General features: G+C 42.2%; 1 protein-coding gene and 1 pseudogene across 1 annotated transcript; one reads left to right on the top strand and one right to left on the bottom strand.

Annotated features, from left to right (window-relative positions):
- Nucleotides 1-1,828: 1,828 nt before the first annotated feature.
- Nucleotides 1,829-29,426, bottom strand: LOC122907406 (annotated as a pseudogene).
- On the top strand, nt 29,425-30,625 carry LOC122906937 (PHD finger protein 24-like). The gene is given in 2 exon segments (XM_044249444.1): nt 29,425-30,327; nt 30,329-30,625. Coding segments are annotated over 2 exon segments (1,200 nt in total).
- The last annotated feature ends 30,323 nt before the right edge of the window (nt 30,626-60,948 follow it).

The following is a 60,948-nucleotide window of genomic DNA, read 5'->3' as shown; positions in this document are numbered from 1 at the left end:
CATGCTATAAAATAAATGAACTATGGATTAAAGTCATTTGGAGAATCCACAAGCACTTTCTCCAAGAAATGCTTCTCCAACCTACGTATAATTTTTCTGATTTAATTCTTTCTCATCTTTAAAGCTTTTCTGGTTCCTCTCAGTATTTTTCTGACTTGATTCTCAAGGTCTTTACTTTGGAGTGTGCCATAGCAATTCTGTTTCTCAAGGTCAGGTGATAGGTGGCAACTAGGAGAGCTCAGGTCCAGGTCCTGGCTTCACCATAATTCCAAAACTCCTTTGGTTAATGAAATGCAAGTCTGATGGATTATTATTTCTGGATCTTGACTCTGTAAACTGGATTAGCACTTGCAGTCTCTGGACTGCAAAAACAGACTAGAAGGCTAAGACTTGAGCCCGGGCTAAGGGCACTTTTGGTCACTTACTGCCCACTAAAGTGGGTTTACAAGAGTGATAATCTTCTGAAAGCTAAACATGGTGAAAAAGCTAAGTGTATGTAAACTATGTATCTGTACCCAAAACTAATATTTGTAGATGTGGAACTAATTTGTTCATTATTTTTTACAGAGAATAGAGAAAAAAGGTGGAAAATGTGTGTGTGTGTGTGTGTGTGTGTAAGTGAAGAAATGCCATTTCTCCCCTAAACTGTGCAAGGCAATAAATCATACTATTTGAGACAATTATGCACGTATTTACTTCCTCTGAATTATATTTTCACAACACAGTTGCCAAGTATTGGTCTATTTCTACTGCAGAGAGTAGTGCCTGGAATTTGTCTGCGTACCTCTGCTATTACTCTGTGGGTTGTGTGGTTGTCAGGATTACTTTCAGTGTGTATGCATGGGAAAGGTGCTTGCGGTGGGTGGGAGGTAGGCAGAGGGAGAGGCAACAGGAAATATGAAGAGTAAGAGATTTACCTAAGAAGAATATTTTCAAAAAAAAAAAAAGAAGAAGAATATTTCTTTCTCAGAAAGAGTAAGTCTGGTAAAGAAATATAGTGTATAAAGCAGCAAATATTTAAGAAAAAAACACAAATTTTTATTTTTTAAAAGACCAATTTATAATATTAAATTTCATGCTGTTAATAATTCTTGAGTAAAACAATTTTATGTATTGCATGACTAATTTCTCATATCAAGATTTAGTAACAATAACAGAATTTTAGAGCCGCAAGGAAACTTAGTACTCTCCTAGACCTTGCCTTCATTTTTAAGAAGAGAAAACAGAGCTAAAAGGTTGACTTGCCAAAGGTCATAGTCAGTGATAAAAAAGCTAGGATCCAGGTCTCATCATTTCCTTTCAGATGTCCTTAACACAAATAATTTTGGAAATATTAACTTTTCGAATTTGCAGAGCTTTTCATTTGAGCTCCACAACACATTTTCATATAAATAATATTTGTAGGAAATTTTATAAGCATTGCACCACATCCCAACATGAACATATTTCAAATCTGTACATCTCTAGTTTTAATTCATTTTTTTTAAAGTATGTAAAATATTTATTAAGGGCTTTGCCTACAGAGGCACAACATAAACGGAATTAAGTCCTCCTGAAATGTAATTAGTGTACACATCAACCAGTTGATAATTCGTGGTGGAAAATGCAGGAACATGACCTGGGACCGGGCTCCCAAGTCCGAACCTGGGCAAGTCACAGGCGAAGACTCGCGAAGGCTCGGCTCAGGAGGCTCGGCTCAGGAGCCATGCCCGTGGCTGCTCTTTCTGCCTGGTCTCTGCAAAGTCTGTTGTTAGGCAAATGCAAAAGTGCAAGCAGGACTTGCTGGACCAACAGCCACCCTGAGGCTGGGGAGCGAGTGGGGGGGCGCTTAATCCACCCCCTCAAATCCTTGAGCGGTTTTCCACAACGATGAGAAGCTTCTCCTGTAAAACTTCAAAGGTTTCATATGGAGGTAAGTCAAGGCGATTAAAGCATGTGTGAGCTCTGGGCGGTTTTTCAGGACTCCCCCATTGCTCTATTGTAAACAGCTGAGGACCATTGGAACCATAAAGTTCGGCGAAGCCTTCCACAGGCACTCGGGACGTCCCCGTGACGAACTGCAGTAACCGCATCCGCTTCTCGGCGTCCATGAGCAGCACGGCCTTCCAGAACCACTGAATGACAGGGTGATTTGGGCAGTAGCCGTTCTTGTAAATAGAGTGTTGTCTCCAGTCGTTGACGTCCACGTCGCCGAGGCCGCACATCAGCAGCTCCAGCTCATTTTCATCAAAAACTTTAATCAAATCAATAGGAAGCAGTTCTGTGAACCCCTCCAGGAAGGCGTTCATCTGCTTCTGGACCCTGTTCACAAACCTCCACTGGATGACCAAGTCAATATATTCCCTCTTGTTTTCATTTGTCACCATTATTTCTGACCCATTGGGCTTCAGATCCACTTGGTAGGTCTTTCCCTGGAGAGGACGGCGGTGGGGGCCGTGACAGACTGAGGGAGTCTCCAGTGATGGTCACTTCTTCGGAAATGGCCTCCCAAGGCTCTGGGCCTCTCCACCCTCGCCGGCTCAGGCTCCAGGTCCTCGCTGATGTGCCTGCGGGAACGGAAGCCCGGGGCGCGGCCTCCTGGTTGATCTGCCTGATGTGTCGCTGTCCGCCTCGGAGGACACGTCCGTCAGGCTTGGTCGGTGCCGCTGAGGGGTCCGGTGGTTGTGGTTGACGTAGTAGGTCCCACCGAGATTGTCCAGCTGCTCTTCCCAGCCGGGGGGCAGTGGCAGGGGAGGGAGCTCCTCCTGGTGCTGAGAGGCCGAGTCCTTGGAGTCCACCACCTCCCAGCCATGCTCCATGTCATCCCTCTGCTCACTGTCTTCCTCATCCTGACCTCCGTTTCTCGGCAGATAGGCCATTCTCAATCGTAAAAATCCCTTAACTCGAGATTTATGACTTCTTGGTCTAAGGAGAAAATCCTTAAACATATAGGGTCGCTCCATGGTCGGATCTTCTGTCGCGAGATGACTGAGAGGTATGTCCACCTGTCCCAGGAAGTCGTCCCGTGGCAATCTGTTTTCATCAAATACTTCAGACAGGAGTCTGTGATTAGACGGGTTTACTCTAAAATAAAATTCTTCATTCCATTTTGGGTTCAGCGTCGGGAGGCTGCGAGCGAGGCGGAGCAGCCCACCTCCGCGGGAGAGGAGGGAGGCGGCGGCCCGCCCTGAGCAGCAAAAGCCGTCAGTATCCCCAGTCCCGACTCCAGTCCAGGCTCCGGGGCTATGGTTCTCGGCTCCTCCTGCGTCCCTGCGCCCAGGTCCCCGCCCGCGCCCCCCTTCCACTTGGCCTGCGCTGCAGGGCGCCGGCCCCACCAGGCCTAATTCATTTTTTTACTAAGAACAGTTAAGAAAAGATGTTTGTATATAGGTATATATATATATTTTTTTTTTTAAAGATTTTATTTATTTATTTGACAGAAATCACAAGTAGACGGAGAGGCAGGAAGAGAGAAAGAGAGGGAAGCAGGCTCCCTGCCGAGCAGAGAGCCCGATGCAGGACTCGATCCCAGGAACCTGAGACCATGACCTGAGCCGAAGGCGGCGGCTTAACCCACTGAGCCACCCAGGCGCCCTGTATATAGGTATATATTAAGAATGCTGCCTTAGACTATTTTTACCAATTTCATTAACATGAAATATATCTGAGTTACTACAATTTTAAAAATTTACAGCAACCATCAATCTCAAAGAGAGACCTATTTTCTTTTTTTTTTTAAGATTTTATTTATTTATTTGACAGAGAGAGATCACAAGTAGGCAGAGAGGCAGGCAGAGAGAAAGGAGAAAGCAGGCTCCCTGCTGAGCAGAGAGCCTGATGCGGGACTTGATCCCAGGACCCTGAGATCATAACCTGAGCTGAAGGCAGCGGCTTAACCCACTGAGCCATGCACCCCATCAGAGAGACCTATTTTCTAAAAGTCATACCTACTAAAATCAAGCAAATTATGAAAGAGGGGAAGTGAACATGAATCTTTTTGAAAATTACCCAGTACTCTAATAGAAAGTCTTTTACACTTCTACCGTTTTTATTGTTTTCCTCTTTCCCCAAAACTACATATAAATAATATGAGAAAAGTTCATCAATCCATACAAAGTTTTTAAGCATCAATGTAATACTACTTCATTACAAGTCCTCTGGGTACAGAATTTTTTGGTGTGGACATGGAACAGACTGACGGAAGTTTCAGTCTTCGAAATGCTACCTCAGAATAAAGGCCAACATGGGGAGGATGATAAAGTAGTCTGGATCCCCTTGATAAAAAGACCAATTTTCAATAAAAAATATGGTGAATACATTTGTATGTTTAAGAATGCACAACTGTTTATGTTAAAAACAAAATAGCTTTTTGGGGAAACCTTAATAATGAATTAATCCAATTCATAGCACAGTTTTTATAAGAAAATATTTTCTAGGTTCCTTGTTTGGAGGCTGGGAAACTGTCTTCCTTTTGTCATGGATGATGGCCACTCGCATAAAGGCAACATAGAGGCTCAAGGAATAAGCCCTCCTCTCCAGAAGAACACAGCATGAGCACAGTACAAAGACAGCATTAGTTATGTCTTCATAAGTCAGATGCTCAGAATCCATAATACCTAGACTCATATTACTAGTGAATGGGACAATCTATAATAATGTGATCACAGTGATTACAGGTCTGAAAGGGATAAAATAAAATTTTTCCACCTCATAAAAATCTCACCGGATCATGAACATCTAACTAATTTCTAGTTTATGGCATATATGTTCCAAATATCATCACCACTGAAATCTTAGGGTACAGGTATTATCATCCTCATTTAGCAGATGAGAGAACTGAGAGACTAAGAGAAGACAAAACTCTGGATGATTGGCACATCTCCAAAGGCAAGAGAAACAAAAGCAAAAATGAACTACTGGGACTTCATCAAGATAAAAAGCTTTTGCATGGCAAAGGATATAGTCAACAAAACTAAAAGGAAATCTATGGAATGGAAGAAGGTATTTGCAAATGACATATCAAATAAAGGGCTCGTATCCAAAATCTATAAAGAACCTACCAAAGTCAAACCCAACAAACAAAAATTCCAGTCAAGAAATGGGCAGAAGACATGAATGTTTCTCCAAAGAAGACATACAAATGGCCAACAGACACATGAAAAAATGCTCATCTCTCATCAACGGGGAAATACAATTCAAGACCACCTCAAGATACCACCTCACACCAGTCAGAATAGCTAAAATAAACAACTTAGGAAACAACAAATGTTGGTGAGGATGCAGAGAAAAGGGAACCTTCTTACAGTGTTGGTGGGAATGCAAACTGGTAGAGCTACTCCAGAAAACAGTATAGAGGTTCCTCAAAAATTTAAAAAGAGAGTTACCCTATGACCCAGAAATTGCACTACTAGGTATTTAACCAAAGGGTACAAACATGGTGGTTTGAAGGAGCACCTGTACCCCAGTATTTGTAGCAGCAATACCTACAATAGCCAAAATATGGAAAGAGCCCAGATGTCCATCAACAGATGAATGGATAAAGATTTGTTATGTGTGTGTGCATGTGTTATATGGAATATCACTCAGCCATCAAAAAGAATGAAATCTTGCCTTTTGCAATGGATGGAACTACAGTGTATTAGCCTAAGTGAAATAAGTCAGAGAAAGACAAATACTATATGATTTCACTCATATGTGCAATCTAAGAAACAAAACAGATTAACATAAGGGAAGGGAAGGAAAAATAAAACAAGATGGAAATGGAGAAGGAGGCAAACCATAAGAAATGCTGAACTCTAGAAAACAAACTGAAGGTTGCTGGATGGCAGGTTGGTGGGGGGAAGGGGTAATAGGGTGATTGGCATTAAGGACATAACCTGATAAAATGAGCACTGGGGGTTATATGCAACTGATGAATCACTAAATTCTACTCCCAAAAATAGTAATACAGTATATGCTAACTAAACTGAATTTAAGAATTTTAAAAAGTCTGTGATTCCTTTGCTAAGATGTGCCGAGCTCTATCACAATTGTGTGACTTAAATGAGCTATAAATTAGTGTTCATTCTTTCCTATAGATAATTCTCATTGTTCTTTAGTGTAAATTAACCGAGCCTTATTAAGTGTGGCTAACTGTCAGGCTAAGGATACACAGACAAAACCAAACCCAGAGACCCTCAAAGAGCTCAAACCAGTGGAGAAGTTTAATATATAATCAACCTGTTACAGATTAAGGCGATTGCAATGAAAAGATCACACAGAAGTGGGGTAGTAGCATAGAAGAGTAAAGGATTAACTTCATTTGAATTTTCTGGGGAAGATTCTTATAGAAGATGACTTCTGAGGGGCACCTGGATGGCACAGTCAGTTGAACACCTACCTCCTGTTTTCAGGTCAGCTCATGGTCTTGGGGTTGACAGATGAAGTCCTGTGTCAGACTCTGCACTAAGTGAAGAGTCTGCTTGAGTTTTTCTTTCCCTCTCCTTCTGCCCCTTCTGCTCAGGCTCACTCACTCTAACTCAAATAAATATTTTAAAAAAAGGATGACCTCTGAGATTATTTTTGAGAGATAAAAATGAATGCATGAGATTGGGAAGGGCCAAAGAGCATTCCAAGCATTTGGTAGGTCCTGGAGACTTCTCCCTCCTGGCATGGAATTATAAGCTGTCCCGCACTGCTGGTGTATAAAGTAAGAGTGGGGCCTGTGGGACCTGAGGCTGCAGAGGCAAAGGCAGATTAAAGAACCCCACGTGTGCCTGTTACAGTTTGAATTCAGCATAAAGCCAGTAAGGAATCATTGGTGGGTTTCAGTTCTCGGAGATAAACTATGTACTATATTCAAGTTTGAAACTGATGATTTTGGTAACAGATGGATTAACCAAACACCCTAAAAGGGCCTCTAGATATCATACATGATCTGGCTCCTTTGTATTTCACCAGCTTGATTTTGAGTCATCCTCTTCTGTCCTCTATCTGGTAACACTAAACCACATTCGGTTCTCTTTTCTGGGCATTTGTACAAGTGGTCCCTTTGCTTGGAAATTCTTTCTTTTCATTTTGAGGGTCTAACTCTTCAACTTATCTTTTAGAGCTTAACAGGAAGATAATTTCTGTTGGAAAGCTTGCTCTAACCCTCATAAATGGCAGCTACCCATCTACCATGTGGTACTTAGTCTGCTTGTACTTCCCTTCTCAAAGCACTTACTTCACTGTCACGTGACCAACTGCCTGTTGATTTTGTCTCCAGATACTGTGAATTTTCTAAGGGCAAGCTTGATGGCCTGTGTATCTACAATACCTAGTGCAGGGACTGCAATACAGACATTGTTTGAAAAATAGCTCTTGAATGGGTGCTGAATATGAGGTGTGCAGCTAGCAATAGATCAATTGGGTGACCAATGATAAAGGTCTGAACTGAAGAGGGTTAGGATCAATAAAACTTGGTGACTTACCAGAGTTAAAGAGGGAAGAAAAAAAGGAAAAAGATTAAGTAGTGAAGGATAGTTACCAATTTTTAAGAAAATAGGTAGGACAACACAACCATGGTTGCCTATAAACTCGCTCTCTCTGACCTCTCTCCTATTGCTCCTACCTCAGTTTTCCCAAAATGCGAGACATTCTCTTGCTTCACAATGTGCAACTGCTGTTTCTTCATCCTGGAAAAATATTACCCAAATGTCCCCATGGCTTGCTCCCTCACCTCCTCAGGTCAAATGGTAACTGTATCGTGATGACTTCCCTAAGCATCCCACTTAGAATTATAACCTTGTCCACATCTTGGCTCTCCTTAGTTCTCTTCCCTCCTCTATTTTTCCCCACAGAATTTATATCAGACACACAACATATTTATTTGCTTTGTCTTTTCCACTACAGGTATGTTCCCTGAGGGGTAAATATTTGTTAATTTGTTCACTTCACTACTGTACCCTCAGGGCCTAGAACATAGTAGGCATTCAATATATGTTTCATTAATGATTGAACAAGTGAATTAACAGTAGCATCAACATAGGTACAGAGTGGGGAAAAAGTATGCAGAAAATGATTATGTGCACTTTTAAATATGCTCAATTAGAAGAGGTCACTGAGAAGAAAGATAAAATTGGAAGAGTAGCAGGGGGACCCTGGGTTTGCTTTATCCCTAAAACAGAGTAGCTCAACATCAAATCATTTTGAACAACTAGGAAATAGATTCGAGGAGTAAGAAAATAATCTGCGTAACTGGAGGGAGAGAAAGTGGCACATGTGAGGTTTGGAGCTATGAACTAGGGGAGAGAAAAGCTGTGGTGCTGGGAAAGGGAGGGGCCCTTTTTTTAGAGTGAAGCCAGGGAGAGAGGGAGAGGGCAGGAGAAAGAACAGCATGTAGGGTTCCCGCAATATGCTGGGGTGAGGGGATCCCCTGAATGGCACTGAGAGAAATCACTCCCCCTCCTGGAGTACATGTGGAAGAGGGATTTTGCTTTTCTGAGGACAAAAGGCCCCCTAGGAGCCACTGAGTGGCTGTTTAGCAGCAGGGGACAGAAGCATGTGTAGAGGGCAGATATGCTGGTCACAGCTTTCCACTGTGGGGCACAACAGACTCCACTCTGTGTGACTGCTTTTATGGGACAGAATGGTGCTGGGCAAGCTGCAAGCCTCTCCTCCTAGGGAGAGAAGCAGGTCCACACCTTGCTGGGTCCTATAAGATTTGGAGTTTTCAGTACCGGCCATGGGACCAAGATAAAACACATAACTGTGGCATAGGGTGTGCAGATGGCCAGGCACAGGGCCATTGAGGTGCAGTGATATGATGAAAGCCTGGAACACAGGAGAAGAAGTTGTTCACTTTTTCATCAGGGCCTCCTAAGCAGTAGCAGCTGTGAGTTGTCCCCCAGGTTGAGAGGGTGGGGTGATATGATCTTCCACACATTTCCCCACCACCACCATGGTTGGACTTAAGAGAGAAACAGCACCTCCAGGGGAGGCTCGAGTCCCTTACACCACACCCTGCCCTTGTGCACCCAGCAGGGGCATGTTTCCTAAGGCAGGTCTGACTGTAAACCAGCACAAGGGGCCTCTCCCTCAGAACAACATAGGCTGCCCCACATGGACCAGGTCTACTAATCACAGAGGGCTCTAAAGCATCAGCTTCAGTTCTGGTGGAAATAGGACCAGGGTTTCTTTTCTTAAGAATTCTTTTATTTCTTTATTCTTTATTTTCTTCTTCCTTTGGCATTAGGCTTATAGTTTTCTGTTCATGTGTTGGTTTGTTTCTTTTTTCCTTTGTAGGATCAGCCTTTTATTTGTTTTCCCCCCTTTTCCTTCCTTCCTTCTTATTATTTGGAATCAGGGTTATAGTTATTTGTCTGTCTGTTTTTTCTTCCTTTTCCTTTTCTCTTTTCTTAGATCAGCCCTTTTCTGATTTTTAAGTTTTTTTTTATTAGGCTTATCTTAACAAACAAATCAAAGCACACCTAGTGAAAGGTTCAACCACCTCCCACTGCAAGCAAAGAGGAAGTCTGAGTAAACGGACCTGTGGAAAAGGGCAGCCAAAACACAACATCAGAGTGCACACAGCATACAACAGAAACACTTCCTGAAGTGCAAGACCCTGGACAGTGAGTGACCCCTTCTTAATATAGTATTACTCTCAGGAGCAGGAAACATAACATTCTTTCATGACATGCAAAAGACAGAAACCTAGACATAATGACAAGACAGAGGGATTCTCCCTGAAAGAAAGAGCAGAAGAAATCACAGCCAGGGATTTCTCAAAACAGATATAAGCAATATATCTGAACAAGAATTTAGAATGTCAGTCATAAGAATACTAGCTGGGCTTGAAAGCAGCATAGAAGACACCAGAGAAATCCTCACTGCAGAGATAAAACTAGTCATGCTGAAATAAAAATGCTATAGCTGAGATGCAGAACCAACTGGATGTAATCACAATGAGGATGGAAGAAGCAGAGAACCAAATAGGTGATACAGAGTTAAAATTATGGAAAATAATGAAGCTGAAAAAAAGAGGGAAAGGAAACATCATGAATACAAACTTAGGGAATTTAGTGATTCAACAATATGCAATATTATCTGTATCACAGGAGTCTCAGAAGAATAAAAGTGTGAAAATGGGGCAGAAAGTTTATTTGAACAAATTATAACTGACAGTTTCCCTCATCTGGGGAAGGAAACAGGCATTTATGTCCAAGAGTCACAGAGAACTCCCCTCAAAACCCAAAAAGAACAGGTCAACACCAAGATATATTAGAGTGAAACTCACAAAACAAAAAAGATAAAGTGAGAATTCTGAAAGTAGCTATGGGCAAAAGGTCCTTAACCTACAAGGGTGGACACATAAGGTTAGCTGCAGACCTGTCCACAAAAACGTAGCAGGCCAGAAATAAGCAGCATGATATATTCAACACGCTGAATGGGAAAAATCACACAGCCAAGCAGCAAAGCTGCCATTAAGAATGGAGGGAAAGATAAAGAGTTTCCAAGATAAGCACAAACTAAAGGAGTTCATGAACACTAAACCAGCTCTGCAAGTAATACTAAAAGGGATTCTTAGAGCAGGAAATAGATACCCAAAGTGACAGGAACTTTTTTAAACCATTTTTAAAAGGAACACAGACAATCTACAGGAACAGCAATTTTACAAGTAATACAATGGCACTAAATTCATATCTAGCAATAATTACTCTGAATGTAAATAGGCTCAAAGCTCTAATCAAAATACACACAGCTTCAGAATGGATTAAAAAAGAAAAAAAAAACAAAACCCACCAAGATGCTGCTTACAAGAGACTAATTTTAGCCCAAATGACACCTCCAGACTGAAAGTGAGGGGGTGGAGGAGCAGGCTAATGGACACCATGGTAATGAATCATGCTAGTGGACATCAAAAGAAAGCTGGAATAGCCATACTTACATCAGAAAAACTAGATTTTAAACCAAAGACTGTAGTAAGAGATGAAGAAGAGTACTGTATTATAATAAAGAGGTCTATCCAACAAGCTCTAACAGTTACAAATATTTATACCTCCAACTTGGGAGCAGCCAAATATATAAATCAATTAGTAGCAAATTTAAAGAAACTCATTGATAATAATATGATAGTAGGAGGGGCCTTTGACACCTCACTCACACCAATGGACAGATCATCTTAAGGAGATCAACAAGGAAATAATGACTGAATGACACACAGGACCAGATGGACTTAAGGGACATATTCAGAGCATTTCATCCTAAAGCAGCAGAATACATATTCTTTTTGAGTGCACATGGAACATTCTCCAGAAGAGATCACATACTGGATCGCAAATCAGGCCTCAACAAGCACAAGAAGACTGAGATCATACCATACATATTTTCAGACCACAGTGCTATGAAACTTGAAGTCAACCACAAGAAAAAATTTAGAAGGACCACAAATACATGGAGGTAAAAGAACATCCTACTAAAGAATGAATGGGTTAAGCAGGAAATTAAAGAAATAAAAAAAAATAATTGGAAGCAAAAGAAAATGAAAACACAACAGTCCAAAACTTTTGGGATGCAGCAAATGCAGTTATAAGGAATTTTATAGCAATATAAGCCTTCTCAAGAAGAAAAGTCTCAGATACACAACCTTAACTTACACCTAAAGAAGCAGGAAAAAGAACAGCAAATAAAGCCCAGAATCAGCAGAAGAAGGGAAATAACTATGATTAGAGCAGAAATAAATGAGATATAAGTAAAAAAAAAAAAAGTAGGACACATCAATGAAAGTAGGAGCTGGTTCTTTGAAAGAATTAACACAATTGTTAAATCCCTAGGCCAGACTTACCAAAAAGAAAAGAGAAAGGACACTAATAAATAAAATCACAAATGAAACAAGAGAGACCACAACCATTAATGAAGAAATTCAAATAATTATAGGAGAATCTTATAAGCAATTATATGCCAAAAATCTGGAAGAAAAGGGTAAGGTCCTGGAAATATATAAACTACCAAAACTGAAATAGGAAGGAATAGAAAATCTGAACAGACCCATAACCAGCAAAGAAATTAAATCAATCATCAAAAATAACCCAAAACACAAGGTCCAGGGCTGGATGACTTCCCAGTGGAATTCTACCAAACATTTAAAGAAGAATTAACACCTATTCCTCTGAAGCTGTTTAAAAAAGTAGAAAAGGAAGGAAAACTTCCAAAGTCATTCTATGAGGCCAGCATCACCTTGATTGCAAAACCAGACAAACACCTCATTAAAAAGAATTACAGACCTATATCGCCAATGATCATGTGCAAAAATTCTCAACAAGATTCTAGTCAATCAATTTCAAAGTAAATTAAAAGGATTATTCACCAAGATCAAGTGCAATTTATTCCTGGGCTACAGGGGTGGTTCAATTTTCGCAGGTCAATCAACACGATACCCCACATTAAGAGGATAAGAATCATATGATCGTCTCAACAGATGCAGAAAAGCATTTGAAAAAAATACAGCATCCTCCTCGAAAAAAACTCTCAAGAATGTAGGGATAGAAGTGCTCGCTTCGGCAGCACATATACTAAAAGAATGTAGGGATAGAAGAACATACCTCAACATCATAAAGGCTGTATACAAAAGACTAAGAGCTAATATGATCTTCAATGGGGAAAACTGAGAGCTTTACCCCTAAGGTCAGGAACATGATAGGGATGTCCACTCTTACTGTTATTGTTCAACACAGTCCTGAAAATCCTAGCCTCAGCAATCAGACAACAAAAAGAAATAAAAAACATCCAAATTAGCACAGAAGAAGTCAAATTTTCACTCTTCTCAGACAACATGATACTTTATGTAGAAAACCTGAAAGATTCCACCAACAAGTTGCTAGAACTGATCCATGAATTCAGCAAAGTCACAGGATATAAAATGGACATTCAGAAATCTGCTGCATTTCTATACACCAATTATAATAAAACAGCAGAAAGAGAGATCAAGGAATCAATCCCATTTAAAATTACACCAAAGACCACAAGATACCTAGAAATAAACCTAACCAGAGAAATAAAAGTTCTATACTCTGAAAGCTATAGAACACATATAAAAGAAACAGAAGAAGGCACAAAGGAATGGAAAAACATTCCATGTCATGGATTGGAAGAAAAAATAATATTGTTAAATGGTCTATTCCACCCAAAGCAATCTACATATTCAATGCAATCCCTATCAAAAATAACACCAGCATTTTTCATAGAGCTAGAACGAACAACCATAAAATTTGTATGGAACCAGACAAAACTCTAAATAACTAAAGTGATGTAGAAAAAGAAAAGAAATGCTGGAGGCATCACAATTCCAGACTTCAATCTCTATTACAAATCTGCAGTCATTAAGACAGTATGGTATTGGCACAGAACAGACATATAGATCAAAGGAACAGAAAAGAGAAACCAGAAATGGACCTACAAGTGTAAGGTCAACTAATCTTCAACAAAGCAGGAAAAAATATCCAATGGAAAAAAGACACTGTCTTCAAAAAATGGTGTTGGAAAAAACTGGACAGTGACATGCAGAAGAATGGCACCAGACTATTTTCTTACACCACACACAAAAATAAATTAAAAATGGATGAAAGACCCAACTGTGACACAGGAAACCATCAATATTCTAGAGAAGAACACAGGCGGCAACCTCTTTGACCTCGGCCATAGAAATTTCTTACTAGACATATCACCGGAGGCAAGGGAAACAAAAACAAAGATGAACTATAAGGACCTCATCATGACAAAAAGCTTTTGCACACTGAAGGATCAATCAACAAAACCAAAAGGCAACCGATGGAATGGGAGGTTTTTGCAAATGACATATCAGATAATGGGCTAGTATCCAAAATCTATAAAGAACTTAGCAAACTCAACACCCCAAAAAACCAAATAATCCAGTTAAGAAATGGGCAGAAGACTTGAATAGAACCTTGTCCAAAAAAGACATTCAGATGGCTAAATACACATGAAAAGAGGCTCAACATCTCGCATCATCAGGGAAATACAAATCAAAACCAAAATGAGATACTACTTCACACCTGTCAGAATGGTGAAAATTAACAACTCAGAAACAACAGGTGTTTGTGAGGGTGCAGAGAAAGGGGAACCTTCTTGTACTGTTAGTAAAAAGGCAAATTGGTGCATCCACTATGGAAAATAGTATTGATTTTCCACAGAAAGTTAAAATGAGAGCTACCCTATGACCCAGCAATAGTATTATTAGTTATTTATCCAAAGGATACAAAAATTCTGATTTGAAGGGGCACATGCACCCCAAGTTTATAGCAGTACTATCAATAATAGCCAAATTATGGAAAGAACCCAGATGTCCATTAACAGATGAATGGATAAAGAAGATGTGGTATATGTACAATCGAATACTACTTGGTATCAGAATGAATGAAATCTTGCCACTTGTCATGATATGGATGGAACTAGAGGGCATTATGTGAAATAAGTCAGTCACAGAATGACAAATACTATGTGATTTCACTCATATGTGCAATTTAAGAAAAACAGATAAACAAAGAGGAAGGGAAGGAAAAATAAAACAAGATAAAAAACAGAGAGGGAGGCAAACCACAAGAGACTCTTAAATGTAGAGAATAAGCTGACAGTTGCTGAAGGGGAGGTGGGTGGGAAAATGGGCTAGATGGGTGATGGACATTATGGAGGACACTTGTTTGAATGTGAAGTCGGTGTTGTATGTAGCTGATGAATAACTGGATTCTGTTCTTGAAAGCAGAGCCACACTCTATGTTACCTAACTTGAAATTTAGAAAAAGGAAGAAAGGGGGAAAGAAAGGGAGGAAGGGAGGGACGGAGGGAAGAAGGGCAGGAGGAAGGAAGGATGGAGGAAAGAAAGAAGCAAAGGAACAAAGGATATAAAGTAGTGCACAGAAAAATAAGTAAATGGTTAAGAAACTTGCAAATGTGTTTAACTAATTCTAAAGACATGCCCATCACAGTTACATGTACCATTTTTCAACCAACAGATTAGTAGAGACTAAAGATTTGGAAAAGACCCATCTAATTAATGTTTTTGGATTAAAGTCACAATACAAATGCATACCCACATACCATATAAATACTTAAGGCTATAAATGAAGCAAACTCGTAAATAAGATGCATTTCTTTCTCTCACTTTAAAAAAGAAAGAGGTCTCTGAGCAATACAACTGGTGCTCAGGGAAAAGGTTTCAGCGAGTGTAAGAAGCATTATCATACTCATAAACAATGTGCACGGGAAAAAGAAAAATTTGAAAAGCTATAGAAATTGGGAAACACCAATATTTAAGGTTTGGGCAAAGGAAGAAGAATAAGCAAAAGGGGCGCCTGGGTGGCTCAGTGGGTTAAAGCCTCTGCCTTCGGCTCAGGTCATGATCTCAGGGTCCTGGGATCGAGCCCCGTACTGGACTCTCTGCTCAGCGGAGAGCCTGCTTTCCTTCCTCTCTCTCTGCCTGCCTCTCTGCCTAGTTGTGATCTCTGTCTGTCAAATAAATAAAAAAATTAAAAAAAAAAACTGGAAAAAAAAAAGGGTAAGAACACCACCAGAAAAGGAGAAAGGAGAGAATTTTAAGAGGTTCAGTAGTATCCAGTGTAAGACAAACTATAACAAAGGAAGAGAAAGACCCAGAGTATTTCATAATTAGGTCACTACTGACTTTAGTCAATGCAGTTTTAGAGGATCACAAAATAACAATGACGAATAACCACCACTTATTGAACAATCGTGTATTCAAGGGGGTGATTCAAATGTACTATCGCTAATCTTCCCAACCACATTACCAAGTAGCTCTTCTATTATCCAAATTTTATAGAAGAAAAGTAGGGTAAGTAAGATGAAGTGTCTCATATGTTATAGAAGAACAAAAAGTGGAGGAGCTAAGGTATGGGTCCTAGTAAAAATATACCTTATAAATGTTTTGTTTATATGACACTCTTGATGTAAATTCCACATGAATAAATTTTTGAGGTACAAAAATCTTGCCACTTTAAACACCAACATTCACATATTTTAAAGATATTTAAAAGAATTGTTAAGAAACCTTATACTTGATAATTTATGAATGCCATTATGAATGTCAATTGCTGTATTTATGCCTTTGGAAACAGTTGAGCTGTTTAGATTTTTTTGCTTTTAGGATGAAAGGCACTATGAATTTTTTTTTTTTTTTGAGAATCTGTGTCTTCATTTTATGATTTTTTTTGCCTATGGGCTAGAACCATGCTAAGTGCTATACATATATCCTCTCACGTAATCCTCACCATAACCTTATGATTTAAGTTCTAGTATAAGGAAAAAGAGGAGAGAGTAAATAACTTATCCAATGTCACATATTCAGTCCTAGCAGAGGTTTTAGGTCTCTGAGCCTCCAACTCCAAAGCTCTTAATCTTAATGCTGACTCAGCTGTTTTCCAGGGTGATATGCCAATGAGGTCCTCAGTCACTTTGCAGATAGACCAGATTTCCGGATAAGTATTGCCCTAAATGAACTCTGAGATATTCAACTTCCAACAATTTTGCTGTTAATTGGGGGAAAGAAAGTTAACCTTTTATATATTTGGACAAATGCTAACAATTTAAGAAAAAAAGAGGAAGCATCAGTGAGTACTCTGTCATAATAGTTTCATAATTGCATTAATTTCCTATTTGTTACCAAATTACCATAAATTTATAGTTTAAAACAACGCTTTTTATTACCCTGTTGTTGTATAGGGTCAAGTAACCTTGTATAGGTCTCACTGAGTTAAGGCTGGGCACAGCTGCATTCCTTTCTGTGGGCTCTTTGGGGGAACCTTCCTTTTCCAGATTCTTGAGATGGCACATCTTCCTTGGCTTATGGTTCCTTTCCTCCATTTTTAAAGCCACAAGAGCAGAATGAGTCTTTATCACATGAAATATATTTCACCTTCTTTCCTGCACTCCTCTTGCTCTTTTAAGAACCCCTGTAATTGGGCACCTGGGTGGCTCAGTGGTTTAAAGCTTCTTCTGCCTTCGGCTCAGGTCATGATCTCAGGGTCCTGGGATCAAAGCCTGCATCAGGCTTTCTGCTCAGTAGGGAGCCTGCTTCCCCCTCTCTCTCTATCTGCCTCTCTGCCTACTTGTGATTTCTGTCAAATAAATAAATAAAATCTTAAAGAACCCCTGTAATTACACTGGGCCCACCTGTATACTCTAGGGCCCACTCTGTATACCTCTTTTAAGGTTAGCTGATTAGCAACTTTGACCCTATCTTTGACCCTATCTGTAACGTTAATTCCCCTTTGCTGTGTAAGGTAACATACTCACAGGTTCTGGAGACCAGAACATAGGCATCTTTGGGGAACTCGTATTCTGCATACCACAGTAAATAAGAAAATTCTCACCTATAGCATAGTATGTTCCTACTATTGAAGAACAGGATGGAGAACATGTGTTCTCCATTTCTTTTTATTTTATTTTTTTTACCAATAGAAGGAGAGGGAAAAAGATACTAGGCTGATTGGGAAATACTAATTTGGATTATACTATTTGCAGAAATATCTAGGCTGAAATTTTAAAATTTATCTTGCAGATCTTTTATTTTTTTTTAAGATTTTATTTATTTATTTGACAGAGGAGATTACAAGTGGGCAGAGAGGCAGCCAGAGAGAGAGAGAGAGAGGAGGAAGCAGGCTCCCTGCTGAGCAGAGAGCCCGATGCGGGACTCAATCCCAGGACCCCGAGATCATGACCTGAGCCGAAGGCAGCGGCTTAACCCACGGAGCCACCCAGGCGCCCCTATCTTGCATATCTTTTTTTTTTTTTTCCCAATTTATTTATTTTCAGAAAAACAGTATTCATTATTTTTTCACCACACCCAGTGCTCCATGCAAGCTGTGCCCTCTATAATACCCACCACCTGGTACCCCAACCTCCCACCCCCCCGCCACTTCAAACCCCTCAGACTGTTTTTCAGAGCCCATAGTCTCTCATGGTTCACCTCCCCTTCCAATTTACCCAAATTCCCTACTACTCTCTAACGCCCCTTGTCCTCCATGCTATTGGTTATGCTCCACAAATGAGTGAAACCATATGATAATTGACTCTCTCTGCTTGACTGATTTCACTCAGCATAATCTCTTCCAGTCCCGTCCATGTTGCTACAAAAGTTGGATATTCGTCCTTTCTGATGGAGGCATAATACTCCATAGTGTATATGGACCACATCTTCCTTATCCATTCATCCGTTGAAGGGCATCTTGGTTCTTTCCATAGTTTGGCGACTGTGGCCATTGCTGCTATAAACATTGGGGTACAGATGGCCCTTCTTTTCACGACATCTGTATCCTTGGGGTAAATACCCAGGAGTGCAATTGCAGGGTCATAGGGAAGCTCTATTTTTAATTTCTTGAGGAATCTCCACACTGTTCTCCAAAGAGGCTGCACCAACTTGCATTCCCACCAACAGTGGAAGAGGGTTCCCCTTTCTCCACATCCTCTCCAACACATGTTGTTTCCTGTTTTGTTAATTTTGGCCATTCTAACTGGTGTAAGGTGATATCTCAATGTGGTTTTAATTTGAATCTCCCTGAGGGCTAATGATGATGAGCATTTTTTCATGTGTCTGATAGCCATTTGTATTTCTTGATTGGAGAAGTGTCTGTTCATATCTTCTGCCCATTTTTTGATGTGTTTGTCTGTTTCGTGTGGGTTGAGTTTGAGGAGTTCATTATAGATCCTGGATATCAACCTTTTGTCTGTACTGTCATTTGCAAATATCTTCTCCCATTCCGTGGGTTGCCTCTTTGTTTTTTTGACTGTTTCCTTTGCTGTGCAGAAGCTTTTGATTTTGATGAAGTCCCAGAAGTCTATTTTCGCTTTTGTTTCCTTTGCCTTTGGAGACGTATCTTGAAAGAAGTTGCTGTGGCTGATATCAAAGAGATTACTGCCTATGTTCTCCTCTAAGATTCTGATAGATTCCTGTCTCACGTTGAGGTCTTTTATCCATTTTGAGTTGATCTTTGTGTACGGTGTAAGAGAATGGTCGAGTTTCATTCTTCTACATATAGCTGTCCAGCTTTCCCAGCACCATTTATTGAAGAGACTGTCTTTTTTCCACTGTATATTTTTTCCTGTTTTGTCAAAGATTAATTGACCATAGAGTTGAGGGTCCATATCAGGGCTCTCTACTCTGTTCCACTGGTCTATGTGTCTGTTTTTATGCCAGTACCATGCTGTCTTGGTGATCACAGCTTTGTAATAAAGCTTGAAATCAGGTAAGGTGATGCCGCCAGCTTTATTTTTGTTTTTCAATGTTTCCTTAGCGATTCGGGGTCTCTTCTGATTCCATACAAATTTTTGGATTATTTGCTCCAGCTCTTTGAAGAATGCCGGTGGAATTTTGATCGGAATGGCATTAAAAGTATAGATTGCTCTAGGCAGTATAGACATTTTAACGATGTTTATTCTTCCGATCCAAGAGCATGGAATGGTCTTCCATCTTTTTGTGTCTTCTTCAATTTCTTTCATGAGTGTTCTATAGTTCCTCAAGTATAGATCCTTTACCTCTTTAGTTAGGTTTATTCCCAGGTATCTTATGGTTCTTGGTGCTATAGTAAATGGAATCGATTCTCTAATTTCCCTTTCTGTATTTTCCTTGTTAGTGTATAAGAAAGCCACTGATTTCTGCACATTGACTTTGTATCCTGCCACGTTGCTGAATTGCTGTATGAGTTCTAGTAGTTTGGGGGTGGAGTCTTTTGGGTTTTCCATATAAAGAATCATGTCATCTGCGAAGAGAGAGAGTTTGACTTCTTCATTACCAATTTGGATACCTTTTATTTCTCTCTGTTGTCTGATTGCTGTTGCTAGGACTTCTAATACTATGTTGAACAAGAGTGGTGAAAGTGGGCATCCTTGTCTTGTTCCTGATCTCAACGGGAAGGCTGCAAGCTTTTTCCCATTGAGGATGATATTTGCTGTGGGTCTTTCATAGATAGATTTGATGAGGTTCAGGAATGTTCCCTCTATCCCTATACTTTGAAGCGTTTTAATCAGGAACGGATGTTGGATTTTGTCAAATGCTTTTTCTGCATCAATTGAGAGGACCATGTGGTTCTTCTCTCTTCTCATATTAATTTGTTGTATCACATTGATTGATTTACGAATGTTGAACCATCCTTGTAGCCCAGGGATGAATCCCACCTGATCATGGTGGATAATCTTTTTAATGTGTTGTTGGATCCTGTTGGCTAGGATCTTGTTGAGAATCTTAGCATCCATATTCATCAGTGATATTGGTCTGAAATTCTCCTTTTTGGTATGGTCCTTGCCTGGTTTGGGGATCAGGGTAATGCTGGCTTCATAGAAAGAGTCTGGAAGTTTTCCTTCTGCTTCAATTTTTTGAAACAGCTTCAGGAGAATAGGTGTTATTTCTTCTTGGAAGGTTTGGTAGAATTCCCCAGGGAATCCGTCAGGTCCTGGGCTCTTGTTTTTTGGGAGATTTTTGATCACTGCTTCAATCTCGTTATTAGATATCGGTCTATTCAGGTTGTCGATTTCTTCCTGGTTCAATTTTGGTAGTTTATATTTTTCCAGGAATGCATCCATTTCATCTAGGTTGCTAAGCTTATTGGCATATAACTGTTAGTAGTAACTTCTGATGATTGTTTCTACTTCCTTGGTGTTAGTTGTGATCTCTCCCCTTTCATTCATCATTTTATGAATTTGGGATTTCTCTCTTTTCTTTTGGATTAGTGTAGCCAGTGGCTTATCGATCTTATTGATTCTTTCAAAAAACCAGCTTCTAGTTTCATTGATACGTTCTACTGTATCTCTGGTTTCTCCCTCATTGATCTCAGCTCTAATCTTGATGATTTCCCTTCTTATGTGTGGAGTTGGTTTGATTTGTTGTTGATCCTCCAGTTCTTTAAGGTGTAGAGACAGCTGGTGTGTTCTGGATTTTTCAATTTTTTTGAGCAAGGCTTGGATGGCTATATATTTTCCCCTTAGGACCGCCTTTGCTGTATCCCATAGGTTTTGGACCGAAGTGTCTTCATTCTCATTGGTTTCCATGAATTGTTTCAGTTCTTCTTTGATCTCCTGGTTGATCCAAGCATTCTTAAGCAAGGTGGTCTTTAGCTTCCAGGTGTTTGAGTTCCTTCGGAACTTTTCCTTGTGATTGAGCTCCAGTTTCAAAGCATTGTGATCTGAGAATATGCAGGGAATAATCTCAGTCTTTTGGTATCGGCTGAGTCCTGATTTGTGACCCAGTATGTGGTCTATTCTGGAGAAGGTTCCGTGTGCACTTGAGAAGAATGAGTATTCTGCTGTTTTAGGGTGGAATGTTCTGTATATATCTATGAGGTCCATCTGGTCCAATGTGTCGTTCAATGCTCTTGTTTCTTTATTGATTTTCTGCTTCGATGATCTGTCTAATTCTGAAAGAGGCGTGTTAAGATCACCTACGATTAGTGTATTCATATCAATATGACTCTTTATCTTGATTAACAGTTTTCTTAAGTAATTGGCTGCTCCCATATTGGGAGCATAGATATTTACAATTGTTAGATCATCTTGGTGGATAGTCCCTTTAAGGATTATGTAGTGTCCTTCTGTGTCTCTGACTACAGTCTTTAGTTTGAAGTCTAATTTATCTGATATGAGAATCGCTACCCCAGCCTTCTTTTGAGTCCCATTGGCATGAAAGATGCTTCTCCACCCCTTCACTTTCAGTCTGCGTGTATCTTTAGGTTCAAAATGGGTCTCTTGTAGACAGCATATGGATGGGTCCTGTCGTTTTATCCAATCTGCAACCCTGTGCCGTTTTATGGGTGCATTTAGGCCATTCACATTGAGAGTGATTATTGATAGATACGTTTTTATTGACATCGAGTTACCTTTGAAGTCTTTCTTTCTGTAGACTGTCTCTATATTTCTGTTCAATGCTATTCTTGGGATTTTTCCTCTTTTATAGAACCCCCCTTAATATTTCCTGCAGTATCGGCTTGGTGGTTGCATAGTCTTTTAAGTCTTGCCGGTCTTGGAAACTCTTTATCTCTCCATCCATTTTGAATGTCAGTCTTGCTGGATAAAGTATTCTTGGCTGCATGTTCTTCTCATTTAGTGCCCTGAATATATCTTGCCAGCCTCTTCTGGCTTGCCAGGTCTCTGTGGACAGGTCTGACGTTATTCTGATGGGCTTCCCTCTGTAAGTAAGGAGCCTCTTTGCTCTGGCAGCTTTCAAGAGATTATACCTACAATTATAATTTCTCAATTTGACTATCAGGTGTCGTGATGTTTTTTTGGAGTGTATAATCTTGGGTGGAGACCGTTCAGCCTCTAGTACATGAACGCTGGTTTCATTCGCGAGACTCGGAAAGTTTTCATGAAGGACTTGTTCCACGACATCTTCTAGACTTCTTTCTTTCTCCTCCCCTTCAGGAATTCCAATAATTCTGACGTTGGAACGCTTCATGGCATCACTTATTTCCCTAATTCTGCTTTCGTGGGATCTAAGCTGTTTGTTCCAGGCTTCCTCCTGATCCTTTCTCTCTATCTGTTTGTCTTCCAGATCACTAATTCTATCTTCTGTCTCAGTTACCCTAGCTTTGAGAGAGTTTAGATTGGATTGGAACTCATTGAGAGCATTGTGGACCTCCTCCCTGGTAGCTTTAAGCTCCGCCCTAACATTGTGAACATCCTGTCTGGTCGCTTTCAGTTCGGCTCTAATCAATTCTGTTTGGTCATCCATGGCTTTCTCCAACCTAGCTATTGCCTGGATAATTGTTAGCCTGAATTCTCTTTCCGACATATTGTCTATGTTGATAGCCGTTAGCTCTGTTGCGGAAGGTCCATCCTCTGTATTTTTCTTCTGTTGGGCATTCCTCCTCCTAGTCATTTTGGTGGGAGATGACTGAACAGATGTAGCTGGATGTATCAACTCTGGTGCAGTCAAGGTGCACCCTGGAACACTTCCTGATCTCCGTCTCAGAGAGAAGCCTCAGTCTGGGTGCAGAAGCTGAATAAATTCCCCCTTGGACGCTGGCAGTGCAGGTTCCAAGTTAAAGACCCTGGGGGCGCAGGATCTTTTGCTTGTCCCCAAAGCCAAGGCAGTGGCGGCTGTCTGGGAGCTCCTGACCGCCAGAGAGTTTCCAAGCAGCGATCGCACACTGAGATTTTGCCGCTGGCCGGGGCTGGGAGTGCCTGGCTTGCGCGCACCTCTTTTCAGAGGCGGCTGTGGGTCGGGCGCGCGTCTGGGGCACTGAGAACGGGGCGCTGGTCCGTAAGCCGCAGGCTGGGCTTTTGAGCGCCTCTGTCCGGGGAAGAGTTTCGCGGGCGCGCGGCTTAGATTTTGAAACAATGGTGCGGGTCAAGAAGCGCCCCAGGGCCTTAGAAACCCAGGAGAGCTGAAGCGACGTGCACGCGCATCTCAAGCTTTGTGGTAGGGCGAGCGCGCGTTCTGCAGACCGGCTCCCATCCCCTCACAGGAGCCGGAACCCCGCGCTCTGGGGCACGCTGGCGGCTTAGGGACCAGGAGCCGGTTTCTCCGCCGCACTCTCTCTGCCTCCGCGCCGGGGAGGCCGTCTGGGACCGGGGACTCAAGCCCCTGTCCCTAGCCGCCCCGATTCCCACAATTTGCCCCCACGATCCTTTGCTCTTTTGGAGTGCTTTCAACCAGTCTCCGAGTTAATGCTGGTCCCCAGACGCAGGGCACTCTCGCTAGTATCGGGGTATTACTTTTGCACCGGTCACCTCTGGTGGCTCCCTCCCCCTTTTGTTTATCTTCCGATATCAGTCCGCTGTTCCCATTCCGCTTTACCTGCTCACTGGCTCTTCTGCCCCTGTAGAGATCCAGACGTGTATAATTCTGATCTCAGGCTGATTTCATGGGTGATCAGAGTTCTTTGGTAGGTAATCAGCTCACTTTGGGGTACCAGCTGAAAAGACGCCTCTTCCTAGTACCCCGCCATCTTGTCCCCCCCCCTATCTTGCATATCTTAAAAGTAGTCTTCAGAAATCCTCAGTCTAGGCAATAAAACATAGGGGCATATGCTATGGTCCGGAAAGGTGCTTACTTTCTATAAAAGTTAAAGTATCTTTTCGTTAGTCTTCATTCATCCCTTCACTCTTTGCCCTTGCAATTTACACTTTCACCCTTCCTAGGAATGTCCTTTGGCCTCTAAATTTACATATATAACCAAAATTCAAGCTATCTGAATGTAACCCATCTTTGATATTAGTAATTCCTCATACATGTTAGTGAAGCCTGCAAGTTTTCAGAGTTTTTCCTATACTTTAGAAAAACTAATTATTCCAACTAATTTTTCCAGCCCTAGAATCATATGAAGGAAACATTTTTTAAGCCACGAGTGGAAAAAGTTTTAGTAACATTTTCTTATCAAAGCTCACCTTCCTCGGGGTGCTTGGGTGGCTCAGTGGGTTAAAGCCTCTGCCTTCGGCTCAGGTCATGATCCCAGGGTCCTGGGCTCGAGCCCCTCATTGGGCTCTCTGCTCAGCGGGGAGCCTACTTCCCCCTCTCTCTTTGCTTGCCTCTATGCCTATTGGTGATTTCTGTCTGTCAAATAAATAAATAAAATCTTTAAAAAAAAAAAAAGCTCACCGTCCTCCAAATTCTCAGAAAGTAACCTAAATTTATTCCCACTTCCATTGTAATAAGTTGAAAAAGGAAGGCTTGCTAACCATAAATATTTAAAATAATAATTCACAAATTGCCAAATAATAATTAAATAATAATAATATACTAACCTTTTTTAAAACTTTATGTTTTTAGTACTCTTTTTTTTTAAAGATTTTATTTATTTATTTGACAGACATCACAAGTAGGCAGAGAGGCAGGCAGATAAGAGAGGAAGTGAAGCAGGCTCCCCGCTGAGCAGAGAGCCAGTTGCCCAGTTTGATCCCAGGACCCTGGGATCATGACCTGAGCCAAAGGCAGAGGCTTTAACCCACTGAGCCACCCAGGCGCCCCTAAACTAACCTTTATTACAATGCAACAAAAAAGAAACTGCAGAGGAATAAATTTAAAACAGTAAGTTGTATCAATATAAAGAAAACACTGAAACTCTACTAAGAAAATAAAACATAAATGGAATAACATACCTTGCTGTTAGAATGAATATTGGAAGGATAACAACTATCTTAAAATGAATACACTTTCACTTCACAAAAGTAGAGGTGTCCCAGACCAGCAGCATCAACATCACCCTTTGAATTTTTAGATACACAAATTCCAAGCCTCAACTCAGACTCAGTGAATTAGAAACTGTGAAGGTGAGGCCCCACAAACTATGTTTTAGCAAGCTTTCCGCAAGATTCTGATAGGAGCAAAAATCTGTGATTCCTGTTTTAATGTAATTTTTTAAAAGATTTATTTATTTATTTATTTGACAGAGATCACAATTAGGCAGAGAAGCAGGCAGAGAGAGAGGAAGGGAAGCAAGCTCCTGGCTGAGCAGAGAGCCCGATGTGGGGCTCAATCCCAGGACCCTGGGATCATGACCTGAGCCGAAGGCAGAGGCTTTAAACCACTGAGCCACCCAGGCACCCGTTTTAATGTAATTTTAACAAAAGTAACAACGTAAATTTTTCCTCAAGAGGGAAACAGAAATAGACAAGCTGATTCTAAAGGTCATACAGAAAAATACCCATTAAAATGTTGGCACTACAGAAAGGACAAATTGGCAAAGAAATCAATGCAAAAGAATAGAGAGTCCAGAAATATTCTCTCTACATCAAGGAATTTAGTACCTGAGAAGAGTGGCATTTTAAATCAGAGAGGAATGATGTAGGGACAACTGGTTAGCACTCACAAACAATAAGCCACCCAAATAAATAACTCAATGGAACAATAAGTTCCTGGAAGAAATAAGAGATGAAATTTTTATAAACTGAGAAGAGACAAATGCCCTTCTAAGCAGTACATACAGATAGGAAGAAGACTGGAAAATATGACTACTTAAAAAAATTAACAAAGAAAAAAGTACTGTAAACCACACCATGTGACCAATAATCAGCTAGAGAAAAGAATATTTGTAATATGTAAAACAGACCAAAAGTCCAACGACTCTAACTCTCAAAGAGCATTACAAATTAAAACTCAATAAAAAAATGAGAGAAGGATATGAAAAGAGGTGCTGTGTGTGAGACAAAGGAGACTCACAAATATATGAATATATGAAATATATGAAAAGGTATTATAAGAGAAGAAAAGTAAAACAATAAGGAGAAATTCTCATCTTTGAAACTGGCAAAATGTACTTGATAATCCAATGTGGCAATGAAGAGAACAGCATTCTCCTTTACCACAAACAGAAGTATAAACTGATGAAACATCATCGGAGGCAATTTTCCAACATCCATCAATATCTGAAAACAAACACACCTTACATTTCATAGTTAGGAACTTATCCTTCAGTAATAGCACACATGGTCAAAGAGATGTAAATGCAATGGTGTTCATGCCATCATTGTTTGAAATAACAAAATAGTAGACCAATCCAAGTATCTGTTACCAGAAAATGTGTAAATAATGGACTATTCATCTTAGAATACCAAACAACCACAACAACAAACTGAAATAGCTCTATGTAGCAACATCTAAGGTAAATTACCAAGTTTTAAAAAAAATGGTGAATAATAGAGTACACAGTATATTTCTGTATGTATAAAAGGAAATAACAGATCTTTTGACTATATATATACATGCTTCTCTAGGCATGTATTTATGAAAGACACACAGTAACTGTTAACACTAGTTAATATTCTGGGAATACCAGGGTGGCTCCGTCGCTAAGCATCTGCCTTCGGCTTAGGTCATGATACCGGGGCCTGGGATCAAACCCTGCATTGGGCTCCCTGCTCAGCAGGAAGCCTGCTTCTCTGCTTCTCTCTCTCTCTCGTTCCCCCTGCTTGTGTTAACTCTCTTGCTGTCTCTCTCTAATAAATAAATACACAGTCTTTAAAAAAATATTCTGTTTGAGATCCAGGGTCGAGGTGTTTAGGGTAGAAACCTTATTTACAACACTCTTTTGTTCTATTTCTACTATTTGAATTACTTTTAAATTTTTTTTTAATTTCACTATAGTGGATACACATTACATTAGTTTCAGGTGAAAATAGTATAGTAATTCAAAAACTGTATACATTATGCTTTCCATACCACAAGTATAGCTACTATCTGTCCCCATACATTGCTATTACAATATCATTGATTATATTCCCTACACTGTAACTTTTATTCCCATGACTTATTCATTCCATAACTGGAAGCCTCTTTTTCGCACGCTCCTTCACGGTTTGTTCATCCCTGCCCCACCCCCAGCCCTTCCCTTCTGGCCACCATCAGTTTGTTTTCTGTATTTATAGGTCTGATTCTGCTTTTTGTTTGTTTATTCATTTTGTTTTTTAAATTCTACATATAAGTGGAATCATATGGCATTTGTCTTTTAATAAGTATAGCTTACAATTTGGAATGGTGGAGTAAAAGCAATAGTAACAATGGCAAAACTGTCAAAATCATCTTTTTCCCAACTCTGCAAATTAACTTCAGTTAGTTATCTCATTTTTCTCTTAATCCCATTCCCCTATCAGGTTCTGGAGTAGCAATGAAAACAAAGAGCCTCACCACTCTGGTAGCTGGATAAACTAGCGGCCTATCAATATATATAGGATTGGGGTAGGTTTAGAATTCCGTGAAATGTCCATACCTAAAGAATTGTCACTATTTGCCTATCTAGCATCTCACCAAATGATTCCATTTTCAAGGCATTTTATTTCATGACTCAAGAGCTGCCTCTGTGCAAACTTGAGCACTTACTAAAGAAAATCAGAGGCAATTAGTTAACACTGAAGCTGTTGGAGGGAACTTTAATGCTTGGGGCTAATGAGAGGCTGATCAAACAAACAAAAATTAAAGGGAACATTGAAGAATTAAGATGTCCACATGGAACCCTGAAAACCTTCAACACATTCCTGGGATTCTAGAGGCTCATGTACATGCAAAGAGCTTAGTGCATGACCATGAAAGACTTGAGAAGGCTCTGAGCTCTCATTTCTGGCTGACTTTGAGACTCTGTGCAAGCAGAAACTGAAGGCTAAGGCTAAGGGAGGGTTGTAAACTGCCTGGTGGAGCACTAAGGGAATGCCCCAACAAATATACAGAGCCCCTCAGCAAAGGTTGAGAGACTTCTTAGTTCAACCTCCCATCAATCATTTGCTGACTGCTAAGGCAACAGAACAGAGACTTCAGTGCCCACACCACAAAGAGCAGACTTTACAGAAAAATCACTTAAAACACAGATAGCAACAACAACAACAACAACCCAAGTAACAATAACAAATCCTGGTCAGAAGGGCATCTGGTTTCTAGAATAGACAAGTTATCCTAAATATCCAGTTTTGACAAAAAAAAAAAAAGAGAGAGAGAGAGAGATTAAAATCAAACAAAAAAGCATAGCCTATAAACAGGAAAAATAGCAGTTAACAGAAACTGTCCCTGAGGAAAACCAAAAGCTGGATTTATTAGACAAAGATTTTAAATCACCTATAATAAATAAATTGAAAGAACTGAAAGAAATCATGTCTAAGAACTATGGGAAAGTATGCAAATGATGTCTCATCAAATAGAGAATAACAATAAAGAGATATAAATTATTATTCCTTTTATTTGTAAAAGATTTTATTTTTAAGTAATGGTCTACACCCAGTGCGGGGCTCAAACTCACAACCCAGAGATCTAGAGTCACATGCTGTACTGACTGAGCCAGCCAGGCACCCCAATTATTTTACATCAAAGAGAAATTCTGATGTTGAAAAGTAAAACTAAAATGAAAAACTTCTCTAGTCTGAATAATATATTTATTATTTATATAATATAAATATAAGTATAATAATATATTTATTCTTTACAGAAGAAAGAATCAGTTAATTTGAAGACAATGAACTGAATACAGGTCAATTGAAACTATCCAGCATGAGAAGGAAACAGCAAAAGGAATAAGGAGAAATTAAAGAGCCTCAGACACCTGAGGGACACCATCCAACATCCCCACCATGTAAAATGGGAGTCCTAGAAAGAGAGAAGGAGGGAGTGGCAGGGAAACGTGGGAGAAAGAGAGGGAGAGGAGAGAGAGGAAGGAGCAGAAGGAATATCTTAAGAAATAATGGCTAGAAACTCTCCAGATACAACAACAAAAAGAATTAATCTTAGAATTCAAGAAGCTCAATAAACTCGTACAATAAATCAACAAGACCTACGCTCAAACATTTCATATTAACATGTCAAAAGAAAAGGACAAGAGACAATCTTGAAACCTGCAATAGAAAATATGATCCTCGCCCGCGCCGCCTGCTCCTAGCGCTTGGCCCCAGCGCGCCGGCTCCCGAGCGGCCATGGGCTGCGCGGGGTTCGCGGTGCGGAGTCCGCCAGTCCCGGACCCGCGTCCCGCACCCTGACGGTCCCGAGCCATGGGGGTGTTGATGTCCAAGCGGCAGACGGTAGAGCAGGTACAGGAGGTGAGCCTGGCTGCGTCTGCTTTCAAGGATGGACTACGGGACAGGCCTTCCATCCGGCGCACCGGTGAGCTTCCAGGGTCCCGCCGAGGCACTGGAGAGGGCTCTGTCCAGGAGGAGAAGGAAGCAGAGGCAAGTACCCCAGAGCTGCAAGAAGAGAGCAGTACCAAACGTGCAGCCTGGGAGAGGCTCCGAGCTGGGCGTGGAGCGGAGCGGGAGGAGTTTGATAGGAGTAATCGGTTCCCACCGCCGGCTTTCACCCGCCCCACCCGGAAGCTGGATGATGACAAGCCTCCTGATACCTGCTTGGAGCCCAGAGAACTTGTTGTCAGCGATGAGCTGTGTGACGTCTGTGAGGTCTGGACAGCTGAGAGCCTCTTCCCATGCAGGATCTGTACCAGGGTTTTCCACGAGGGCTGTCTGCGCCGCATGGGCTACATCCAAGGAGATAGCGTGGCAGAGGTGACTGAGACAGCCCACGCAGAACCTGGCCGGAGCTGCCACTACTGTGATAATCTCAACTTGCTGCTAACTGAGGAGGAAATGTACAGCCTCACAGAGACCTTTCAGCAGTGTCAAGTCATTCCTGATTGCTCCCTGACACTGGAGGACTTCCTGCGCTACCGCCACCAAGCAGCAAAGCGGGGGGACAGTAACAGGGCTCTAAGCGAGGAGCAAGAGGAACAGGCAGCCCGCCAGTTTGCAGCCCTGCACCCTGAACATCGAGGACACATAGAGTGGTCTGACTTCTTGTCCCATAAGTCCCTCCTACTTCTGCAGCAATTGCGTCCCCAGAACTCTCTGTTAAGGCTTCTGACAGTCAAGGAGCGGGAACGAGCCCGGGCCACCTTCCTTGCCCGCCCGGGGCAATTGGAGTACTATCAGTGAGGCAGAGTGCCGTGCAGCCCAGCACTCTTGGTTCTGCAAACGCCTTGCAGAGGCTCCTTCCTGCAGTGTCAGCATCAGCCATGCGGGTCCCATAGCAGACAGCAGCCCAGCTAGCAGCAGCAGCAGCAAGAGTCAGGACAAGGCTCTGCTGCCCACAGAGCAGGAGTCCAGATTTGTGGACTGGCCTACATTCTTGCGGGAGAATGTTGTCTACATCTTGGCTGCTCGCCCCAACAGTGCAGCAATTCATCTGAAACCCCCAGGGTAGCATGGAGCAGAGAAGCTCAGTTCGGGGACAATGGTCTCCCTCCTCTCCTTTTTCTCTTTCCCTCTTTCCCCCAACATCCTCTGGTACTGAGACTTGTGGGGATGGAGCACTGCCAGCATCTCAAATTTGCCACTAAGCTTTATGGAACTGAAATCACGGCTCCCCTCACAACAGAGGCAGTATATGCATTGCTGCAGGGAAAAGCCCTGGGAGCTGTGGCAGTATCCACTCCCGGAGCCACCCCCCTGTCCTCACATCATAGACTGGACCTGCCACTGCACACATATGTGCGCACACGCGCACACACACACACACGCGTGCACATACGCACCACACTGTCCATGCTTTCAGAGAGCTGGTTCTTCTTGGTTGAAAAGGACCAAAGTTCCTTTTGTGAAGCTCCTGGTAGAGATGAGAGGGGTCTCTATTCACTTCTTCTATTGGCCAGTTCTGATTTCCAATAGACAAGTCTCTGGCCAAAAAAAAAAAAAGAAAAAGAAAAAGAAAATATGAAAATATGATCTTCAATAAAAGTAAATTAAGACTGACTTCTCACTAGAAACCCTAGAGGCCAAATGGCACTGAGATGACATTATCCAAGGTGCTGAAAGAAAACAAAGAAAGAAGCAAAAAACAACTATTAACAAAGAATCTTACATCTGCAAAACCATTTTTAAAAATGAAAGAGAAATCAAGATATTTCTGAAAAACAAAAACTAAGAGAATATGTTGCTAGTAGTTGTGTCCAAGAAATGAGGAGAGTATTTCAGTCTAACACTAGACATACCTTTGTTTTACATAGTGAAACAAAAAGCACCAGTATTTACTATAAAAGTATATAGGTAAATATAAAAGTATAAATAGATATTTTTCATTGCAATTCTCTTCTTCTCCTATATGATTTAAAACACAGCTATATAATTTTAAAACTGTGTTGATGGGTTTACAATGTATAAAAATGTAATATATATGATAATTATAGCACAAAGTAAAGGAAGTGAATGGAACTATACTGGAGCAAAGTTTCTGCAATGAAATTAAATTGGCATTAATCTAAACTAGATTGTTTTCTGTAAACATGCTAATAATAATCACCAGGACAACCATCAAGAAAAGAATTCTAAAGCATATAGTAAAAGAAACCAAGAAATTAAAATGGTATACTAAAAAAAGAAATCTATCAAATACAGAGGAAGGCAATAATGAAGGAATGGGAACAATGGGTGAAGACATAAGAAACACAGCAACCAGGAAAATGGCAGATGTAATTCTTAATTTTACAGTAATTACATTATATGTAAATGTAATAAACAATCTAAAATGGATTAAAAAACATGATACAACTATACTCTCACTCTCTGTAAAATATATGCCTTTAGATTCAAAGACAGAAATTGGTTAAAAAGGAAAACTATGAAAAGATTAGGCCATACAAACAATAATCAAAAGAAAGTTGCAGTGTGTGTACTAATATCAGAAGAAACTTGAAGGGCGCCTGGGTGGCTCAGTGGGTTAAAGCCTCTGCCTTCGGCTCGGGTCATGATCTCAGGGTTGGGATGGAGGCCACATTGGGCTCTCTGCTCAGCAGGCAGCCTGTTTCCTCCACTGTCTGCCTGCCTCTCTGCCTACTTGTGATCTCTGTCTGTCAAATAAATAAATAAAAATCTTAGAAAAAAAAAAAAAGAAGAAACTTGAAGACAAAAATTTTCCCTCGAGATGAAGAATACTTTACAATAATAAAAGGATCAACCTATCAGAAAGCAATAACTATTATAAATATATGCATCTAAGAAAAAAAGCCCTGATAAACCTGAAGGAAGAATTTACAGAACAGAGGGGAAAAATACACAAGTAAACAATAATAGCTGGAGACTTCAGTATCCCATTTTCAATAATGGATAGATTAACTAGCCAGAAAGTCAACAGGGAAATAGAAGACTGAAATAGTACTAAAAATCAACTAGACGTAAGAGATTTATAGAATACTCTACCCAACAACAGTAGAATGTCTCTTCTCAAATGTGCATGGATATTCACAGATGTGAGGAAATTAAATGACACACTTCTAAATAATCAACAAACAAAATATCCCAAGAGAAACCAGAAAATATTTTAAAGAATAAAAATGTAAACAAAATATACCCAAACTGATGGGTAATAATTAAAGTAGTGCTTAGAGGGAAACTTACAGCTATAAATGCCCATATTAAAAAAAGAAGAAACTCTCAAGTCAAATCAGGAACAAAGGAGGAATAACACTACCAATCACATAGAAATAAAAAGGATTATAAGGGCATACTAACAATAATTATATTTCAAGAAATTAGAACACCTAGATAAGACGCATATTTATTAAAGTGTTTTTGCTGTTGTTTTAAATATTTATGTATCTCAAGTTCTGCCAAGTGTCAAATCAACACACAATTAACTCCTGCCTTCATAGACGTTGGGATATTGTATTTTTAAAATTGATTTTATTTTTATCAAGGTAATACATATATATAGTTTATTAAGTAAAATTATATTAAGTCTTACAGTGAAAAATTACATCCTTCTGCCACACCCCTCTATACTGTCTCATATATATATATGTATACATATATATACACATATATATGTAATATACACAAATACATGTATATATACATGTATATATACACATATATATGTATATATACATATACGTATATATGTATATATATATATAAATAAATATAAGTATTACATTGGTTTCAGGTGTAAAATATAACGATTTAACAATTCTATGCATTACTCAGTGTTGATCATGATTAAGTATACTCTTAAACCCCCTTATGTATTTTATCTGTCCCCCCACCTACCACTCCTCTAGCAAACACCCATTTGTTCTCTGTACTTAAAGAGTCTGGGTTTCTTTTTCTTTGTTTTAATTCTTAAATTCCACATAGGAGGAAAATCATATGGTATGTCTTTTTCTCACTTATTCCATTTAGCAATATAACCTCTATATCCATCCATGTTGTCACAAATGGCAAGAACTCATTCTTTTTATGGTTGAGCAATATTCCATTTATATATGTGTGTATATATATAATATATAATATACATATATTATATATATTATACATAATATAAATATATATACACTTAAATGTATTATATATATATATATCACATCTTCTTTAGATATATCTATTTATCTAATTTACCTAATCTATTTATATATATCTATATGTAAAGAATATATATTCTATCTATATATCAATCATATCTTCTTTATCCAGTCATTAATGGACACTCGGGTTGCCTCCATATTTTGGCTATTGTAAATAATGCTGCAGTAAACATAGGAGTGCATATGTCTTTTCGAATTAGTGTTTTATTTTCTTTGGGTAAATTCCCAGTAGTTGAATCACTGGGTCATATGTTATTTCTATTTTTAATTTTTTGTAAAACCTTCATGCTGTTTTCTACAGTTGTTGCATCAGTTTGCATTCCCACCAACAATGTGCCAGAGCTTCTTTTAAAATTTCTATTTTTAATTTTTTGAGAAAGGTTTATACTATTTTCCACAGTGGTTGTACCAATTTGCATTCCTACCAACAGTGCACAAGGGTTCCTTTTTCTCCACATCCTCTCCAACTGTTGTTATTTCTTGTCTTCTTGATTTTGCCATTCTGACAGGTGTAAAATGATATCTTACTATGGTTTTCATTTGCATTTCATTGTATAATGATGTTGAGCATCTTTTCATGTATCTGTTGGCCATGAGTATGTCTTCTTTGGAAAAATGTCTATTCAGGTCCTCTGTCCTTCTTAAAATCAGATTATCTGTTTGTTTTTTTGGGGGGGGTACTGACTTGTATAAGTGCTTTATATATTTTGGATATTAATCCCTATTGGATATATCATTTGCTAATACCTTCTCCTACTTAGTAGGTTGCCTTTTTGTTTTGGTGATGGTTTCCTCTGCTGCACAAGAGCTTTTTATTTTGGTGTAGTCCCAACAGTTTATTTTTGCTTTTGTTTCCCTTGCCTCAGGAGACATATCTAGAAAAACGTTGTGATGGCAGATGTCAAAGAAATGACTGCTTATGTCCTCTTCTACGAGTTTTGTTTTTTCCGGTCTCCCATTTAGGTCTTTAGTCCATTTTGATTTATTATGGTGTATGTACAGTATAAGAAAGTGGTCCAATTTCATTCTTTTGCATGTAGCTGTCCAAGCAAAATTTGTTGAAGACTGTCTTTTCTCCCATTGTATACTCTTGCCTCCTTTGCCACAGATTAATATAAGTGTAGGTCTAGATGATATCCTTATACTTTATTTCTTCATTTATCAATTTAAAACATAATTGGTTAACTCCCAACCAACTGAAGACTTCACTCTTCTATATTCTTTTTTTTTTTTTTAAAGATTTTATTTATTTATTTGAGAGAGAGAGACAGTGAGAGAGAGCACGAGCGAGGAGAAGGTCAGAGAGCGAAGCAGACTCCCCATGGAGCTGGGAGCCTGATGTGGGACTCGATCCCGGGACTCCAGGATCACGCCCTGAGCCGAAGGCAGTCGTCCAACCAACTGCGCCACCCAGGCGTCCCCACTCTTCTATATTCTTATCCCACATTTCTACCCATCTCTGATATCAAAATAATGTTATAATGTGGGACTATATAAATCACCAATATAAATATAAATAGCTAATGTCTACATTATTATGAGTTGCAAATATTTTAAGCAAAGAGGTGAACTAGGACCATGCCTATTATTTCTCCTGGAGTTCATTAGTACTAATTTTTTACCCTCTAGTTTTCTATGTACTTAATACAATTATTATATACTCTTCCAAATCACTGCTACATGCAATTAATATTTTTTCTGTATGCTCAAACATGTTATGTTCCTTTGTTTCCTGGAGAGCTCCTTCCCAAGGTTCTCTTTTAGAGAGTACAATATGGAACGGACTGACCTCATGGCTTGTTGAATAGCAGCCATGCTGACACTTTTTTATCCCTCTCCTGAGTGGGATCCCCCCCCAAGTCATCTATATCTTTCTCTTTCTTATTTAATCATCTGGACAAATCACATCCTTTAAAATTTCATAGGCCACAGTCCATGGAAAGTATTTTTTAGGGAAAGGAGGGACTACTCTTTCTTTTGTACCATCACACTTGATTTAGCTGAGTACAGAATTAACTAGTGAAACTATTCCCCTTACAATTTTGAAGAAATTGTTTCACAATGTAGTTGTGGAGAAGTCCAGTGCCATTCTCTGTTTTGGATGTGAACTATCCCCATTCCTTGCATTTGGGAAGCTCTTACAACCTCTTGTTTATCCTTGATATGCTGCACTTTGGGACTTTTCTTTGGTAAGAGTATTTTTCATTTATTGTGCTGGATATTCAGTGGGCTTTTTCAACGTGGAGACTCATTTCCATCAGTTCTGAGAAAAAATAAACTTATTAGTTCTTTAATAATTTCTTGCTCACTTTACTTTTTCTATTCTTCCTTTATTGGAGTCTTACTTGCAATATGATGGGCCTCCTGGTTAAGCCTTGAATCTCAAGTTTTTTCTGCCTTTTTTTTTTTTTCTCGCAGGTTTTTATTTAAATTAGTTGGTTAACAGATAGGGTAATACTCGTTTCAGGAGTAGAATTTAGTGATTCATCACTTACATATAATACATGATGCCAATTACAAGTACCTTCCTTAATATCCATCATCAATTTTGCCCATTCCCCACCCACTTCCCCTCTGGCAACCCTCAGTTTGTTTTCTATAGTTAAGAGTCTTTTAAGGTTTGCCTCTCCCCCACCTTTTCCTCTTCCTTCCCCTTCTGTTTCTCTTAACCTCTTTGCTTCCTGTTCTGTTTTCTAGGGGCTCTTCATAACTTTCTCTTCCAGTCTGTGTTTATAATTAAATTTTATTTATATTTTTAATTTCAAATTCTGCTTTTTCTACTTTGAAAAATTTAAATAGCACCTTATTCTTATTTAATGAACTCAACAGTTCCACTGATTCTTTGAAAATATAGTTCGTCTCTAATTTATATATGTTTCTTTTTCTTTTTGCTTTTGCTTTTAATCTTCTAGCTACTTTCATTGTCAGTTTCTTCTGGATCACATAATACTGTTTGATTCCGATTATCATGTTTTTCATGTTGGAAACTTTCCTTAAATTAATGGACAATAGTTGGAGTGAACTGTTGGACAATCACTCATATAAAGAATGAAGCACTGAAAGAAGTGTGGGTAGGACCTGTCAATTGGTGACTTTCACTGCAAGTTAATCAGGTTAATAAGGTGAAGTGTCCTATTTGTAGAAGAATCTCCAAATGTCAGGATCTGAAAATCTTTTGCTCTGGGAATATTAAAGTGCTATCCAACAGTAAAGGATTATTTTCTTACTTTGTTTTACTACATAGGTTGAAATTCTACTTGGAGCAGGCTTTCTAAAATCTATAGCAATCTCAAAGATATTTCATAAACATATTAATGTAATCTGGCATTGTAAAAATTACTTTATAATTTATTTTAAATACAATCTTAAGTAATTTGTCAGTTTAAAATGCTTTAGCTAAAATGAAGTTCAAATTATTTAAGACATCTTTACAGATTTTCACAATATGTTAGACATGTTCTATACATCCTTCTTACCTCTAAATGCATTAGGAAAAAAGGATGACACAGCCTTGTAAAATTTAAGTTTTGGATAATGTGACTTAGAGAAGTACAGAGCTAGAAAAGATTTTGAGCTATCATTCCAAATAAACTCTTATTTTATAGAATAGGAAACAGCATTTGGATCCTTCCTTCAGGCAATTAACTAAACTAGAGAATCATGACTAGTTAACTATCTTTATATGAGATGCCAAAATGTAAATAAACTTTAAAAAAAGTAGTTCTATACTTAAGGTTATGCACAGTGCAACATTCTCTTACCAGCTTTGGTCTAAAACAATATAGGTACTTACAGAATTTGGTTATACCAAAATTTTCTAGTGGTGTTGAGTGCTTTTGATTTAGTTTTGTAAAAGATAGAATCTTTTTCTAAAATGTTTAAAAAGATTTTATTTATGTATTGGAGACACACACACACAGAGAGAACTCGCACAAGAGGGTGGGGGAAGCAGGGGCAGAGGGAGAAACAGACTGCCCACCAAAGCAGGAAGTTTGACACGGGGCTCGATCTCAGGACCCCAAGATCATGACCTGAGCCAAAGGCAGATGCTCAACTGACTGAGCCATCCAGGCGCCCCTCTTTTCCTAAAATTTGAAGCAAAGATTTATTCTTGTTATATACATGGAGAAATGAAATGTGCTTGGGATGATATTTAAATCACAAGTCCAGTATGATATGGTAAAAGAGCACTGAAATGGGAACAAAGGAATCTGGGTTCTAGTTCACTACTAGCATTTTCAATATGGGCAAATCACTTAACCTCTCTGGGCCTCAGCTTCAAGTATAAAAGTGTTTGACTAGATAATCTCTCTTAGGGCCTATCACTGAAAAGTTTCATTACTTCAATACAATCATTTTCACAGCAATAATAGTATTTACTAATTGATAACCAGAGTCATGGACTTAGTTTTATAATTCTGATGTTTAAGTTCTGTCTAATTATTCATTCTGCCATCACCATTGAATGGGAACTTGAGCTTATAGGCGGGTTAGAAAAAACAGGGTGTGTTGGGGCCCAGCAAGCCAGTAAAGAGCAGGAACCAAAGTTCAGAGGTGAATATATCCACACATGGCCAATGAACATATCAAGAGACAATGAGAGGAGAAGGGTGGTGAGATTCTACTGGAGAAAAAAGCCATCTTGTACCTTCTCCCTAACTTGTCAGTTACCTGGTGCTTTACAGAACTTGATTTCTACTTTGTTATTTTAATTCTTTTTTTCTTTTTTTTTAAGGCAGGGTCATTTCCTAGCCTATTATATTATCATAAGTGGAACTTATATATAGATTTTGGAAAAGAAATCAGTATAGAATAGCTGTTAAAAATACAGACTCTATAATCAGAGAAAGACAATTATCATATGATCTCTCTGATATGAGGAATTTGAGAGGCAGGGCAGGGGGTCGTGGGATTAGGGAAGGAAAAAATGAAACAAGATGGGGTCGGGAGGGAAACAAACCATAAGATACTCTTAATCTCACAAAACAAACTAAGGTTTGCTGGGGGGTGGGGAGGTAGGGAGAGGGTGGTTGGGTTATGGACATTGGAGAGGGTATGTGCTATGGTGAGTGCTGTGAAGTGTGTAAGCCTGATGATTCACAGACCTGTACCCCTGAGGCAAATAATACATTATATGTTAATAAAAATAATTCTTAAAAAAAGAATACAGACTCTGGAGTCAGACTGTCTGGCTTTACATCATGGGTCTAGGCTTTAACTCTCTGTGATTTTGGGCAAGATACTTAACTTCATTGTATTCCACTTTCTTCATCTTTAAACTGCGGAAAGGAACAGTATTTTCCTCATAGCACAGGTGATGCATTTGGTACACTTTCCGTCTCCTGATAATCCCTTCGTAAGTGTTACTTACTGTTATTACCTCTCCATGAAAATTGGTTAAAGAAAAAAAAAAGAGAAATGATAAGAGAAGAGAGTGGGGGAGGGTAGCCTGGTATGTGAGGGCAAACTGCAGATGAACAGGAAATAGGGAAAATGACCAAAAATGTGGGAGAAACAGTATACAAAGAAGTTTTATTAAGGGAGTCTTGATGGATGTTTTTTAGTATAATTCACCCTATTCTACCTTCTCAAGAGATCTTCAGTAAGGCGCTATATTAGTTTTCAGTGTTTTGTTTTGCTTAAAGCAGGATTTGTGTTTCTTTTGGATGAGATACTGTACCAACACTGGTGTCTAGGTGGCTTGATCTTATTCTTATTTCACATATACCTACAGGAGTAAGTAATTTCACCACGAAAACTGCTGAGATTAATAAGCATTTGCTTTGGCAATCTGTCTGGAGCAGAGTAGGCATTCAAAACACGAAACAAAACAAAACAAAACGAAAAAACAGACAAACCAAAACAAACCAACACCAAGACAAGTTGTATAAATATTAAAATAAAATAAATAAAAATAAATAAATAAATAATGAAAATGAGATGCTGGCCAATTTTTAATTAGAGAAGAAAACTTGGGTGGTAAGCCTTTGTAGCATCAAACACAGCAAGAAAGATGATGTAAAAATGATGATGGTGTTTTACAAAGAGCATTTTCTAGTTACAATAAGTGAAATTGCTTGCTACAAAACCCCTGGGAGACATAAAGCAGGACTTCTCCACCTCTTCACAGTTGACCTGTTGGTCTGGATAATTCTTCTTGGGGAGGTGCGGCGGGGGGCGGGGGTGGTGTCTGGTGCTCTGTAGGATGTTCAGCAGCAGAGCTAACCTGCACCCACTAGATGTCAGTAGTTCTCTCCACACGTGCACCCACTTGTGATCACCCAAAATGTCTCCACAGATGGCCAGATAGCCGGGGGACGGAATCACTTGAGACTGAGAAAAACTGAAACACAGGAATTACAAAAAGTCACCCACGATCCTCCCATCTAGAAATGTAAACTTTTTAAAAAAGATTTTTATTTATTCATTTGACAGAGAGAAAGAGAGAGAGAGCACAATCAAGGGGAAAGACAGAGGCAGAGGGAGAAGCCCGCTCCCCGCTGAGCAAGAAGCCCAATGTGGGACTTGATCCCAGAACCCTGGGATCGTCACCAGAGCCGAAGATGGACACTTAACCAACAGAGCCACCTAGGTGCGCCCAAATGTAAACTTTTTGTTTACAAAAGTTTACAAAACTTTTTGTAAAACTATGTTTACAAAACAGAGTCACGTTGATTTTACCATTCTATAGCCAGCATATTTTTCATTCATTAATATAACATCAACATTTTTGTTACATAATATTCCTCTGCAGCATAGTTTTGGGTTTGTTTGGTAGTGTGAGTACTTTATAATTCCTTCTTCCTCCCTCCCATCCCTTGAATCATTGCTGTCCTCCCCTTCATTTCAATTATACATAAACACACACATACACGTGTGTGTACACACATATTTGAACAAAATATTTTTTATTACATCAATAAAGAATAAGAAAATGTTTTTATTTCACTTTCACTAATTCCTTCTCCAGTGCTCTTCCTTTCCTTAAGTAGATTCAAGTTTTTGACCTGTATCATTTTACTTCTCTCGAAAGGGCATCTTTTAACATTTTTTTCCCAAGGCAGCTCTACTGGCAACAAATTTGCTCAATTTTTGTTTGTCTGAAAAAGTGTGGCTACAACAAATTATTAAAATTTTTTAAAAACTAAATTAGGTAACCTGAGCTCTCTGTTGTAGGTATATAGGTCATGGGTATGAAAATGTGCTTAAAATGCATAGAAAGGGAGCCTGGGGAATTGCTCAGGAGTAACTGACACTAGTAAGAGATTGAGAGCCAGTTCATGTTCCTCTAAAACATAAAAATAAAGATACCACATGGTCCAGTAATTGCACTATGGGGTATTTGCCCAAAGAAAACAAAAATACTAATTCAAAAACATGTCCCCCCTATGCCTATTACAGCATTATTTACAATAGCCACAATGTGGGAGCAACCTAAACGTCCACTGATAGATGAACGGATAAAGAAGAAGTCATACATTAAGTGGTATATATCAGCCATTTAAAAAATGAAATCTTGCCATTTACAACAACAGTGGTGGACCTAGAGGGCATTATGCTAAGTGAAATAAGTCAGACAGAAAACGAGAAATACCATATGATTTTATGTATAGAATGTAAAAAGCAAAACAAGTGAACAAACAAAAAAAGCAGGAAAAGACCCATAAATATAGAGAATAAACTGGTGGTTGTCTCCATGGTGGCAGTGTGGGGGGTGGGTGGGAGGGCAAAATAATGGAAGGGGAGTGGGAGATAAGGCTTCTAGTTATGGTGGGAGTAAGTCACGAGGATGAAAGGTACAACGTAGGGAATAGAGTCAACAATACTGTCATAGTGTTGTATGGGGACAGATGGGACCTCTGCTTATGGTGAGCATGGTGTAATGTACACTGAATCACTATGTTGAAACTAACATAACATTCTGTGTCAACTATACATCAGTAAAAAAGACGAAGAAGAAATGAAAAGGAGGGAACCTGCACACAGAGGCAGGCACAGAGGGAGGACCACGGGAAGCACAGAAAAAGCCTTCTACAAGCCAGGAACAGCTGAGGTCACTGAAGCCAGGAGAGAAACAAGGACGAGATTCTCCTCCACAGCCCTCAGAAGGAACCAACCCAGCCATCCCCTTGATCACAGACTTACGGCTACAAAAATGGGAAGACAGTACACTTCTGTTCTTTAAGCTGGAAGAAAACAAAGTGGCGGGGAAGTGAGTGAGATTTTACTTGGATTACTGCTATGTCACTGGATCTGTCATAAGAAAAATGCGATACTCATGTAATCTAAGTGCATACACATGCTGACACACATCGGCAAACATGGATACATATGTGTATAAAAGAGAACAGTAACCTTAAACTTTATTATACTTCTGCAAAAGTCCTATAGTAGTATAATCACCCCTAGAGCCTGAAAATTCTTATTATGCTTAAGCCTGTGGGCTTCAGAAGGCTTTGTCTTTCCTTATTGCAATGGTTCTCAGCCTTGGATGCTTGCTAGAATCAATGGGGACTTCAAATCTCGATGCCAACGCCATATCCTAGACTAATGAAGTCAGAATCTCTGCAAGGGAAACTGGCTCCAGCTTTTTTTAAAGCTCCCCAGGTGATTTCAATATGTGACCAGAGTTGAGAACAAGTTTACTCTGTAACCCCTCAAAGGGAGGGTCTATGTCTGGTTTGTCTTTATGTCTTCACAGCACCTAAGTTAGTGACTTACATCAATATAATGAGGAGATCCAGAGCCTCCAATATTCTCAGAGGGAGAAAAAAAACTCATAATAACCAGAAGTTAGTAATGTGTTAGGACTAATGCACACAGATTAATAAGTCCTAACACCGTTTCTCCCTCTGTCCCTTCCTCCCCACTTGTCCTCTCTCTTGCTCTTGCCCTCTCTTGCAAAAATAAACAAACAAACAAACAAACAAATAAATAATTAAAAATATGCACTGGAATATTACTGATTTACATCAGTGTGCATGAACTGGAGGAAATTATGCTAAGTGAAATAAGTCAAACAGAGAAAGACAATTATCGTATAGTTTCAGTTATTTGTGGAACATAAGGAATAGCATGGAGGACATTAGGAGAAGGAAGGGGAAAATGAAAAGGGGGGAAATCAGAGGGAAGATGAACTATGAGAGACTATGGGATCTGAGAAACAAACCAAGGGTTTTAGAGGGGAGGGGATGGGGGGATGGGTTGGCCCGGTGATGGGTATTAAGGAGGGCACGTCTTGCAAGGAGCACTGGATGTTATACACAACAATGAATCATGGAACACTGCATCAGAAACCCATGACATACTCTATGGGGACTAACATAACATAAAGTGTCTGCCTTCAGCTCAGGTCATGATCTCAGGGTCCTACAATCAAGACACGTATTGGGGGGCGCCTGGGTGGCTCAGTGGGTTAAGCCACTGCCTTTGGCTCGGGTCATGGTCTTGGGGTCCTGGGATCGAGTCCCGCGTTGGGCTCTCTGCTCAGCAGGGAGCCTGCTTCCTCCTCTCTCTCTCTCTCTCTCTGCCTGCCTCTCTGCTTACTTGTGATCTCTTTCTGTCAAATAAATAAATAAATAATCTTAAAAAAAAAAAAAAAGGCACGTATTGGGCTCCCTGATGAACGGGGAGTCTGCTCTCTCTGTCCCTCTCCCCAACTTGTGTGCTCTCTCACTCTTGCTCTCTCTTGCAAAAATAAATAAATAAAATTATGAGTTCCAACAGACAGCATCATGCCCTTTTGATGCCTTCAGGATCTGCGTCTTTTCACACACACACACACACACACACACACACACACCCATCTGTACACACACAGTCTTTGCTGGGTATCTCCTCAGAGCCTGAGAATTTGGTGGTGGCGGGGGGAATTCTTTGGTCAGGTGATATCCCAATAGAGCAAGGTGAAAGCCGTCAACCAGCTTTATCTCTCACTGATGTCAAAGAAAAGATCGTAAATGGATTTCTAAGTCACTGTTGAGCAGAAGGTCTCTTTGGAAGAAGGACCCCTCACCTTCCTCATGACTGCTTCCCAAAATGGATTACCTTATTCCTGAGACATTGCCCAATCTTATTTGGGACAGTGAGTTCCTCTGGACATATCAGTAAGTTCTTCTGAAAAGAGAATTTGGAAGTTTGAAGTTCTTCAGATATATTTTGGGTTTTTTTTCCTGAAAATGGTGCCAAAGGTTTCCTCTAATCCTGGCACAGCTGGTGTTGATGGTTGTGGTGTCTTCGTCTAAAATGTTGTGCTTTAAATGTTATGATCCTTGGGCGTATCGAACCTGATATAAAGTTCGTACTGGGGGAAGAGGGTCCATATTAATTAAGCAGTTGGGATTATCCATGCTTGATATGGCCCTCTGAACAGCTCAGGTAGTTATATTAATTGCTTAGTTGTTGATCTCTTGAAGAAAAGATTTCAGCGGCAGAATTTCTGGTGTTTGAGCAGATTATAATTCCATTAGAAATACACCTGTAATATATTAGTAAGGTACTTTTGAAAATAATCTACATAGCATTCTATCTTGTGTCTTTCTTTAATTGGTATGAGATCCATGCAGCATTATTTCAGTTCAAATATCTTGGTGTGTTATTTTTTTTTAATCCCATTAAGCGATAGCTTCACAACAGAATTTGTGAAATCCTATTACTCACATAACCTCTAAAATCAATGTTCCTATGTATTTTAAAAATCAAGAAACTTCTAATTATTTGAAAGAGTGTCTGCATTTTACATCACTTAGGGGCATGTATATTTTATGAGTTTATAATTCTAAATATAGAAAATAATTATATTAAATCCTGGTACTTTGGAGAAAAACAACATTAATCAGCTCTATAAATTATGGCATGGTAAGTCGGATTGTTCCCTCTGTAACAGTGTAAGAGTTGCAAACTTTTCATCAAGACAGGAACAGAGAGAGAGAGAGAGAGAAATTGAGATGGGGGGAAACTAGGACCTCTTTGGCATGTTTCTTTTCAGGATGACATTTCAGAACCCATCTCTGCTGGGCTGGTGTCTGCCCACCAGGCCACACAGTCGGGTTTGTTTTTGTCAACTCTAGCCCAGATCTGCGTCATGCAATGCACACATTTCCTACTTCATTCATCCATTCGATATGTCATTCATGGTTAGAGTGGTTTCTTTCATAGTAATTGCTTATGGAAGTTGTGCTATGCCAAGCCTTCCTTTCCCTCCTGGTTCTCTCCATTGAAGTCCAGCCCACTTGCCCCCTCCCTCCCTCCACCACTTTCTTCCTCTGGCTTCAGAAATCCTGGGACGGACTGAACAGGAATTTGCACCAGAGTCCCAGGATAGGAGAAACACCTGTGCCCAAGGATAGGTTAGGTTAGCACCACGGTCAGCAACATATACTTGGGTTGCCTCCTTAACTGCTTAGTCTCTAGCGTGCTTCCTTCAATAAAGACACCATTCAACAAACACTGGAAAAGTAAATGAAGGAAGAACAAGCCAGCAGCGAATTGTGACTTTGTGTTCATGGGCACAATTATGAGTGTCTGAACAGCCCCAATTCTCTGTTGGCTCTGAAAGTTCAGGCAGCTCCTCTTCCTGTCGCCTTACTTCTCCAGGGGAGCTGAAAAGATCCAAGGTAAGGATTAGTCCCTCACCCTGGGACAGAAATTTCACATATGGTACCTCTGTTCATTCTCAACATGACTCTCCCTTCAGAGAAAAGAACCAAGGCTCAAAGGGGTTAAATCCACCCAGCAAGCAAGTGGCAGAGCCGGGACTCAGCCCAGAGCCACCTGGTTCCAAAGTCCATGTCCCTCGCTCCCATCACCCATGTCACTAGAGAGGGAAATGTAGTGTGTATGTGCCAGCCTTATACCTACACATCAAGAGAAGGTTGAAATGATAAGGAGCCCGACAATGAATTACCAGTACCATTATAAACTTTGCATTGTCATCTTTTATTTTATTACATATCCAAAAATACAATTAATCAGGAAGAATTTTATTTGTTCAGTATTTCACTTTCAGTTATGGTTTGTTTCCTTCCTTCCTTCCTTTACTTTTTTCCCTCTGGCCTTTCTTTCTTCCTTCCTTCCCTCCCTCCCTTCCTCCCTTCCTTCTTTCCTTCCCTCACAATCAAATTTTCCCTAATTGTAATTAAGGGTAAAGAAATTAGGCTTTACTCTGCCTGATTAGGAGACGCAGTGCCTGGTTCATTAAAGAGAAGTCTTCTTCAAGACAACTGGGTGGCTCAGTCAGTTATGTGTCTGTGTTCAACTCAGGTCATGATCCCAGGGTCCTGGGATGGAGCCTCCCATCAGGTTCCCTGCTCAGTGGGGAGCCTGCTTCCCCCTCTCCCTCTACTGCTCCCATGTTTATGCTCTCTCTCTCTCTCTCTCTCTCTCGATGTCAAATAAATAAATTCCTTTTTTAAAAGAAAATCCTCTTTACCAAAGAATGACAGCTTCCAAAGATAGAAGAAATGGTAGAATTAGGAAGTCACCGTTTTGCAAATCCGCATGGAAAAACTGATTCAGGTAAGAGCCATCAATGAATGCTACAAGCATTGGGTAAAAGATTGTAGGGAGTGGGATCTTTGGACATTACCAAAGTATCACCGCACTGGTGACTTGCCAATTTTAAGAGAACAATGTACTATCACAAAGGCCAGTACTGGTGGCTGACAACTCAACCAAGGAAGAAAACTCAATAGTACCCACACCCTGGTGTTGTACCCCCGACTCGAAGCAGCAAGAAGTATTCAGTATCACCCAAAATATTTGTTCCTGATATGTTTAACCTGCACTTAACCAAGGTTTTAGACCTACCTTTCAGTGTATAGGAAAGTCGATAGCTGGAATGTGGAGGTAATGACACTACAGGGAAACAGTTAGACTTGTGGGACATTTTACAACACAAACTGGCCTCGTCTCTCCAGAAAATCAATCTGATCATGGAAAGCAGATCAATGCTTGCCTGGAACAAGAAGCAGAGGGGATATGACTGCAGAGAGGCACAAAGGATCTTTCTGGGGCAACAGAAATCTGCATTTTGATTGCTTTTTATATGACTTGATGGGACAGTTACATTGGTGCATACAGTTGTCAAAATTAATGAACAGTACACTTACAGCTGAATTCCTTAGGTCAAGTTACACATTGATGCAGATGATTTTTAAAACAAAAACAAATTATCAGTATCACAGAAAAAAGTGAAGACATGGGTTGTCTTTATTGTCTTGAGACAATATTTGAATTGTCTAAAGACCCATTACAGCCAGATAGAATAAGAGAAGTTCAAATAGATCTGTGCTTGAAGAAAAACGGGACAACTAAGAAAGACATTTTGGGGATAATGAAGAGAATTGAAGCAAACTGGATGCTAGATCATTCTGAGAAATTTAAAAAATTTTTCTTCTGCTTTCTGGTAGGATAATGTTCTTATTGTTAGAAGATACTTGTTGAATTATTTAGGAGAGAAGGGTCATTAATTGCTATACTAGAAGATATATGAGGACATGTACAAAGAGAAAGCAAAGACAGCATCAAGTTATCAATGGTTTAATTCTGCAGAAAGAATTCTGATATTTATGATGCTAGGCTTTCAACACTTCTGTCCTTCTGAAATTTCCAAGAATAAAAATGTGGAAAACAGTGACTGCCGTGTGAGGGGTGATGGCTCCTCTGGTTTAGAGGCAGTCTTCAGAAAGTCTTCTGGCCTTTGGTGAGATTATCTCTTATGGCAAGGAGCCACCCCTTTCCATGGCTACTCCTTCAGGGGAAAGGACACTTGCACATCCCTAGAGAGGCCTTTGTATCCTGCTCTGTGACCTAAAGGGCTCTGGGCTCCTCCCACCATCCTTCACTTCTCCCCACCACAATGCTGTTGAGCAAATACATGTGAATGGTTCTGTTAACTGCTTGAATAAATATTGCACCTCGACTAAAAAGAAAAGATAAGTTCCCTCCTGGAATCTCTCCATGAGAGAAGAGAGGATAGAAGAACATAGATCAAGAAGCTTTAAACACTTGCTTAAAGTTGAATGGAAACATACGTAATATGTACTCTGAAGGTAGGAGTTCTCTTTCAACATCAACTATATGTGGTCACTAGGGCTCTGGGTGTGGAAGATCAGACTTCTTTAATGTGATGATGTCTAGGATGTTATTGAGCTAAGGGAAGTGATCAAATTCTCCTCCTCTGGAAGGTCTAGCTCAAATTGCTTCTCTTGTAGAAAATCTTTCCAAACTAATCCATAACAATCACTCCCTGTCCCAGGTTCCACCTGTTCTTGCTATCTGTTTCAGCCTGTCTGATCCTAAGTCACCTGCTAGATTATTTAAAAATAGCTTACATTTTCACATCTTTTCCCCCCAAAGCCAGGATAGGGTTTCATGGGGATGCCAAGCCCTGATTCTCCCGATATGTCTGTCTTCACCAGCACATACCCACCCATACTGTAAGTGCTTGGACAGCAGGGGCCAGGGCTAAGCCCCTTTGTGTTCCCAATGCCCTGCACAGGGTCTGGTCCATAAATGCTTGAAAAATGAACAAGGGCTTTCCTCCTATCCCTACTGTACAGTCCAGAACATAGGGCAAGGCATGGCGGAGCTTCTTGTAGAATGAATCAAAATTACCTGGAATCAGGACATTTGAGTGATAAAGTCTCTCTCTCTCTGTCTCTCTTTCTCTCTATCTGAATCTCTCTTTCTCTTTGCTTACATGCACATGCATTTTCTTTCTCACCACTGGAACCCAGACACCACGCTGGCAAGAATCCCAGGATTAGAGTAAGGAGTAAGGAAAGCCATGCCCACTATCCCCTGTCCAAATCCCTGACCCATAGAATTTGTGAGCATTATAAATGTTTGTTGTTGTTTTTGTTTTTGTTTTTTTAACATTGCATTCTGGAAAGATAGGTTACATAGTCACACTAAATGGAACATTCTCTTTGCTCCTTATCCTTCTCTACATCTCATCTAAACAAGGAAGTAGTACCTTAGGTAGGATAGTCAAATTAAATGGGATGTCCCATTAAATCTGAATTTCAGATAAATAATAAGTGATTCTTTTGGCACAAGTATGTCCCCAGTATTTCATGTAACATATCCTTTAAAAATATTTATTGTAGGTGCCTCCTTAGCACAGTAGGCAGTGCATCAGTCTCATAAAAATATTTGTTTATCTGAAGTTCAAATTCAGTTGGCACTCCTTTATTTTTATTTGCTAATGTTAGGAACACTAACCTCGAATCTCCACCCTGGGCCTTTTCTCTACCCACACACACGACTTAGGGGAGTCAATCCAGTCCAAACTTTATCCTGACAACTCTGAAATTTTTATCTCAGGTTCAGAAATCTCTACCAATCTCCACACCAAAACACTGGACTATCTACTTGATAACTCCACTTTTATAGCTGAGAGTCATCTCAGACCCAGGCAGAATTGTTGATTTGCAACCCCTACCCACCCACCCAAGCTGTTGCTCCTCAACCTTCCCCATCTCGGTGAATGGCACTGACATCGACCCAGTTGCTCAAGCCCCCAAGGAGAGCATCAGCCTTGATTCCTCCCCTTCCCGTACTCTGTGCCCAGTCAATCAAGAAGTCCCTTTGGCTCAACAGCCAAAACATATTTCCAGCCCATTTCTGCCTCCTGGTGTCCCCTACAATCCCTCTGGATCAAGGCACACCCTCCTCTCACTTGAACAACTGTACTGGCCACCAAATGGCTTTCCCGCTTCCCCTCTTGCTTCTCTGTAACCTTCTCTACTGCATTCTCCCCGCAGTAGCTGGAAGGATCTTTTTAAAGACAATCATGGAACTCATCTGCTACAAATGCTCCGATGTTTCCTTGCTGCACTAAAAATAAAATGCAAATATCCTTCAAGATCCTTCATGATCTATTTCTTGTACCATCTGTCAAAGGCCACCAACCTTTCTGTTCCTCAAACATCCTAAGGTCCCATAGGACCTTAGGACCCATAGGACCTTAGGATGTTCTGACTGAAGTACGGCACCCAGGGGGCTCATTCTTACCATTTCCGCCTCAAATCTCACATCACTTCTTCCATTTAGGCCTTCTTTACCTGGCCCCCCACCCCCCGCCCTCAGGTCTCCCAATGGCATCAGCCTGGGGTATTTCCACCTCCAGGCAAAACCCAGTGCATCTACTTTGGTTTTAGTTTGGGCCTGTGCACTGGTTTCTCTCCTCTTGCATTGGATCTTTTTTTGAAAACAGCAGAGAAACAGATTTTGTTAATTTCCTAATTCAATTTAAGAGTTCTGTCCATTCATATATGATTTGACTTATGGTTTAACTGCCCACATTTGTTGTGATGGCTTACATAGGTAGACTTACTTCTACCGTATGATTTTTACTTTTCTATTGATCATGCATTTGTAATGTTTCTTTCTTCTCATTTCCTCCCTGTCAAGGAGATGAATTACTTTCTTTATTCTCTTATTTCATCTTTTAGTTTGAAAAAACATATACTTGATATCTGTGACTTTGGGGTTACCTGTAAAACTCTTTTTTTAAAAAAAAGATTTTATTTATTTATTTGAGAGAGAGAGACAGAATGAGAGAGCAAGAGAGAGGGTATGAGAGGGGAGAGGTCAGAGGGAGCAGCAGACTCCCTGCCGAGCAGGGAGCCTGATGTGGGACCTGGGACTCCACGATCATGACTAGAGCCGAAGGCATTTCCTAAACCAACTGAGACACCCAGGTGCCCTACCTTTAAAACTCTTAAGCCCATGTAGGGACGCCTGGGTAGCTCAGTCTGTTAGGCATCTGCCTTCGGCTCAGGCCATTTTACTGGGGTCCTGGGATTGAGTCCTGCATCAAGCTGCTTGCTCAGCCCAGAGCCCACTTCTTCCTCTGCCTGCTGCTCCCCTTGCTTGTGCGCTCTCACACTCTTGCTGACAAATAAAAAAATAAATAAATAAAATCTTTAAAAAACCGAAACTCTTAAGCACGTGTAACTTACGTCTGAACTGAGTCTATTACCCCTCTTAGAGCACAAAATGAGAATATCAGAATCCTTTAATGTTAAGTACCTGCAGTTGTTCTAACAATGTGCATTATCATGTCATTCCAACTTGTCACTAACATCTCCCGAAATGACTTTTTCGTGTGTTTTACAGCTAATGGTAATTCAGATTTCCCGACATGTTGGCTAACTACTTACCCACCCGGCTCTTTGTTTCCCATTCACTCCTGCAGGTGCGAACTTCCTGTGCTGAAATAATCCTTCAGTTGTCCTTCCAGTGGGTGTTGTGGAGGAACCATTTCTCCATCCTTATGTCAAAAAATGTTTCTCTAGCACCTTAAATCCTGGGCATAATCCACAGGTAAGAAATTCTGGTGTACAGTCCATTTCTTCATTGCATTTCTTTCATTGCCATTTCATGGCGAAATGTGTGAGACTTTGTGGATGGAATAAGGTGGTGTCTGGGCCCAGCTTGATTCCCAGAGCAGAAAGCCGGGACCTAGCTTCATGGTTTTCAGCCATCTTCCCTAACTGATGTCTGGGAACTCGGAAGCATTTGGGCCCCAGCTGGTCTTCTACGGACCCCCGGGATCCTGAGATCATGATGTCACACCTGGGATATCGCCCTACTTCACCGCTTGAACACTTTTAAGCCAGGAATGTCCCCCACAGGGGTAGACACCTAAGTCTTTCAATCATGCACCTGGTTGTCCACAGACACTTTGCAGTAGGCTCCTTCAGGTAGGTGCCTGCCCTCGGCTGTATCCATAGCTGTATAACACTCACAACTGGTTCTCATCCAGGCCCCTCAGGCTGTGAAGCTGCCGCAGGCACCACAGTGGGAGCTAGAGGTAGCTCTTGAGGAGGTTCAGCATCTTCTTCTGAGGTTGGGCTGTCGGTCCAAGAAGAGAAAGTATCAACCCAATGATTGACTTTACATGTCCCTCCTAAATCAAGGAAAACTTCCCCACCGTTCAATGTTCTCTGAGTCCAGGAAGCAATCCCTAGAGGGTCTCCCCTGATAGCAGGTCACGGGCACAGGGATCTGAGGCTACTCCTTACTCCCGGCCCACCAGATGATGGAGGCTAGCTCTGGGCAGCCTCCGCTGTTCCCTGCACAGGTCTAGATCAGCCACCCCCTGTCCTCCTCAGATCAGCATCTCTCTAGTTCTCCTCCCTCTACCCCTCCCCCTGCTTGTGCTCTTTTCCCTCTAATAAAGAAATAAAATCCTAAAAGAATACATAAAAGATTGAGCATCAAAGTGAACCTTGAGGCCTTCAAGACCTGGCTGGAAACAGCCTCCTGTGTGTATTTCCTTGTCATCTTTCTTCTTGTGCTGATGGCATCAGAGGTGCATGTCATCCCAAGGAGGGAGAAGGCCGATGGTGGAGGGACTCTGGGCTCCTGAAGAACACAGAAAGCACTTCAGTCTCCAATCTGAATATCCACTCAGCACTGTCATGGGGGGGCACCTCTGTGGTGACATGCTACCAAAACCTGGCGAGGTACATGGTCACTCAGCATAATGTAATATACCTCCATACAGCATGTTGAAATGACCAAGTTCACTTGAATAGTTATCAGCCTAAAACCTTTCAAGAGGACCAAAGAGGCACCTGGCTTCCTCAGGCACTAGGATCCTTGATCTAAGGGTTATGAGTTCGAGGCCTACATCAGGCACAGTTAACTTAAAAAAACAAAACAAAGGCTTACACAGGACTAAAATCAGTGAGGCTCAAACAACGGAGCTGGTCTGTGCTGGGACGGATCCTGTCTCCCGTTCATTCAGCAACCGGGCACTGCGCACTCAGATGGTGCCAGGGCTTATCAGCCCAGCGGGTTCTCCTCGTGAGAGCTCCGGGTCTAGAGGAGAAGATGGACAAATGAGAAACCAAAATGTGAAGAGAAAAAGCGATTGCTCCACAGCAAAAGAGCAAGGGACACAACTAAGGCCCGAACTCCACCAGGTGAGGGGTATGACAAGGCTGTGCTGAGATGACATGGAGAATTCCTGCGAGAGGAAAAGAAGGAGACAGCCCTGCACAAATGCGAGTGCATTCCACCTGGCAGAGGGCACCATGGAGCAGAGGACTGGAGGATAGAGAGGGGGCCAAGGCGGCCAGAGGAAGCTGAGGAGGAGTAGAGTGGGAGGGGAGGAGGGCCAGGGCCCGGAAGTTGGTCAGTATCAGTGCCCTTCTCCCAGGGCTGTGTGACCGCACTTCCCCACACTCAGTGGCTGAACCCACAAACGCTGCCTCGTGGTCTCAGGGGATAGGAAGCCAGCAGTGCTCCGCTGGCTGCTGACAACACCAAGGGAGGACCGGCTTCACCGAGAACCTGAGCACACTCAGGGGCATGGGACAGATACAGCCCATCTCAAAGACCTGACTTCTGTCTGCTGTGGCCCACAGGGCTGAGCCGCCTGCGTATGTCTGTCTCATGGTCCAACCTAGGGGCTTGTGCTCCAGTGTGAAGATTGGAGAGAGAACATGGGGCTAGGCAGTGAGTTTTAGAACGAAATCTCAGAAGGGCCTTTGAGTCACGTTGCCTCGTTCTGTGACATGGAAGTGAATCAACAAGTCCGGACCACACTCTGGGGAGGGGGGTCACACAAACATGTCTACAGAGGATTTGGGGAAACAATGGAGCCCCCGAAGGGAGACGGTGAAGATCCCTGCAGGGTCTGGGCCTTGCCCAGAATCAGACTGGTAGAGAGGCTTAGCAGGCTTGAACCCAACTCTTTACTCAAATTTGGGGTCCTGGATGCAACTTAGCCATTCACTGGGGGCTCTGGAAAAGTTTTTCTGGAAGGAAGTGGCTGTCGGCCTGGAAATGTTATCGGGCTCAGGGTGATCATTGATCTCCTAGATAGGAGACATGTCCCCAGGTTCTTGTCTGAGGAGGATCCCGGGTCATGGCGACCCACTGGATGAACCCCTATCTACATCACACCCTTTGGAAAGGACGGAATGGCCTGCATCCCGGGACAGGTGGTCTCTAGGGATAAGGGTGCATTCTGACCATCAAGGGCCAAGACTCCATTCCCTTCTTTAGGGTTTGCATCGAAAATGCAAGGCCTAAGACCTTGGGAAGCTATTACCCAGCCCTCTGTAAGTGGGGCTGTCCTCTTCTGGGACTCCAGAATGTGAGCACCAATGAACACATGTGGGCACACAGGAGCGAGTGTGCTGGTGCACACAAACACACACACCCCAGGAGGGACTGTGGGGTGGGATCTGATTAGTAGCAGATTCCAAGAAGTTGATAGGTGGGAGGAAATTGGGTGGGAGGTATTTCCTACATGTGACAGCACTCCTCTAACATCATAGCTATTATCCAACCTATGCCTGTGGACATATGATAGAAAGACATGCTGGAATCATCCATATTTTGTAAGAAGACCATTCCTGTCTGCCACAATGGCTTATCTAGGGTCTGAACCACGGAAGAATAGAGACTTGTGTCTGAAACCAGGTGTGTTTGCAAGCTGGGGCCCTGGCTGCTCCCAGACCTTCCCTGGGGGCCTGTGGAGAGGGATGTGTTGGGGTCACTGTGTACAGATAAGATGTGTCCTTGCATGCAGAAGGGGGATGAGGAGATGGCAGACGGGAGCACTGTTCGTGTAGGGGTCCAAACAGGAGTGGGCCCCGATAGGGGATCTCAGGAAGTGATGTCAGTGCCTTGATCACAAAGGCCTGCAGAACTTGGAACCCCTGCAACCAGGCACCCACATTCTAGTCCGGTAGCAGGGTTACTGGACTCAGGACATTGGACACAGAAAGATGTTTTCTTGTTGTGTACCTAGTTTACGGGGCTCTGGGTATCAGAAACCCCAGGAAAATGGCTTCTTACCATGTTGTAGACATTGGCTGAAACCACCCCCACAATGCCTCAGGACATTTCGAGGGAGACGCCATAAGGTACTTACTACTGAGGAGACTAGGGATGCCCACCCCTCTGAACCGTCCTAGGGAAGCCCCATCCCTTCCTCTGGAGTTTGAGGGGAGGAGGGATATGTGGGGGTTCCCGCCCATGGGCTGGAGGAGGGTGAGCTCAGTGGATACCCTGGTGATCCCTTCTTGTTCACACCAATGTCAGGGTGGGCAGGGTGCACAGGGGATTCCTGAGGTGTCTCTTAGCTGTGCCAGAGCACATCCAAGGCCCTGAAGCTGGGCCACGTTTCTCTCCTTGGGGGAGGGTCCTGCAACCTGGGCTGTGGTGTGTCTGGAATGGAGCGCCCTGGGTCTGAAGGCCAGCAAAGGCCTCCAGACAGCGCTCTAAGGCCTCCTGCCTGGCTGCCGGGCACTATCTTTACAGAACGCTCCAGAGGACATGGTGCAGGAGTTGAACGAGGAGATATCCTGCTCTCCTTCCTCGAAGGACAAGAAGCCGCACACGGCCAACAGAGCCTGGCGCTGGCTCAGGGTGAGTGCAGGTGCTGGGGAGACCCGACCCCCTGGGGCACCGATGCAGCACCAAGGGCCCCACTTCCTAGAAGCCAACTTGGCCTCCTAGAATCCTGTACTTCCGTGAATCTGTATCCCATCTCTTCCCCAGCTGGCCCTCGTGGTCCTGCCCACGCCTTGGACAGAAGCAGAGCCATTGTCCACATACTTTTAGGAATATCATTAAAGAGACTTTAGACCAGGTCTCATCCCGTTGATCTAGACTCCTTTTGCCCTGGCCTAGGCATTTTCCTAACTCGTGCTCCCAGGTGTCCCCACTGGCCCAACAGTCCTTCCTCAGCTTCTGCAAGTCTTGCAAGTGCACATTTGCAAGATTGAGTTGAGAGACTTTGATCCAAAGGGACATGGGGCCCATGGTACTCTGTCTCTTGCTCTGCGCTTTGGTATTGATGGAACACATTGTGGAGACCCCCCAAGGAAAAGGAACAGGGGCCTCACTGCACTGCACTGCAAGGCAGTCCGGAAGGCCAGTCATTGATCACAGCCATGGAGCCCTTTACTGGGGCAGGACTGGATGTAATCCCCTTCTTTGGCCAAGGCACAGTGCCGCATCCTACAGCCTTCGTGCCTTCTTATCCTAAGCCCTCTCGCCTTAAACATCTCTGTGTTCTCGTCTCAAAAATGGGATATGCTGGGTGCCGGAGTGGCTCAGGGGTTTCAGCCTCTGCCTGCAGCTCAGGTCATGGGTCCTGGGTCTCACAGTCCTGGGATCGAGGCCCACGTCAGCGGAAGGGGGGGGCTCTGCTGAGCGGGGAGCCTGCTTCCCCCTTTATGTCTGGCTGCCTCTGCCTACTTGTGACCTCTCTCTCTGTCAAATAAATAAATAACAAGTCTTTCAAAAAAAATAAAAAGAATGGGCTATGTTATCAGAAATCACAGGATCCATGCCACTCATGCAGGGACGTGCTATCCATACTCCGCTCACAAAGGGACCTGAGATACTAGCAAGTTCAGACATCATTTCTTTCAATTCCTTGTATGGATACCAAGACCATTTTCTTTTTGCCTTAAAGGCTTCTTAACTGATTGGCTGATTGATGGATTTGAGAGAGAGACAGGGGGAGAGTGGGGAGAAGCAGAGGGAGAGACAGAATCCTCAAGCAGACACTGCCCTATAGACACAGCCCTATGAGGAGCGCAGCCTCAGGACACGGAGACCATGACCTGAAGCAAAACCAAGAGCCTTAGGCTGAACCCAATGAGTCACTGAGTCACCCGATTCTTTTTCGGACTCTGGGCTCTCTTGTCCCACCTCTTGCAGAAGTCCCTGAGATCTGGGGGCTCATTCTGCCCTCCAAGCCCCAACCCTCCTGGTGGCCACAGCACTGACTCATGTCGCCTGTGATTCACCTCAGGGGAAAAATGGTTCAACCAGGAAGAGGAGGAAGACCTCGGTGCTGATGGCCAAGCGGGCCAACAAGCTGCAGGCCGCAGTAGATCACCTGGTGCCTGCCGTCATCAGACAAGATCTACACTGTGTCCACATCTTTCTGGACACATACCGTCACGTTGCCACCACCCAGGAGGTGCTGGACCTCCTCTTTGCAAGGTGAGCACCCTCCCCTCCCCTAACTGCTCTGTGGGATTTGGCCAATTCCTGGTTGTGAGACTTTAGCAGGTCCCCAAGCTTCCCCAAGCATCCCTTGCTCCTAACTGGGGCAGAGGTATTAGAGGGACTCAGTGGGGTCTAGTAGGGAAAGGACACCAGGGAGCCTGCGCCAGTGGAAAATTCTGCTGCAGGGCCTGTGGGCATGCTCTTTGCTCATTCCTGTGCCCCTCGTGAGGAAGCCTCTGCCTCATCCCTGACTCTCACTATGATCTAGAGCTGGGCTACTTTGCCACTGAAAGGGAGATCTGAGGCTCCTTCTGGGGTCTGTGTCTGGGTGAATCCAGAGCAAGCATCCCTGGGGGTGAGCAGGGGCCAGGCCCACTCAGATGTCGGTGATGGGCTGGTTGGGGCCCTTTTATTCAGCAAGCATTCAGGGAGCCCCGGAAGGTAGAGGCGATTATCTAGGATTGAATGGGATCCCTGCACAGAACAGAGAGCACCCCAGGGCTGCAGGCTAGTCGAGGGTCAGGCGGGGAGAGCCAACATCCACAGATAGCTCATGCGATGCCCCCTGGCCTTCTCTAGATTCGGATGTGTTTATTCCAGCTACGACGAGGTCGGCGGACCCCAGCAGCAGCGCAACATGTGAGTAAGCTTTGGCTGCTTTAGGAGGGCCTTCACTCTCCACCAGGGTAGAGAGGGTCCTGTGAGTTCGAGGGGCTGCTGGACCTTCACACTCACCTCGTTATTCTTGCTTTATGGTAAATGTCTGAGAGCTTCTACTGGAAACTGGGAAGGTGTCCTGGGGAGCTGGGGTAGGTGTGTGAGCACTGTGGGAGAGCAGAGGGGGATGGAGGACAGCTTCAACCCCTGACAGGGTCATGCTCCATCCCTGCCCCCTCCCAGCCCTCTCTCTGCCCCAATTCTGGGACCCAGAATGCAGGATTTAGGAACCATCACACAGCATTCTGTTGGCACCTGCACGCTGGGTGCTCAGAGGGGGCTCAGGGAGAGTGGTGACCCAGTAGAGCCCAGGGAGCAGCAGACATCCCACACCCTGTGGGAGGTGAGTGTCCGTGGAAACAGACCCACTCTCATGGCACCCAGCGAATGGGCGGAGGAGGTAATGGTGGAGGTATGGGGAGGGTCCTGGGAAGGCCTGGCTAGAGACAGAGTCCCTTTGTTCCCTCCTGGGTTGGATCTTCATGGAGCAGAGGCGAGTGCAGTGAGGATAATTAAGAGGCCAGACACCACCCCTCCCTGGGCACATGCAGTTGAAATCAAGTGGCTCGTGGGCAAGGAGACAGACTGAGGAGTGTGTCCAGCTCCCCTAAGAAGTCCAGAAATGCTCACCCCATTGATCAAGGACTCCCACTCCTAGCGGCTTTTGGCCAGCCTGCCGTGTGGGAGCAGGCCTGTCTTGGGCAGGACTGCCAAGTCGCAGTTGGACAAGGAGTCCGACTGGTCTCAGACAGGAGCTGGAAGCCCAGGGGCCCAGGTTCCCAATGTGATCCCTGGGATTTGGGTTTGGATGCGTACCCTGTCCTCTGACTTCTCTGCCTCCATGTCTGTCCCCAGGGCCGTCTATGCCATCCTTAACACCTGGGTGGAAAAGTATCCAGGGGATTTTGTGCAGCCTCCAGAGTTTTCCAGCTTGCACACACTGCTGGCCTACCTGCAGGTCAATGTGCCAGGCTCGGACCTACAGCGCCGAGCCCAGCTTCTTCTTCCAGAAAGGCAACGCGCTCCCAGAAAGGCCACGGAGCCAGAGGCTGGGGGTGAGGAGGACTGGGGGTGACTGATGTGGGCCTGAGGAGGAGGCAGGGTGGGCCACCCTGAGGAAGCCTCCGTAGATTGTAGCTGGGCTGAGGAGAGTGAGTCGTCTCAGATCCCTGTCCCCATGGGCTTCCGTTGGGGACACCTTCCAGGGGCTGGGTCTTGAACGCAGGCCACGCTGAGTGGTAGGGAAAGGGAAAGGCAAAAGGGAAGTCAATCAAGCTAACGATGCTTTCTCTTCTTGGAGCTACAGCACCGGCCCCAGAGCCAGATCAGGACATGCCTCAGGAAGTCGTTCCAGCAGCCACTCTGGCACCCGCTGCACCTCTGGGGCCTGAGCTGGTCCCCACCATCCCCGCTGTGGCGCCTCATATTGTATCAGGAAGACCAGTGACACCCCCTGACCCATTGGGGCCAGTGCAGTTAGTCATCAGGGCCCTCGTTCACTTCTCTGCGACAGAAGAGCCACCTGGCCTTTTGCCGTTTCTGGATGACCAGCAGGGTCCTGCCCCTGAGCTGCAGCCCCCTGCCTCCGAGGAGCAAGCAGGCTCGGTCCCCGAGCTGCCGCCACCTGCCTCCGTGGAGCAAGCAGGCTCCGTCCCTGAGCTGCCGCCACCTGCCTCCGTGGAGCAAGCAGGCTCGGCCCCCGAGCTGCCGCCCCCTGCCTTCGTGGAGCAAGCAGGCTCGGTCCCCGAGCTGCCGCCACCTGCCTCCGTGGAGCAAGCAGGCTCGGCCCCCGAGTTGCCGACCCCTGCCTCCGTGGAGCAAGCAGGCTCCGTCCCCGAGCTGCCAACCCCTGCCTCTGTGGAGCAAGAAGGCTCGGCCCCCGAGCAGCAGCTTGTGCTGGCTGCAGCTCCAGAGCATGGCTCTCCCTCCCCTGTCATTTCCTTCTTTATCCTATTTGTGTTCTGTGTTCACCTCTATAATTACTTCCTAGATCTTATTTATTAAATAAAGTAGAATTTGAGTTTACATAAAATTTGACTCGCATCCTTTGCAGTGGGATATGAAGGTCTCATTCGGTCCATTCAGAGTGTTGCACAAGCAGGTCGTTTTACAACGTTTCCGTCACAGAGACCCCTGCGCTCCTCATCGCTCACTGCTCAGTCCCTCCCCCAGTCCCTGCAACCACTGCTCTTCTCTCTGTCTCGGCCACTTCACCTCGACTTGGATTTTCCTCTGCCTGGAATCCTACAATATGGCCTTCTGTGTGTGTCTGCAGAACAGAAGAGTGATTCCCCTCTTTTCAAACTTTTTTAGAGACGATACAGGTTCTTTTCGTTATTCTGAATCTTCTGCCAAAACAAACAATGAAACAGCACAACACAAAACAAATCACTCTTTTGTCTGGTCCACCGCCAGCCAACTGCAGAGAAAGACCCTCCCTTTGAGAACGAGCAGAGCTGCTACCCTGTGTGTGGTGCCACGTGCTGGAAAGAGCTGCCGGTACCCAGAGAGTGGCCCTCCCAATACCTGGTTGTGTATACCGGTCTGCACACAACACACGACCCCCAGGAGTCCACAGAATAGTGACCTTGCACTGACAGACACTCTTTCGATACAGGCAGACCCCCCAAATAGATTTCATGATCCTGTGTACTGTTCATCTGAAATATCATTGTTCCTCGTGATTCACCTGAAAATGCTCCGAACACAAGCGGTAAAGAGCTGCCTGCAGAGCTGGCCCGGAACACCAGGTAACGAGAACTAAAGGAGCGCCAGCACGGCCTGGCCACCAGCAGTGGGGTGCGCACGCTCAGCTTCTGCGCCGCCGAGGAGACCACTGCTCCCCCACTGGTGTGGGATGGGGCCTTTCTGACATGCTGGGTTTCAAGTGACAGGTCAGTGTATCAGGCTGAGTACTCCAGAGGATAGATGAGTTCCCTCTGCTGGCTGACCCCTCACCACTAGGTAGCACGGCCATGGTTTCATAGCAACCATTCCAATCTATGCCTCCAGGGCCCTGAGATATGAATTCTGTTACTGTTTCAGGCCTTTTTGGTCTTTTTCACTACCACAAGGACAAGTCAGTAAGTTAGATGGTGGACAAATGAATTCCATTCATCCTGGCTTTTTCTGCTATTCTTTACGTGAAAGTACTTCTAAAATGTATATGTATCTATATCTATATGGATATAGATATAGATATAGATCTATATATCACATAGCACCATACAAATGCTAGTTATTACAAATTACATCCAAATGAAGCTAGATGTCTCAGAAACTGGCATTCTTATTGTTTATTTTTATTTTAAAAAAATCAGTCATTTTCCTACTTGGCTCAGAATCAGAATGTTTCATCATAGTTCAGTTTTAGGATTCCTCTAAAGGGATCTAGAAACCAAGACAGTAATACACATTCTTCCAACTTCAATACCAAAGTATATACAACACTCATCAGGAG

This window comes from Neovison vison, chromosome 5 (genome assembly GCF_020171115.1).
Source record: "Neovison vison isolate M4711 chromosome 5, ASM_NN_V1, whole genome shotgun sequence".
Taxonomy (NCBI): domain Eukaryota; kingdom Metazoa; phylum Chordata; class Mammalia; order Carnivora; family Mustelidae; genus Neogale; species Neogale vison.
Note: the sequence above shows the minus strand (reverse complement) of the source record. Positions and strands in the feature narration are given on the sequence as shown.